General features: G+C 37.2%; 3 protein-coding genes across 3 annotated transcripts; 1 reads left to right on the top strand and 2 right to left on the bottom strand.

Moving 5' to 3' along the window:
- Positions 1–15,880: 15,880 nt before the first annotated feature.
- Positions 15,881–19,849, bottom strand: LOC127420718 (natterin-4-like). The gene is made up of 4 exons (XM_051663224.1): positions 19,755–19,849; positions 18,269–18,427; positions 17,944–17,995; positions 15,881–17,191 (listed from the first exon to the last, which is right to left on the bottom strand). Exons 1-4 carry the CDS (start codon positions 19,847–19,849, stop codon positions 16,685–16,687), a joined length of 813 nt encoding a protein of 270 aa, XP_051519184.1. The 3' UTR covers positions 15,881–16,684.
- A 10,137-nt stretch (positions 19,850–29,986) lies between these two features.
- On the top strand, positions 29,987–39,695 carry LOC127426750 (protein FAM163B-like). Its single transcript, XM_051673766.1, has 4 exons — positions 29,987–30,032; positions 30,099–30,187; positions 34,213–34,328; positions 38,852–39,695. Exons 3-4 carry the CDS (start codon positions 34,236–34,238, stop codon positions 39,299–39,301), a joined length of 543 nt encoding a protein of 180 aa, XP_051529726.1. The 5' UTR covers positions 29,987–30,032; positions 30,099–30,187; positions 34,213–34,235; the 3' UTR covers positions 39,302–39,695.
- Positions 39,696–41,789: 2,094 nt separating this feature from the next.
- Positions 41,790–68,860, bottom strand: LOC127425232 (ADAMTS-like protein 2). The gene is given in 21 exon segments (XM_051670976.1): positions 41,790–42,673; positions 44,068–44,212; positions 44,831–45,007; positions 45,088–45,258; positions 47,107–47,262; positions 47,857–48,070; positions 49,059–49,185; positions 49,312–49,412; positions 51,864–52,224; positions 59,344–59,662; positions 60,477–60,652; positions 61,243–61,323; positions 61,806–61,929; positions 63,490–63,635; positions 63,719–63,821; positions 63,993–64,068; positions 64,289–64,431; positions 64,638–64,740; positions 67,315–67,338; positions 68,638–68,791; positions 68,794–68,860. Coding segments are annotated over 21 exon segments (3,090 nt in total). The 3' UTR covers positions 41,790–42,551.
- Positions 68,861–72,089: the final 3,229 nt, after the last annotated feature.

Raw genomic sequence — 72,089 nt, 5'->3', positions numbered from 1 at the left:
TCTGCATCCACCGGCGATGAACTGCTTAATGCACAATGATTGGATATTTAACCTTTGAACTTAATAAGTATGCCACTGAACTATGACTGGGTGGAGGCCACGAGTTAGTCAGAAACAGTACAAACAAGACATTTTCCATGTTTCATAGGAAACAGGCCCTGGAGTTGAGAGATAGAGTGCGGAAAGGGTGGATTTCAAGTGAGAATGTAGGAAAATAGACAGATCACCACAGTCTAATATCTATTAGGTTTATCAACAAGCAGAATATTGAATACCTGACTAAAACATTTGTTCTCATTAACTGACCTTCACTCATTCCTGTGTGAAAGTAGTTGCAGTCTAGTAAGCATGTGGAACTCATCTAAATGAGTTGATCTACCTCATTGGAGGCAGCAGTCTGTCACTGAAATCCTAAGTAATCATCACATCTATAGCACAGATGCGCATACCTGTATAAGCTCTTTTCTAAAAACCTACCTTCTGAAAAAGGTATGCATGCACTTCCAGTGCAAAGGCTGTTTCAAAAGGTATGCAACAATATTATGCTGCTTACTAAGACACTGTAAAATATGTGTTCTCCCTAGAGGCCAGAAGGGGCGCTAGTCATGTTGGATTTAATTTTGATAGTTTAATAGTTTAGTTTTGGGTTCTTGTCTTGTCACTGTTTCCTGTTCCTGTTTCCTCCCTGTCTTTATTGTTCCCTGCCTGTGTCTTGTTAACATTTGTTAGTCCTTTGGTGCTTCTCATTTCCAAAATTTTGCATCCTCATATCCTTTCCTTGCTTCCTAGCTCCACCCTCTTTGGAAATGAGGATAGGATCCAAGGAAAGGAAACGAGGACAGAAAATCAAAGCAAGACAGATTTGTAAAGTGAAATGTCCTGCTCACTCGCGCTTCACTTCAGAGCTCATTTTTGCGCAGCTGCTGTACCTAGGTGTGCTTGCCGTTATGTTATTGAAACTTTATTTATTAATATATTCATAACAAATCCAAATAATTCAAGATACACTGTTGAAGTATGTGTCAATTATGATTTATTTAAACTGCAACGGTGATACATGAATTCAATCGTGTCAGATATGAAGGGGGAGGAGAATTAATATGTGCATCAGGTGCTTCGACCAAAAAGTCTTCCGCATAGGATGCTTCTGTCTCTGTGTCCGAAATCACGTACTGTTACTATATGTACTGTATTTGATGAAGGACACCCTTCTCGGCTGGTAAAAGAGTATGTCCTTTAGGTATGCATGCGAGTAGTATGAATAGATTTCAGACATACATCATCCAGAGATGTGGGCATTGTCTCATGACCCGAATATATGATGTAAAAACAACAACCATGAAAACTATCTGCTCTGCTTTTGTTAAACAAGCACCATTTAAGCACAAGGAACAATTATCTTGGTATATACTGTATATCACACGATTCACCGATTTTCCTTTAAATCCAGTGTTTTGAATGTGACGCCACCTCAGCTCCCGATGTATTTTAGGATGGGTAAGTGTCAATCGGCACTTCAAAATCTTGCCGGATATAATAGGTCATCTGGGTATTACTCACTTACTGCTTCAGGAATACGTTGGATTCGGACATACTACGCCATTGGCATACTACATAGTAGGTAAGTATGGAAGTATGGATATTCTGACACAGCGAGAGTTTCCTCGCTCAAGCATCCTCTGTAAACTTCCTCCGTCCTCTGTCCTTGCCTCCTGGCGGTGCATTTAGAAAATGTATATATCCTTCATGATTGCGGACTTTGATTGGTTTCCGTGTCACAGGCTCGAGGTGAGGGAGGGAGTTGAAGGAGTGAGGAAACGAGGATGCACAATTTAAGAAATGAGAGGCACCCCTTGTGCATAAGCCCTCATGTTTTCCTTTGTCCCTGGTTGAGTATTGTTATTGTAATGTTCTAGTCTAGTCTAGTCTCTTTGTTTAGTTCTTGCTTTTGTTTGTTTTTAATGTAAAAGTATATTATCCTTGCCATCTTTGCCGGTTCCTGCCTTGCTATACAGTACATTACAGACACTTGGTTTTGCTCAAATACTAAGGCGGCATTGCATGGATCTTTTGCGGAAAAGATACAATCCAAAGATGCATTTGTGACGAGCTTCAAGAAAAAAATCATTCAAGATTGTGGAGGTGACAAGAGAAATACTGGTTATAAATATATTTATATTTTAAATTGAATATTATACTATACTTAGATTTCATAAAGTGTATAGTTTAGTCTAATATACCGTAGCCTGTATACAGCAGTTCAGTCTAATGGGAAATTCACTATTTTACTGATATTTGTGTTATTTCTTCTGTTGATTAGCGTATTATGTCATTAGCTTAGCAACATGCTAACACTGGAAGAGAAGTACAGTCACTTGGCAGCAAAGTTTGGTTGGCTATTTATGGTTTCTGTAATGGAAACAAGCAGGATACTAGTACAGCTCCTATCTACTTGAATGGGTAAAGCCCAAAATCTCCAAAACAGTTTGTCAAGATTATGATCAAATAACATATTGTATTTCAACTTGGCAATAAGATCTGACAACAATGGTGTCATAAATTGTGCTTCTTCAGCTCAAATCATGCTAAAAATGCTATTTTTCAGGCAGCTCTAGCTAATATGTATACCCATTCTTGAGTAACCTGACAGCCGATGTCTCTATCAAAAGTTATGGGCTCTTTTAATTTAAGGCAGGACTTTCATTCCTACAGCCACCAAATTTAGCATTGTGATTTCTGTGAGCTGTCTCATTCGATTGTGATTGTGTGCTTCACATTAGGAGTTTTATTTGCTAATTATGTTGCATTCCAAATCATTACAGTTATGATGCTGCCTTAAAAGGCAGCTGTCTATTTAGGCAGTAGACAGCAAATTTTTCAAGATGATTCTGAAGTGCCTGATACACTGGGGTTGTTGTTGTATTCTGTTGTGAATTATTGGATAAAGTCATGAGCTTCTATTACTGTGTCACCTTTCAGCCCATTGTTCTGTCTTATTACATGAATGTGAGTCTTTTTCTCTTTTAACATACTAGTCACCAGACCTTGACTGAATAGCTCTAAAGTGATTTACAATGTATAGTTTCACAAAAAGAGCTAAAATGCTTATAATGAATGAGACCATTTTTCGCAAGATGCCTTTGAAATGAATATGGTTTTAGCGAGTGTTTAGCAGGGAAGAACTGAGGCCTACAGTCCTTTGGGAGGGAATTAGTTTCTTTTCACTTTAAGTCCCACTGGGTAAAAAAAAAAAAAAAAAAACTATGGCACCTCAGCAATAAGAGGAAGCTACTACAGGTTTTATTCTCCTTTTGACAAGGCATCAGTGTCTTTAGAGACTAAATTTGGGGCATATCGGTGCTGTAGATGGTTTATCAAAGAGTATGTTATACACTGCAATCTGACGCTATTGTCTTTCGGCACCTCAGACAAAGCAGGATCTTCGGGCATTGCACGGGGAGAAAAAGAGACTTTCATCAGGCCTCCATCCTGAGATAGAATTTCCCTGACTTCGCCCCACCCTGTTGATAGGAGAGTAGGTAACTGAGAGAGGCTTTTAGCTTCAATGAATGGTTCATCCAAAAATGAATATTCTGTCATTAATTTACTGATTTTTTTTTTTCAGTGAAACACAAATGGAGGAATTTTAAAGGATGTCCTCTTTGCTAATTTCAGTGCAACTGAAGTTAATAATGGCTCGCTTTAAAGCTTTAAAAAAGACCCCAAAGTGTTTAACCCAATCTCTTGACAAATTGTAATTATTTGTATGAGATTGTTAAATTATAACAAATCAAGTATTTCACTACCATAGAGAAAAACAATTGAACAAACGAGCAATGTTATTACTATTTTTTATAAGTTTAAATCAAACCCTAAACCTAACCATGATTTCAATAGGAAAATCATTGTTGTGTACCATGGAAGAAAGAGCAACATTAGGTGTTTGAACAAGACAAGGGAAGCGTATTATTGACATACATACATCAGTCAGTTGTATTGCATAAACAAATATGGAATGAGTAACCAAATTCCTTTCTAAAAATATTGGACAGGAGGCTAACTAAAATGTGGTGCCTGTATTGTATCGGTGTGAAATTCTGTTTGTTGATTGGTTGGTCTCTATGGGAATACAAGTTGTACTTTTTAAATATTTTACAATTTCACCATCTTCTATTAATGATTTTGAGATATCATTCGACTATGTTGAAAGTGTCTTAAAAATAGTCCATGTGACTTGTGCATCACATTCCAAGTCTTCTGAAGACATACAATTTGGTTTTGACATGGGAATCACCAAACAAAATTTAAGTTATTTTACAGTAAAAACCTTGACTTCCGCCATGGCTGTAGCGAAGACGTCGGGGCAGTAATGTTAAGATCCATATGCAGTTTAATAAAAGTATAAACAGTACAACAAAGTAGCAAATCAAAGAGTAAACAAAAAGCAGGCAAGGGTTCGGTACACAAGACGACAGTCTAAGAAAGGCAAACCAAGTCAATCCGAGAGACAGTGCGGTAATCCAGTAAACAGGCAATAGGTCCAAAAACACACAAGCAGGCTGGGAAATATGAAGAACTGGCAGGAGTCAGAACACAGGGAAAACAGTAATGGTAAATAATGCTCAGAACTGCAGACTAGGCAGAACAAAACTTCGCACAGAATGCGTGTAAACAGGGAACTTAAATAGACAGAGATAATGTGAAACAGGTGGGTGAGTAATCAGTCTGAGCGGAGGGTTATGGGAAATGTAGTTCGTGAAGGAAGGGTTAGTACTCTGGAGATGGCGACCTCTGGCGGCTTTCAGGAGAGATAGCAGGTGCTGTAACAATGGCTCTCTTTTGCACCACGATGAATGCACGAGAGAAGCTTGTTCAAATGTTCATGTGAGAACTTGCATTGGTTTTGCTTTCACGAGAATTAAGTGCAAGCCATTGTGAACAAACTTTGCTTATGCACTCATAAACACACATAGGTGACTCATGGCAGAAGTCAAGATTCTCACTGTATAATAATTTATGTAAATTTCATGGTTGTTTCTCACCAAAACCTACTGCATGCCTTCAGAAGACTTGGAATATAATGCAAAGGTAGCATGGAGTACTTTTTTGACACTTTTGGATCCTTTTGTAAGCTTTAAAGTGAGCCTGTCAACTGCCATTATATAATAATACATATAATACATAATACTTAACCTATTCATAGTCGTGCTTTAGAAAGTATAATGCTTTATAACACAATTGAGATACAATTTTATCCACAGAAGTGTTTTGACTATAGAAACTCTGCCAGTACAGTAAGACAAAATACACATGTTAAAAATACATTCTATGAAAAACCTAAATATCTTATGCAGTGTTGTTTCTAAAACAAGATAAATCAAACTGATCTTGTTTTAAGGATTTTTAGATATTTTATAGGACAAAATACAAAAATTATCATCAAAAATAAGATTTTTGCCCTAATATCAAAGGTCTTACTAGTGAAAAACAATTTATAATCTAAAATGGATGTTTCTTGATAAAAAAAGATGATCGTGCCTGGTAACAGGTGCATGTAAAATGGCTTGAAATAGCATTTTAGCTTAGCATAAAGCTAAATGTTCATATGACAATTTACACAAGGTTTATTTCTATTTCTGCTGCTTCAAACTCACTTCAAACTTACTTCTCTGTCTGCTCATATGAATGTAACACATCTTAAGAAAGTGTTTCACTACTGTTCAAACAGTCTTTGGATCGCATTATAATATGGATAAATTTTTTCCAACTGAATAGACTAAATATTAAATGAAACAAATGACAATAAACTGAAAGTGATCTCTTAAGTAATCAAAATATGTTTTGATAGTAACTGTATTCTAATTACTAACTATTAATATTATAAATGTAATGGAACACAGTTACTCCTCAACTCTGTATATAGTCTTGTAACTTTAAGTAAAGCTATGTTTGTAATAAACAGTCATAACATAAACTTAAACTAACATAAAAACATTACAAGTCAAGCTTATATAATGAAAGTTATATAAAAATGCACAAAATATGAAGGAACACACATTCACAGTGTACATTTTGAGAAATTAATACACTTCCCATGTAATATTCTAAATGTCTACAAATTTACTTTGAATGTGTGTGTTCCTTTGTAATATGTGCATTTGTATATAACTTCCATTTTACAAGTTTGACTTGTTTTATAACCACTAAAAAATATGTTATGAATGTTTATAAGACATTGCTTTTGTCAATTTACTTAAAGCCTTCCTAATATATACTATACAAATACAGTATTTAATACATAATAACCTCTGCAGTTAAAATGTTATGTTGCTAATAATGCATTATACTATAAAGTATAACTATGAATAGGTAAATATAATTGTAGTTACAATTATTTATCAGAAGATATATTATATTATAAGGCATATTATAAGATATTACAAATGCATTATAATGCATTTATAATGCAATTACAATGCATTAAAATATATTGGCTTAATTGAAAGTGTTACCAGAAACTCATATGGGTTTGGAATGATATGAAGATGAGTAAATGAGTAAATTATGACAGAATTTTTATTTATGGGTGAACAATTTTTTTCTCTGGTGTTCTCTGTTGCCAGGCTAATGTGGTCATTTATGCATTTTTATTTTTTTTAAATTTGTATATGATGTGTTGCAAAAGCTTGAATTTTAAGGCAGAGGACACTCAATGGCTGTATGAGTGGATGCTTGCTGCACTGCACCCTACTGGAGGACACAGCATTCACATAGGCAGGCATAGTTACTTGTCTCATTTGTGCCTGTTTTAATTTGTCTTAGGAAAAAATTTTGGTGAAAAAATCTGAGACAAAGTTAATGCTTAAATGAAGTTTCCTTAGCTATGAAAAGCAACCTTTGAGCAATTAAATATTCATTGGGCTCGAGTAGTATGCATATGATCAAAGATTAACTAGAAATTAGTGGTTGCACATTAGGTTGACGGCTGTAATGAAGTGTCTGGCCTCTCATGCAACAGACTGTGCAGTTAGGGGCACTCAGGATCAGCGCTGTAACTATGTTTAATCATACCAATGGTGACTGTTTACATGGTTAGAACAATGCAAACCCCCCCCCCCCCCCCCCCTTTGTGTAATAAAACATATGGATAATAATTATTATTTAAGGATGATGTATACATTTATTTCTAAATCTAAAATGAAAAATGAGGAACAAGGGAAATCAGCAGAAACAAACTCTTCCAGAGAGACAAGGAGAGAGCCTGAGAATAGGCCCACTCTGTAAGCTATTTTATTAAACAAGAAACTGGATGTTACCACAGGAGAATTGAAGGTCAAAGATAGTGCTGACAGAAACAAAACACTTGTAATGGATGATGTGTTCTCACCCAAAACCAACTGGATCGCTTCAGAAGACACTGAATAAAACACTGCATTCTACATTGTAAAAAGTGGTAACTTGCAATTGTTACCTTAAAGGAACAGTTCACTCAAAAAAGTCATCATGTAATCATTTATTCACATTCATGCCATCCCAGATGTGTTTGACTTTCTTTCTTCTGCAGAACACAAACAAAGATATTTAGAAGAATATCTCAGCTCTGTAGGTCCATACAATGCAAGTGAATGGTGACCAGAACTTTGAAGCTCCAAAAAGCATCTACGTTATAAAGGCAGCATAAAAGTAATCCATAACCTCCAGTGGTTTAATCTAATGCGTGTGTCAAGCGCTAGGAAGTGTAATCGAGCTTGAAATCATGATCGTGGCTAGAGACTGCAATGACAAGATGTACAGTGAAAAGGGAGTTACATTTTGGTCTGTTCTCACCCAAAACCGATTGGAACACTTCAGAAGACATGGATTAAACCACTGGAGTCTTATGGATTTCTTCTATGCTGTATTTATGTGCTTTTTGGACCTTCAAAGTTTTGGTCACCATTCACTTGCATTGTATGGATCTAAAGAGCTGAGATATTCTTCTAAAATTGTTGTTTGTGTTCTTCAGAAGAAGGAAAGTCAAACACATCTGGGATGAATGAATGTGAATAAATGATTACATGATGACATTTTTGAGTGAACTGTTCCTTTAAGGTAACAATTGCAAGTTACCACTTTTTACAATGTAGAAAAGCAGTTCAGCTCTTTACTCATCTTTACTTGTTTTTTTTTTAGTTATTTTTTATCTGAACATTCAAAAATAATACCAGTCAACTCCATCACAATCCATAAAGCAAATATAATTTAAACAGATAGTAGTATATTTTTAACATCCTGCTTCCTTCAGTTGGTGCTTACTAAGGTTTATACACCACACATCATTACAGGAGCACAGGATAGAGTGATCAGAGACTGAGGGCGTAACGTGCGCCTGGCGTCTGCTGCCAGTGCTATCATCTGTGGTTACACTACAGAGAGTTCACTTCCACTCACAGACGGTGATTGCAGTCTCCTCACTGTTACATACACAAATAGCCTGAAGGAGCCTGATCTGCACCTGCCTTTTTCTTTACTCAAGACAAACACTTGTACAGTGAGCACAGAAGGCTGGAGAGTTCAAGAGGGACGGATGAAAAGACTGTCAAGGAGAAGGGGGGTGCTTTCCCTTCATTCAATACACCTGGTTTAATGCACAATGCAATAAGTCTAAGTGGCTATAGTTTAAGATTGATTTTTATTCTGGTTACAGCTGTGGATGAATACAGAATTATGACTTGGCTTTTTAAAGGGATGGTCTGTCCAAAAATGAAAATTCTGTTATCATTTACTCACCCTCATGTTGTTTCAAACCCATATGACATTTTTTTCTTCTTCTGTGGAACACAAAATCAGATGTTAGGCAGAATGTTACCCTCAGTCACCATTTACTTTCTTTGCATCTATCCCACAACCATATTTTGTTTTTATTAATAATATTTTGCAATATACATTTTCTAGATTAATAATTAATCTAAAAGTTATAGATGTTATAATACACTGAAAAAAAGTTGAATCTGATAAGCTCAGTTTTTAAGATAATGTCCACATTCCTTCCACAATTATTAATTAAAACATTTTAATGTCCTTTTTTAAAGTGTGATGGCCGTGATTGTCACATAGTTTGCTTGTTGTTTAAGATCTGATTGTGCATGGCTGTGTATGGTGCTATTGGAGGGTTAACGATGCTTAAACAGATCTTACTCAACCACACTGATATAGCACAGATGCTATCTATAATCAATTCTCTTTTTTTCTGTTGAAGTTAATGTTTTCACATGCCCCAAAGGCAACTGTCATCATGGCTTTTACTGTTCACTAAGTATCAAACAAAATCCTTGGATATGTGCAGCACTGTAACCCAGAGGACTGAAGAGTTTAGGAGAATCTTATTCTAAAACTGCTCACAATTCTTATCCAAAAGGTCATACATTTTCAAATAGTTACAGTGAGGATTATGCAAGTTTAACCACCACACAGTTCTTACATCAGCTGTTAGTAATAACTGTCAATGGGATGTAGAGTACTTAAATGCAAAAGAACAGCCAGGATATTCTGCAAAATATAAGAAGAAAATCATTCAGGAAAAAGATGACAGAATTTCCTTTTTTTTTATAAACAGTTCATTTAAAGCTGAAATATGTAATTTCTGCGCCACTAGAGCCACTGAACGGAACTGAAAAAATATGTTTTCGAAACAGCTTTCCGAATACAGCACTTGTCTGCTGTTGTTCAAACAGTCAGATAGTTCCACCCCCAACTCACCTCATTGGTTGAGTAATGTTTTTGGGGCGGGTCTAACTCAAAACAAACATAGGAATTTTTATAGTGTCACAGAGATACAGTGTTTACAGTTTTTGAGAAAATTAACCTTTGAGTGGCTTATTTACATTTATTTCTGCACTTTAAACTGGGATAGAGGAAAGTATTTTAACACTGAAAAAGTTACATACTTCAGCTTCAACTAATTATCTACTCCATTAAGCAGCTGTATTTGAAACCTCATTGCAGCAGTGTTGACTAGTGTTTTTATTATTATTATTATCAATGCCAGGGTAATATAACACAAAGAATAATTTTATATATGTACTTTAAATAATTACAGAAAATATATAAAATCTGCTATATTTTACGCTGCTAAATAAGACAGAAATGCGTCATCACAGTCTGTGAAAAGGGTACATTCAGAATATTAATCCATAGCACTGCCTTATGACTTGTTAATAACAATAACTAATAATAACTTTATCTATTTATGTATATATATATATATATAATTTTTATTTTTTTAATTATTATCTATAATTACATTGTACAAGGGCTGGCTGAGAAACACAACAATTGAAATTGGATTTCTCCAAGGATGTGTGATTTTAGACTGCAGATTGCCTATAAGGCAATATAAGTCTGCTTTTGTTTTATATTTAACACATGCTTGAACACTCAGAGAGAGGGAGAGAAATTGAACAAGAGATACTTATTGACTAGTCTTAATTAAAAGCATGCCTGTTTATGTTGTGGTTTGGCCTGTGTAGGTCTCTAATGGAGCAGTTACTGACTCCTCCACTCCTTTTCTTTAATCAAGAGAAAAGCAGAAATCTGTGTCCTGCTTCTAAATTTGTTCAGCAACACTAAATTTCTAATTATCTTTGTCACGTATTGATCATTTCATTACAAGCATTCTGGAAAGCCTGCCATCAGTTTGTCTGCCTCGTCCAAACTGTAATTGCCACCACATTATATTTAATTGTGCATTAGTTTATAGTGGTTATGATGTCTGGTTTAATTCAGATTCTATTCTTGATTTTAAGACTAAGAGAAAAGCCTTTAAGGAACTTTAAGGAGATACTAAATGGAATTTTGGCTTTTTCTGCATCACTGAATTAGAAGCCAATGCAAATAGAGCCAAAGGCAATGAAATGTTGATTTCTGTCCAGTAAAATTTTCTTTTTTTAAATTTTCTGAAATTTACTGTAATTGATTCAAAATAAAATATTTTATTTATTAATATGGTAAGATATTTTTCTTTTTTTTTTTTTTTCTATTTATATTTCTTTCTTTAATCCTTTATGAGGAGTGTTTAGTTTTGTTTGTCTTCAATCAATAGCCTTTACAATTAAAGAGCAATCATTCATCAAACATTTTAGGGCAAGAGCGTTGATTAAAGCTTCTTCCTGATCATACAGTAATCTACTTCATTGGGATAGGAGAAGAACTAATATACTCTAATTGAGCACTTTGACTCTCAGAAGTGATATGATTGACCCTTTATTCAAGGATTTAACCATTCTCACCCTGAAACCAAACCCAAAACTCTTAACATTTGAGCCAGAGCATCTCCTCCCACATATCTCTCTTCAATAGATCCCTACTGGTTAAGAGTAATTAAACATATGTCTTATGTTCCATTTTAATCATCTTATAGCCTACACTACACAAAGGCACAAAATTTCCTTCTAAAACATATCTCATCTCAAAGGCCAATGAGCAGATGAAGTATAACTGACACTAAAGAAAGACAAAGAGCTCTGAGTCTGTGGAGAGATGTGCTTAAGAATCAGAACAATAGCTAGAGAATGAGAGAAGCTGGTGTCATGATGGAGGCAGGCATTGTGAATGGTGTTCCTGCTGTAATGAGGGATTAGGGCAGGGATTATGATTCTTTATTAAGATATTTCTAATCCTTGTTAGACGGCCTCTAATGTCAGTGGATCGATTTCACCTCTTACCACAGAGAGAGATAGAGAAGACTGTGCAATGAGAAAGTTTTAACAACTTGGTTCTATTCTGACAGCCTGTTTTGGATTTGCAAAGATACACCGCAAAAAAGGTTGTTAGAAAATGGAAATAATTTATCTGTACTGTAATTAATTTAGTGTTTAAAGGAATATTCCAGATATAATACAATTTAAACTCAATCGACAGCATTTGTGGCATAATGTTGATTACCAAAAAAATAAATAAATAAATAAATAAATAAAAAACTTTGACTTCGAAATTAAGGTTACAGAGAACTCTGAAATTAATTCTTTACTGTACATCTTATGCATGTATCTAGTTTTAAAGAAATATTTAACCAATTTTTTTTAATTTTATCTACCCTCATGTCACTCCAAAGCTGAATTACTGTCTTAAAGGGACAGTTTACCCCAAAAATTTAACTTCTGTCATAATTTACTCCATCATATTATGCCAAACTTGCATGACTTTCTATCTTCTGTTGAACACAAAAGGAGGTGTTAGACTCATCACACTGTGAATACTGCAATAATAGGTCGAAAGTTCTGCTGCTGAAATCAGTCTGTGCTTATCAAATTCGAAACACTGCCCCTCAGTGACCAAATTTGGAAGTGTAGTTAACCAATTTCCGAGTTAAACGTCCACGGGGTGGTGCCAAAAGCGAGTTTTATTGTTAGCTGTAAATTATTTAAAGTAACATTCCGGGTTCAATACAAGTTAAGCTCAGTTGACAGCATTTGTGGCACAGTGTTGATTATCACTAAAATTAATTACAACTCGTCCCTCATTTTCTTTAAAAAAAACAAAAATCTGGGTTACAGTAAACAGGGTTGGGGAGTAATGAAATACATGTAAACGGTTTTACGTATTTAAAACACAAAATATAAGTAACTGTATTCCACTACAGTTACAATTTAAATCATTTGGTAATTAGAATACAGTTACATTCAAAAAGTATTTTGATTACTGAAGAGATTACTTTGCATTTTAATGTCATTTGTTTCATTTAATATTTAGTCCTTTCAGATGGAAAACATTTATACATATAAATGATGCGATCCAAAGTGCATTTGAACAGCGGTGAAACACTTTCTTATGATGTGTTACATTATACGAGCAGACGGAGAAGTAAGTTTGAAGTAAGTTTGGAGCACAAGAAATAGAAATAAACCTTGTGTAACTTGTCAGCTTTATGCTAAGCTAAAATGCTATTTCTAGCCATTTTACATGCACATGTTACCAGGCATGATCATATTTTTTTATCAAGAAAATTCATGTTAGATCATAATTTCTTTTTTTCTAGTAAGACCTTTGATATTAGGGCAAAAATCGTATTCTTGATAATAATTTTTGTATTGTTTTCCTGTAAAAATATCTAAAAATCCTTAAAAGATCAATTTGATTGATCTTGTTTTAGAAACAACACTTCATAAGATATTTAGGTTTTTCAGAGAATGTATTTTTAACATGTGTATTTTGTCTTACTTTACTGATAGAGTTTTTATAGTCAAAACAAGTGAAAAAATCTACCAGTGCTGAAGAAGTAATCCAAAGTATTTAGAATGCGTTACTGACCTTGAGTAATCTAACAGAATACATTACAAATTACATTTTACAACATGTATTCTGTAATCTGTAGTGGAATACATTTCAAAAGTAACCCTCCCAACCCTGACAGTAAGGCACTTACAATAGAAGTTAATGGGGTCAATCCGTAAACATTAAAATACTCACTGTTTCAAAATTATAATCACAAAATGTATACAATATGCGTGTTAACATGATTTTAGTGTGATAAAATTGTTTACTAACCTAAACAACCTAAGTTCTATTCAATTTTGCAACGCCGTAAACACTAAACCCCTAAAATGACAGTAAAACAGCGATTTAAACAACTTTTGAGCTCAAATAATACATGAGTTTTAACAGAAGATTGAATAAAAGTTTTTTTTAAATAAAATTCTAAGATTCACATTTCTGTGTTTAAACTCTCCAAAAAGCTGGCCCCTTTCATTTCCATTGTAAGTGTCTCACTGTACCCATGACTTTTGCTGTTTTTAAGAAAAGGAGAAACAAGTCAAAATTAAATTTGTGGTTATAAACATTATGTCACAAATACCGTTGAAAGAGCTTAACTTGTATTTAACCCAGAATATTCCTTTAATACAGTCAACAGGAGTGCATATTTTATTAACTCTACTCCCTAACCCAAACCTCAACCCTAAACCTAACCATCAACGGAGTAAAAATTTAATTTTAGAGCGAAAATGCAACCTCTAAATCACGCTTACCATTGTTTACATGAATGCATTACTTTATGGATTTTTTTCTATTTTACTGGAAAAAATACAAAGATACTGATTAAGATTAGATGTTGTTGCAGTGCAGTCGCCATGTTCATGTCAGTTTATCTTCTATGCTTTGTATGTGTTTGTGAGCTGGGGGTTTTACAGACAGCTGTAAAACCACATGGTCTGCTAGAATATTTACTGCTCTGTGAATGCCCTTTTATCTCAGCCAAAATGAGACTAGCACACAGAAGACGAGTGGTGTCCAGGATTAGGCTGCACTATTCAATCTTAGAAGTCAATATTTACCTCACACAACACAAGCAAATACTAGAGGTGGTTACTTCACATCTAATCATTATCACTTCTACTTGTGTTTACATTAAATATGTCCATATTTCCATCAGTCACAATAACAACATTTGGGTTTATTGCTGTAGACAAACCTCTGTTCAAAAACGGTCACAAAATAGTATAGGTTTACTCTTCACAGACAGTTATGATTTACAGATGGAGTCTGGTAGTAGTTTGCATGTGTTTGTATAAGGAGACGGGTAGACATGATAGTGAGAGTGATCAACTGTTAAGATAACTGTGAGCTGCCTGCCAGAACTCATAGTAATAACAGATACGCTGTATGGTAAGAAATGAGGGAGGTGTCCCTTGAGCACCCTCTATTTCTCACCTCAGGCAGGCCTTGAGACCTGTTCTTACATGCTAGCTGAGTTAAGGCTTCAGGGGGCTTAGGGCAGGTTGGGACAGGTCCACGCCAACTCTCAAGCTGACAGAGTATGCGTCATCTTCTCTGAGGTATTGAGTTATTGTTTGACACTTTTGTTCCAATGTTTTAGTGAAACAAAGCCATATTTAGGCCCTAATGGGGACTAGCTTTAAGAATTATGTTCTTGATTTTTTTAAGGAAAAGAAATATAAGGACATTTTTGGTGACTTCTGACAATATACTGTATTTCACACCTGCAGTTGTTATGGAATGAATTAAAATATAAAAATGTCATTACATTGATTAACACAAAATGGACAATAAGTAGTCAATAAGGTCTGTCTATATGGTACAAAAATAGGCTTGTAGCTATATGACAATTTGAGAAAATGTTTGCATGAAATGGTCTCTCTTTTGTTAAAGAGGTTTATGTAATGTTAAAGAGACTAGACTCATCACTCTGAAAGAGATATTGAATTTGTTTATACTAATATGATATGTTTAGAGGGGTGGTTGGTGGTCACAATTTAATTGCACTTCTGAAACAGATTTTTTACAGCAATTTTAAATCCATGTATGTGTCATTATACCATTCAATATTGGAGGCTTGGGTAAGCATCAAAAGCTTTCTATATACATACATTTTGTCTGTTGTGATTGTTGTCATCGTGTAATGTGTTTGGAAGGATAGTTCACCCAAAAATGTAAATTCTCTCATCATTTACTCACCCTCATGCCATCCCAGATTTTTATGAGGGCCCATACGATGCAAGTGAATGGTGGTCAGAAATTTGAAGGTCCATAAAGGCAGCATAAAAGTAATCCATACAACTCCAGTGGTTTAATCCATGTCTTCAGAAGCGATATGATAGATGTGGGTGAGAAACAGATCAATATTTAAGTCCTATTTTACTATAAATTCTCCTCCCTGCCCATTAGGTGGCGATATGCACAAATAATGTGAACCGCAAAAAACAAAAGTAGAAGAATGTGAATGTGAAAGTGAAAGTGGAGATTTATTGTGAAAAATGACTCAAATATTGATCTGTTTCTCACCCACACTTATCAAATCACTTCTGAAGACATGGATTTAACCACTGGAGTCATATAGATTACTTTTATGCTGCCTTTATGTGCTTTTTGGACCTTCAAAATGTTGGTACCCATTCACCTACAGTACATTGTATGGACCTACAGAGCTGAAATATTATTCTTAAAATCTTCATTTGTGTTCTGTAAAAGAAAGAAAGTCATACACATCTGGGATGGCATGAGGGTGAGTAAATGATTTTCAGTTTAGGGTGAACTATCTCTTCAAGTGTGCAATAAATATGAACTCCCTGTTTTTCACATCAAACTGGTGTTGGGATAAGATTTATGAAATTATGGAGAGTGGCGCCCTCACCTGGTAATAAATCAGAGAACAGTCATTTCAGTAAAAAGTCTTACCAAGCTGAGTTGACTACCATGAAGATCTCAAAATTATCTTATTTGACATTAAATACACAGCAGCATTCTATCACAGACATCTGTCTGACTGAAATTTTCATAGATATTAAACTCTATCTGACATTTTAGAGTTTTATTAAATGTGTAGTTTCAGTTTGAATAAGTGAAACGTACAAAATAAAGAAAACTTATGAGATTTCAATTTTATGTTTCATAAGTGTCATAGTGATCTATAAAATATTACAGATTTCAATAGGTTATAAAAGAATTCATTTAAACCTACAGCAATGTCTAATTTTTTTTAGCTTTAATCAGGAACTAGAAATCTTATTTTTATTTTTTTTAATGTTTGTCCACCAATATTTCTTAGCTTTGTTTTCCATCACTCGAGAATATACACCTAAATTTATGTTATCAGCTGTTACTGCATTCATACATTAGTGGAAACAATAAATAAAAGTTTTTGTTTCCACTAATGGTAACTCAGATACCTTATTCTGTTACCACCATGCAGTTAATGGCTTGTAGCAAAAGAGACGTGATAAATTTGGGCATCCTTTTTGAGGGTCAGAACCTGGTAGTATTTGTACCAGTACTCATAACCCTCCCAGGGCAGGAAGAAGGCTGTAAACTGAGGAACAACCTTTCCAAGGCCATATCGATTCTTGCCAACATAGTTGCTGACCCCTTTACATGTCGAGACAGCATTCTCGGGCACACTGCCATAAGATCCATCTTTCCATTCAAAAATCTCATGATTATCTTCATTATCCAAGAATTCAAACAGTTCACTTTGGAGCTCTTTGTCAGCATATGGAAAGTAGCAGTATGGACCTTTGCTTGGGGTGTAGAAACCTGCCTCACAGTCAAAATGACAGACATAGTCGATTCGATTGGTGTAGTCATTTTTTATGCTAACTGCTCCACTTGGCAGGACACCTTCCCATCTCTGCCATTTTAGTTTTCCACTGAACACATCATCCGGAACTCGCCGAATACGTGACTGTGAACTCTGTGAGTCCTGAAGAAGTTCAGCAAATGTAAAACAGTCTTAATATTCACAATACAAAAGATTAACTTTAAACTCAAAAGTAAGAAGAAAAAAAAAGAAAAAGAATAATGGAAAATCTTATAAACCAGCTATTAAGATGAGACAGCCAAGGAAACTGTTATATTAGATCATAAATATCAAAGACTGTAGTAAAATTGGTAAACATGAAAAATCAAGGTAGGGGAGACTGGGGCTAGTTGTCACACAGGGAAGTTGTCACAAGGGTCATGAGTAAAGTACCTGAGTAAAAATAACATTTGGTCTCAAAAGTCCAATTGTGCAAATGTGTTATCTCTAGAAGAGTTTTTGTATATTGATTTGAAACATATAGTTCAAAACACTCCTATATTTGAATTATATAGTCTATTTTGTTTAGATAAATTTCAGCTTTTCAGTCACACTCTGAGTGAAACAAAAGATGTTCTAAATTAGTGGGAACTTTAAAATCTAGAAGGTTGAATTTTGAACTGTGAAGCAAAATCATTCTAAAATTAAACAAAATTAATTATAATTTAATATTAATATAACAGAAATAATTAATATATAATTATACAAATTAATTATATAAAATTGTAATGATGTAATAATTATAGAAAAGTAATTCAATACCATTTTTTATTATTAAATTTATGTTAGCATTGAGACCAAACAACCAGAGCAACTGCTACAGAAATAATAAATATCACAGTATGTTTTTTTTTTTTTATTACAAATGGTCCCACCTGTCTCCTTACAACTGCTGTAGTCAGATGGAGGGGCACAGAGGGCCCCCAACTGCAGTAGGGCAATGATAGCACACAGTGTCAACTTAATCTGAAGAGGATTACATATGTATATTCATATGTTCAGTGCCATTTTAGCCTTAGCTACTACATTTAGTGAAAGAGGGTTCAATATTACCATAAATTAGCAACACTTACTATAACAACTCGTTCTTTCTCATGGCATCTTGCGTTTTAATTTAGTCTCTTATTTAAACAATGTATGGATAGGAACATTTATGCACATGCAACACTTATGCAGCAATATATAAGTAAATGTACTCACCTTCTCGCTCTGACCTTTGTATGATTAATGTTTTGACTGCTTTTGTTTACTGTAGACCAGTAATGTCGTATTTGCCATAAATCTTGCACTTCAATCTTTCTCCCTCTCATTGCTCCAAAGCAAGTAATCACAGACCAGTGGGTCACAAAGTGGAGCCAACTGATAAATTGACAATTAGATTAATTATTAACAAACAGTCTACAAAGTGGATCATAAATAAGTGGGATTTTTATTTACTTACAGTAACATGTACTTTCACTTTTTACCCATGAGTCAATAAACACTCTTTTTAAAACCCACTCACATTTTATTTATTTTTCGGACCAAATGCCAAATCACTGAAAGTTTTATAGTGGCCCCACAAAGTATTAAGACACTTAAGCTAAGCTTTTGGACACTTGAATGTGCAACAAAATATCAATCCAAGTGGGCATTTATTTCAAATAAAGACAGCACATTTTAATTTAAAAAACGTTTTAATTTATATATTGTTCAGAATAAATACAAAAACCATTTGAACACCTTCTGGTTGTCAAACTTAATTGAACATATGCTTAGTGTGATGAACTACTATGCTGGCCTCATTTTGTTAAAAGTACCGATACCGATACTGGTATCGGAGGCTGTGCTCACCTACTCGTACGTGTAAAAATGGTCCAATACCAAAAACTGATACTATCTGACATACGAATGCCATTGTGTAATAATGCACAAATTAAATTTAGGAGGTGGATTTGCAATTTAATTAAATAAATATACATACTGCATGTGCAAATGCAGACAACATACAGTTATTTAGTTAATTAAATAGCAGCATTTTGCGGGTCAGGTAGCGACCTGCCCTTCCAGAGATGTTGTCGCAAACTGGCTTCACTCGGTATCCTGCCAAAATAAAAGCTCAATTTAAATGGACAAATATATGGCAGAAATATATCACTATTAAATAACTATACAGTATTCAATGTAATAATAATAATAATAATAATAACTGTATTATATTTAAGCAATACCTCACATATTATGATGCTCTGTTATGCAGCCCTTTATTTGACACAAGTAATGTCAGTGTTGTATTTTGAGAATTTGTATAAAAGCACTTCATATGATAAAAATAATTGTACTGGTAACTGTTAAATGTTCTATTTTTCCTTTGATTAAAGTTATTCAATTAATTAATGTAGACACCATTTGATGATAAAATTGAATTAAACAGTTGAATATGAAATATGTGGGAAACTATATATATATATATATATATATATATATATATATATATATATATATATATATATATATATACTGTGCATATATAGTGTAGCCTTGGTTACCAGCCCCCTCTGTTCCCCGCACAAGAACCCGACGTCCAGGTTCTATCCATTCACGTCTTTTTGCAGAGGTGCCGACACACCTGGAAAGCCACCAGAGAAGCCCTGGCGCTTGCGTTAAGAGGTCTGCGGACTGGCACTGGGTTAAGGCCCCAACTTACGTGTGTGGGCAGAAGGTTTGGTTGCCCTCTAAGGACATACCTCTCTGACTCTCCTCAAGTAAGCTGGGTCCCAGGTTTATCTGACCGTTTCCCATCGCCAAGGTTATTAGCCCGGTGGTGGTTCGTCTCAAACTGCCTCCTCACCTCAAGCGTATCCATCCGGTTTTTCATGTTTCTAAAATCAAACCCGTTTTATGTTCTGTGTTACATCCCATCCCTCCTCCTCTGTGTCTTATTGATGGCTCTCCGGCGTACACGGTCAGGAGACTGATCGATGTTAGGCGGAGGGGCAAATGGTTCCAGTACCTGGTCGACTGGGAGGGCTATGGACCTGAGGAGAGGTGTTGGGTCCCGGCTCGTGACATCCTAGACCACGCTCTCATAGATGAGTTTAACCTCCAGCAAGGTAAATTCTGGCATCCCAGGTTTGTTTTGTTTGTTTTGTCATTTTCTCTCCCTCGTGTTTCGAAGGCGCGCTCGACTGGCATGATTGCCGTTTCCATGGGAACGTTCATTGTTCTCAGGGTGGCACCGATCATGCCACTGATTGCTTGTCGAGCAACACCTGTTCCAGCCTGATTGCACTCCCTACATATGTTTCTCTGTTTCTTTGCCAGATCATTATGCTAAGTTGTGTACTAACCTCACTCTCCTTGTCTAGCTGGGCCTGTCTTGTCACTCTGTTGGTTTGCCCACGTTGTTCGGGTTGTGGTTTGCCTTCCAGTCAGAGTTCAGCCTGGCTATCCACAAAGGAATTCCACTCTATGCCCGTGTGCCGGGGATCTACACTTCTGCCGTTGCTTGCATTGTCCACTGGACATCTCTCTCATCGCCAAGCTTCTACGGAGGATTCTGCCAAGCTCCTCCTCACTTCCACGTCGGACACACTCCACTGATGAACACACTACTCTCTACTCTGCGCGGTGGTGCATTACTGACTTTATTAATAAATATTTTTGGAACTGTTACCTCTGCTCCTGGGTCATTCTGTCCAGCACCTACACGTTACAATATGTGCCAATCACTTTCCAGGCCTTTTTCTTTATTTGTGTTTCAGCACATTTATAATGTTTTTTGCTTCTCACAATCTTTGTGATTATACTGTATTATTGAGGAAAATTCACCATATATGAACAGCAGAGGGGAAGAGACTTATATCTCTGCAGAACAAAAATGGGCTTTTCCCAATCAGTGAGTGTTTTCAAACAACTGAGATTCCGTACTTTCATTGGTTAGTTTAGAAATGCCCATCCCAGTTTGAAAACACCCACAGATTTGAAAACACCCATTACTGTTCTGCAGAGAACAACACATCATGTAATAAGGAAAACACCACTATTATTCTTTGAGATTTCCAACCCAGCATACAGGTACACCCTCCTTAAACCATGGTCACACTCAAATTACATTAAACGATTAAAAGAGAAAAAAAAAAGCACATCGTGGGGTTCAAAAATCAGAGTCTATACAAAATATAAATTAAACCTGGAAATAAAGTTTTAGGATTTTGCAGGTGCGATTCACCGAAAAGGGCTAAAAAGTTGATCGGCTTGTGATGTGTGAATGGCTTGTAGCCTATGTGCAGTGTGAGTCTCGTCACACTATATGAGGAAGGATTACATCAAGATGTAGATTGGAATGCAGTTGCGAAAAACTCCTCTCTCACTGTTGCTTGCATGCTAGTGATTACATGATTACAATGACATAATATAATAAATATTTAAGATTCCACACAATTTCGTGATCAGTAATCAAATAAGCAAATTTGTGACATTAACTGTGTTAACTCATGTTGTACAAAAGGACAGGCTTTCTTTCATTAAAGCACTTAAGATGCTCTGTGAAAATTCACATGCAGGATCATAATTACATCATAATCATCAGGTTTTTCACAAAATTTTCACTCAAACTGTTATGCTGATAATATCATTTGTAATGAGGGGCACTCCATATCAAAAAGGTTGCCGATCCCTGCTCTGAAGCTTTAAAAATCAGCATAAAAGTAATCCATATGACTCCAGTGGTTAAATATATATCTTCTGAAGCGATGCAATCCCTTTAATGAGAAACCGATCAATATTTAAATCCTTTTTTACTATAAATCTCCACTTTCACTTTCAGGATGTGTTTCTCACCCACACCTATCATATTGCTTCTGAAGACATGGATTTAACCACTGGAGTCTTATGGATTACTTTTATGCTGCCTTTATGTGATTTTTGGAGTTTGAAAGGTTTTGGTCACCATTCACTTGCATTGTATGGACCTACTGAGCTGAACATTTTTTCAAAAAATCTTCGTTTGTGTTCTGCAGAAGAAAGAAAGTCATACACATCTGAGATGACATGGTCATGGCTTTATACCTTTCAGCCGCATCTCACATACATTGTAAAAAAATAAAATATTTTAACAGAAAAAGAATGTAAAATGCTACAGTGAAAATCTAATTGGTCAACTGTAAGTTATTTTAAATTCAACAGACCATACATGTAATTTTACAGTAATACTTTAAAAAAAAAAAAAAGAAAGAAAAAAAAATGAAAGTAAAAAGAAGGAATTGCCATATAACTGACATTGAAAATCTATTACTTAAGATAATACATGTACTTATAGTAAAATATAGCTAAAATGTGTTCTTTGTAATATGTCATACTTGGGCAACAGTCACCTACTCTAGAAATAATTTAGCATAGTTTTTGGTTTCTTTAGGACGGCACAGTTGCTCAAGAAGGTCAACAGTTCAAGTCCTGGCTCAACCTTAGTCTTTCTGTGTGGAGTTTGCATTCTCCCCATGCAGGTCAAGTGAATTGGAGACTCTAAATTGCCTGTAGGTGTGAATGTGTTTATCTGTGTTTAACACTATACACTGTCAGCACATGTGAACCAGAGTTCATGGAAAGGCTGATTTTGATTAACTTTACCATAATTCATCATGTGACCTTGTTTTTTTCCTGCATTTATTACTATGGTCATCAGTATATTTTAAACTATAATCACTGTATATCTCAAAATATTTTATTACAGGGTACAAAAGACAAAGTTCTGGTTATGATGTTATTGCTTCTGCTGTAGCAGTTCAGCATTTGTGAGAATCCAGATGCCATTCACAGAAAGTCCTCATGACCTACTGAGTGCTAACAGATCTTTGAAGTAAAACATGGTTGATGGATGATCTGGTCTCCCCTGAGATGGAAAGCTACAAGTAATTTTGCAGCAAATGATTCTATACCTGCTGCATTTCTGACACCATAAATAAAAGATATCTCTTACACTGCTTACAGAGATTAAATGGTTCAGTAAATTGTCCCTCATGTGGAATAATGGTAAAGGTGTGCTCAGTATCACTCTATTTCTTCTCTTCTCCCATGAACAACTGTGAATGCTCTCTTAGTGAACAACTCAGCACTGCTAAGTCCTCTTGGCCAATGCACCAGTCTCCTGTCTCCTTATAATCATGTCCTGCAAGTCATATTTATACATGTTGACTCATTTATTTAACAAAGAAACCTCAAATATACTCATGAGACAGTGATTAAATCCATGGAAGAGCATTATAGTTTTCCATATGAATAGATACTGTGTAGCTCAGCTTATGGCAACTAAAGAGTCATATCTCAAGCAAGAACTAGAATCTGACATTTACCAAAGAATAATTGAGTGGTGCTTGCCCGTGCAAACCTTGCTGCCATAACTCTAGGTTGTTGTGAATGGTTGTCAGGGCATTGTTATCAGATGAATCACATTGTGAATTTGGGGACAGTAGGTCTAAAGTTCTTCAGTTGAAATTAGTCTGTTCTTACTGAAATTCGAAACACTTCCCCAATGGCTGGAAGTGTTGTTGAACGGGAGATCCAGTTTCCAGGTTAAATGTCCACAGAGTGGCAGCAAAAACAAGTTGTATAAGTTGTGGGTAGTAATGTGCTACATTTACTCTGTTACATTTACTTGAGTAACTTTTTGGAAAAAAAATTACTTTGTTACATGGTGGGTACTTTTCATTCCTACTCAAATAAATGTCTGATGATTTTTTTTTTTTTTTATGTACTTTTTCTTCATTACAATGGGTAGCGTTCCTGTCGTTACATTACTGGTTTTAATTTCATAAATGTTAATAAATGCGTAATTTATTGATATTTTTGAATGGGACTTTAATGACAGTGGAACTTCACAGCTGCACGCTGTCTCTCGAGTCACGTTCACTGTTTTACAAGTATAGCCACAAGACATAATATGTGTGTTAACATGATTTTAGTGTGATAAAATCACTAACTAACCTTTTCTGTGTAAAGTTATTGACACTTTTCCATTTCCATTGCCATGACAACAAAATTCCATAAACCCTGTAATTCTGCAGAAACAACAATTTAAACAACTTTACAGCAGAAATGTGAAGCTTATAATTTTATAAAAGTACTTGCATTAATTCTTTTGTAAAGACTTGCATATTATTATGGGAATATCTAGGCTGGCTTTTGACTTGTTTGTTTCCTATTTGTCGAATAGGAAATTTGTAGTATCTGTTGGAGATAAGATTTCCTCCTCTTCAACAATAAATTTTGATGTTCCGCAAGGATCCTTGTTAGGGCCAATATTGTTTTTTCTATATATGTTACCACTTGGTTCTGTGATTCGAAAACATAACATTCATTTTCATTGCTATGCAGATGATCTGACTAATTTAAATGTTCTTCAAGCATGTGTAGCAGATATAAAAAATTGTATGACATGTATTTTTCTGCAGTTAAATACTGATAAGACACAGGTTGTTATAATCGGTCATGGTTTAAAAAAAAAAGTCAGATTGAGTTAGCACTTAATCAGGTGCTCCCAAATATTAAGCAGGTGGTGAAAAATGTTGCCATCTATTTTGACACAAATTTACAATTTTAAATATCACTTACTGTATATCAAGTTAGTTCAGTCTTGTTTTTATCAACATTTCCAAGGTGAGACAGGTTTTGAGTTTTAGAGATACAGAGAAGCTTATTCATGCTTTTATTTCATCTCGCCTTGATTATTGTAATACCCTGTTTTCAACTTTAAATCTACACACTTTAGCATGGTTGCAATCTATGCAAAATGCAGCAGCTAGACTTTTGACATGAACTAGGTTTTTAAATCATATTATTCCAGTTTTAGCTTCTTTGCATTTGGTTACCAATTAATTTTAGGGTTGATTTTATGATTTTATTAATTAAATGTAAGGCATTACATGGTTTGGCGCCAGATTATTTAGCGGAACTTTTAAGACCTTACGAAACAGTTAGACCTCTTAGATCTTTTTGTCGTGAACTGTTGGCTGTTCCAAGATCCAGATACAAAACAAAAGGTGATAGAGTGTTTTGTAGTGAAGGCCCCACGATAATGGAACAGCCTGCCCTGGGATATTAGATCTGCTGAATCCGTGTCTTTTTTAAAGTCTTGTTTAAAAACTCATTTGTATAGACTTGCTTTTACCACTTTGTAATTTTTTGTTTTTACCTAGTGTGTTTTGGTTTTATATTTTGTGAAGCACTTTGTGCTAAATTGCTAAAAGGTGCTATATAAATAAAGTTATTATTATTATTATTATTATTATTAGAGCCTTTAATTAAACCCTCCAAAATTTGGCCCCATTCACTTCCATTATAAATGCCTCACTGTAACTTCTTTTTTTTAAGAAAAGGAGTGCCAAGTCAAAATACATTTTTGTGGTATCAACATTATCCCAAAAATGCTGTTGATTGAGCTTAACTTGTATTGAACCCATAAGATTTCTTTAATTACAGAGTTACTGTCTCAATTGTGTTGCCCTAAGACTATGATTAGTGTGAAGACTATGAGCATGATTTGACTATTTTGAAATCCAAAATGGTCAAATTCAAAAGGTAGTTTAATCTCAACACTATAAATGTTATGTCTGCAGGCATGGCGTATTACTTTCAGTTTGGCTACAAGTCAGTTCTTCTTCAGTGCACTTCAAGCTCTGCCTCTCACACAGACAAAGTGACAAGGCTGGCTTGTTCCTCATCAAATATACATGTACTTTGTCTTCTAACACATTTGTATAGTGAAGCCACATGAATACCTTTCTCTATCCATTTGTGTCCTTGTGGTGCAGTCAAAATGAGTAGACTGCATAATCCCAGTCCCACAGAATTTGTTCAGCTGCCAGAGAAAATTATATCACTCAGTTTTTTCCAAGAAAGCACATCATGTTTCAAAATTCTCTCATCTGTCTCTTTTCCTAAAGGATGTCCTGAAGGTCAGTAAGTATGAAATGACTTTAAAAAGTTTCATTCATCAAACCCAGATCCTTAAAACAAAGTTTCTTCTAATTAATTAAAAAATCATGGATGATATCAGCCTTCTATTAATGGTAATAAATAAATGTCAGTAAGAATAACATTACTGTATTACACAGAAACACGTTCCACAAACTTTAGGTAATCACACAGGTTTTATACACATGATAGGCCTTAAAACGTCACAATCATTTTTAATTACAGAATACATTAGCTGTCCAAGGCCTTCTTTTCTTCTCACTGATGCCATTAAAAGTACCTTTGATTTTCTTAAATGAAGCCCTTTGGAAACTTACAGAGAGAAAATTAATTTTCTCTCCACATGTTCTCTGCTGAGTCACATTTCTAAGGCTTATATGTCTAAATTTAATTAAATAAGCTTGTCATGTACTGAAGAACACACAGACTATATTGAGACTGAGACCAGGGTGGGGGGGGGGGGGGGGGGTTTGTTTTTTAGCATAATCTGAGGTAAAGAAGCACAATATTCAGATTTTACTGCTGATTTGAAATATGTTCTTTGATCATAATCTTGGCCAACCATTTTGGAGATTTCGGTCTTTCCCCATTCAAGTAGATAGGAGCTGCACTGGCATGCCGCTTGTTTACATAGAAAAAATAGCTCCCCGGGAGTTTTCCAAAGATGGCCGCCGAGCCGTATTTTCAGCAACATTCAATTTTATGGTAAATTGGCAAATCTGTGCCACAGTTAAAGTGGAGATTTACATTGAAAAAGGGCTTAATTATTGATCTGTTTCTCACCCAAACCTATTATATCCCTTCAGGATTACTTTTATGCTGCCTTTATGTGACTTTTGGAGCTCGAAAGGTCTAGTCACTATTCACTTGCATTGTATGGACCTACAGAACTGAAATATTCTTCTTAAAATCTTTGTTTGTGTTCAGCAAAATAAAGGAAGTCATACACACCTGGGATGGCATGAGGGTGAATAAATGAAAGAATTTTCATCTTTGGGTGAACTATCCCTTTAAATATTCTCCATGAGCAAACCCAGAGAAGGAAGAATGAAGACCTTTAATAGGTGGATGTGTACTGAGGCATGAAGAACTTAGGCAAGTAGAGGGGCAAAGAGAGCAGACAAGGACAATACTTACATACATAAGCACAAGTTATGGGTGGACAGTTTAATATTAAAACTAAAGGCTCTTACAACAAAATCAACCTAACCTGATTCAGTGCTTGTTGTAAATTGCAAAAAAAAATAAATAATAAAAATAAAATAAAAGCATCTACCCTGAAGTCCCATAAAATTGTTTACTTGACTTTTGAGTGCAATTCTGCTAAATTACCAAACTTGTTAATTCTTATGAAAAAATAAATAAATAAAAATAATAATAATTTTTGTCTAGGTTGTCTAATCATCTTAAAGGGACATTTTTTGGACTTATAGTTAATTTGTATAACTCGTTTTGGGTACATCATTTTACCCTAGGACCTATTGTGTACCTTTAAATGTACATTTATATGTTTTGTTCATTTGAAAAAAATAAAAAATAAAACATTTACCTTTTTGTCTCCTTAAGGGTACAGATACCACCCCAGTGACAGCATTGTACCTTTAATGGTACTTTCCCCCCCTAAGAGTGTATAGGCTCGGGGTGACACAGTTTGATAGTTTTTATAATATAGTATGTAGGTTTATAGTATATAATAGTATATAGAACTGCAAAAGAAAATGATTTGCCACCATTCTAACATTACAGATTCTGATAAATACAGTATATGGACCTGTTAGATGTTAGAAGATGTTATTTTGTCTCAATTGCATTGAAATTCCTCTACAACACAAACTGCATTTAATTCTCTTTCCAAGCATGTCTATCCAAACTTCCTTGTGTATTCATGCAATCAGTTATGTTCAATATTTCACACCCAAATATTCCAGTGGATATGAAGGCATGGACGCTCCCATGTGGGAGTTCTGAAAATAGTTTTTGAGAGAGGAGAGGGAAGAGAAGGGAAAGAGAAAAATAACCTTCCCTTACGTTGCATCTTTACTCATGAACATTTTATGGACTATGTCCATACAATACACTGTAATCTTAGCCTCCTTAAATATTTGAAGGTTTAATAATTAATATAATAAAATAAGGTTTTCTCCACTCTCCTACTATCCCTCCTTAGCAGCTCTCAAAGTGGTACAACTGGAGGAACACTCAAGGCCGAGCGTGGGATTAAAAGTGAGAGTGAATGTATGCACGCGTGCGTGTGTGTGTGTGTTTGTGTGTGTGTTTGTGACAGAAAGAGGAAACACAGGAAGCCAAATGAATGTTATGAGGTCACTTGAAATATATTTATAAAACTGTAATTTGCATTAACTGGAATCAGTGTTGACATTTCTGATCTGCATGACATTTCTCTAGCCTGAGAAGCATTTTGCTAGAATAGAGATACACTGGCAGCCAAAAGTTTGGAATAATGTACAGATTTTGCTGTTTCGGAAGGAAATTGGTACTTTAATTCACCAAAGTGGCATTCAACTGATCACAAAGTATAGTCAGGACATTACTGATGTAAAAAACAGCACCATTACTATTTGAAAAAAGTCATTTTAGATCAAATCTAGACAGGCCCCATTTCCACCAGCCATCACTCCAACACCTTATCCTTGAGTAATCATGATAAATTGCTAATTTGGTACTAGAAAATCACTTGCCATTATATCAAACACAGTTGAAAGCTATTTGGTTCATTAAATGAAGCTTAACATTTTGAGTTGTCACAGTATGCAATAGACTGGCATGTTTTAAGGTCAATATTAGGTCAAAAATGGCTAAAAAAAGAAACAGCTTTCTCTAGAAACTCATCAGTCAATCATTGTTTTGAGGAATGAAGGCTATACAATGCTTGAAATTGCCAAAAAACTAAAGATTTCATACAAAGGTGTACACTACAGTCTTCAAAGACAAAGGACAACTGGCTCTAACAAGGACAGAAAGAGATGTGGAAGGCCAGATGTACAACTAAACAAGAGGATAAGTACATCAGAGTCTCTAGTTTGAGAAATAGACGCCTCACGTGTCCTCAGCTGACAGCTTCATTGAATTATACCCGCTCAACACCAGTTTCATGTACAACAGTAAAGAGAAGACTCAGGGGTGCTGGCCTTATGGGAAGAATTGCAAAGAAAAAGCCACTTTTGAAACAGAAAAACAAAAATAAAAGGTTAGAGTGGGCAAAGAAACACAGACATTGGACAACAGATAACTGGAAAAGAGTGTTATGGATCTTAACCCCATTGAGCTTTTGTGAGATTTTTTGATGAGAACTCTTTGAAGTAGTTTAAGAAGTTCTGAACATTTTCTTCAAATTGTAATAGTAATTTTTCAAGTTATTAATGTCCTGACTAAACATTGTGATCAGCTGAATGCCACTTTGGTGAATAAAAGTCCCGATTTATTTCCATAGGAGCAAAATCTGTACATTATTCCAAACCTTTGGCCGCCAGTGTAGCTGCAACTGTTTACAAAAAGTGGGTCATCTTCAGAGGGCATCAGCATACAATAACACAATATAAATGTCAAAAGGTGTAGAGATCTTGAGGGCATCTTGTGTACATCATTTGTGAACATCAAGCTTCTCTTACTCAACTTATATGTTAAAACTTTGTGAGTAGCAAATATGAATGGTGATATTTATCTATATCTTTATTTTATTGCCGGCTTCTCCTTCCAAGATGCAACATGATAAACCTTAAATATGCATACAGTTCGTTAGCAAACCAACAGGCTAAGTTAAGATGGAAGTATTAAGCTGCTCGCGCTGACATCTCTGAATGAGATTTTAAGCAGATACAAATATTTACTTTAAAGATGAAATTTAGTAATGTCGATGTACTGGAAGACATTACTTGAAGCGGACTGAATGAATGCTCGTCAGAGTGATCGGTAAGTGGTTGACTGTGAGTTATCACACTGATGTAGGGCGTGACTCCAGCGGATGCCCCTCACAGCTCTCCAGCGCTCGTGAAAGGTACCGTTCAACTCTTATAATCGCCTACATATGCAGCAATAAACTGATTATATCGTATCTGTTTAGGGATACGAGTTTAATTCCATCTGGAGATGTGACCTCGTAATTTGGCGAATGCGTTGGACACGAGACATATGCTCTGTTGATACCATAATGTGAGTATGGAAAACGTCTTTAGAGTTAATGCAGTAAACAATAGGTGTTATTGTTAATTCAATTCACAAATTATAAGACGTGATAAGTATTAGTCTATGAGCTATTGCAGTAATAATGTCAACCAATTTTTTTTTCTTCCTGCAAATATGATTTAATGTAGACTACAGAATTGATAGTAAGCATTTAAGTATTCTATGGTTATGAGAAGAGCAATACTTATTTGTATGGTATTATTTGAAATTTAATGCACGTTTGACATATTTAAAGTGATTATTAATGATGAATAACTTACATTAGCTGATTACATACTTGTTTGGGGTATTTTATATAAATGTTGTAACTAAAGAGAGTTAATCAAGAATTTAAATTCTTTAATCTTAAGACAAATGCTTATTTACTGCTCTTATTTACATGCAGTAATCATGTTGGGTTGTGAAGTTAAACCTGTATTGTACGGATGATGTGGTACTTTAGTTTCAGGGGTTAATGCATGCCCAGTTACACAGGTCCATACAGTTCAATTGGGAATGTGTTGCCATTGAATTGTTTTGGTGAAAATTTTGTGAAAGTATAAGTTGTCAATATGAATGATAGAATATTCCTACAATCACATACAGTATGCTCTTGACATATACAGCTTGTTGTATCTTGGCAGACTTTTAGGACAGATCTCCTTGTCTTTAAGTTAATGTTGTCTTGGATTGCATTTTTCAAAAATTTTACATTTTCAAAGTACCTCAGACATTGTGTGTTCTGCACTGTTGACTAATAATGACCTTTATATTTGGTTATATAAAGCTTTGCCAGTGATTTGTGCATATGGGTGACTAGTTTACGTGGGCTTGAATGACTCTCTGGCCTGAGGTGATTTGAAATACTGTCATCACAAAATCTGAAATTCTTATTGAGGGGCCCTTTCAGATTCACTAATGGATAGTTGCACATTACTTGTTTTTTTGCCCTTCATTAGCATATCACATAGACAGAAACTGTTTTAGTTGTCCAATTATGTTTCATATCAGAGTTGTTTGCTGTCTAATTATTATATGACTGAATAACTTAAAACCTATTCAAAGTCTTTGTTTATTTCTATGTTCCATGTTGTCATTCCTTAGATGTTTGTTGCAATCTATGTGTTATCTTTGAAAAATCATTAAATGCATCATTCATCACCTTATATTCCACTGTTGTGGCATGTTTTTGTTCAAAGAGCATGAAACAGAAATCAGATGCACATGTAATTTCAAGGATAGATACGACTTATTTGGACAGATAAAAAGCCTATACAAAGACCTATCAATCCAGATCCTTCTCTTGGTCATAGGGAAGACTGGGGCTAGTTGTCACACATTTTTACTCCAGTGATTTTTTTTAAAGTATGTTTATTTTTGATAGTCAATTTCTGTGAGCCTAACTTAAAGGCTTAATTCACCCAAAAATGAGAAATCTCTCATCATTTACTCACTCTCATGCCATCCCAGATGTGCATAACTTTCTTTCTTCTGCAGAACACAAACAAAGATTTTTAGGAAAATATCTCAGCTCTGTAGGTCCATTCAATGCAAGTGAATGGTGGCTACATTTTTGAAACTCCAATAAGCACATAAATACAGCATAAAAGCAATCCATAAGACTCCAGTGGTTTAATCCATGTCTTCTAAAGTGTTCCAATCGGTTTTGGGTGAGAACAGACCAAAATGTAACTCCCTTTTCACTGTACATCTTGCCATTGCAGTCTCTCGCCACGATCATGATTTCAAGCTCGATTACACTTCCTAGTGCTTGACACATGCATTAGATTAAACCACTGGAGTCTTATATTACTTTTATGCTGCCTTTACAACGTAGATGCTTTCTGGAGCTTCAAAGTTTTGGACCCCATTCACTTGCATTGTAGGACTAGGACTGAAACGATTAGTCGATGTTGTCGACAACATCGACAATAAAAAATTGTCGACAACAATTTTCGTTGTCGAATAGTCGTTTGACCTTAACGTAACATAAGATCGTATGAAACTCTAATGATTGCACACAAGAGCAGCACTGCAGCTCGCGCCTGACTGAGGAGAGGAAGAAAACACATCTCACAGTCCAGATGCACTCTAAACTTCTAAACTAAACAGCTTCAGGTGATGTAGATCGCAAAGTATGAGGGAATTATAATGCAAAAATACAAAATAAGTAAATACAGAAGCACTCTTGTTGTGGAATAAGCAGAGCCGGAGCTGACGCTCAGCTTAAGCAAAACTTGCGTGTCGAGCATCTTTATAGGAAACACCCCAGCGTTACATCTTTAATACATTTCTATTTAATGCGTTATAGCTTATTAAACTTAAAATAATAAGGAAACTGGCATTTCTCTGTGCGGTCAGCGCCTCTTCTATGAGTTGCGCGAAGGGGTAGAGATTGAAACCGCACCCGGCTGATGCACACCCTGTTGCGGGGACGCTCATCCCTCGAGTGCGCGTGCTTAATGCAGCTAGATTATAAGGTGATGGCAACTTATTGAATCATAATATATGCCACTGTGCATTTCTTATCGTGAAGAAAATTGGCAAAACGCAGCTTTATTAATAAGAGAGAGTTTGTTTTTTTGTGAGTTAAAGATGGATTGAAGTGAACATAAAGGTGAGAGAGGGTAGTCTTCGCCCCATTATACACTGCAACAAAATACATTTTTTATTTGTTTTTGTTTTGGCTTGTTTTCCAATATAAATATCTAAAACTCCTTTAAAACAACATACATTTACTTTAGCAGCTATACTGCAGAAGAAACATTTTTTTAATCTGAGAATGTTGAATATAATATTAAAATTACAAATATTTTAAAATATCTAAAAATCCTTTAAAAAAGATGCATTCACCTGAGAAGCAGCATATAAGATATTTAGACTTGCTTTTAGAAAATAGATCTTGAATATAAGTATATTTTGTCTTTACTGCACTCGCAGAAGTATAACCAAGTGAAAAAATACACTTATATACAAAATACACTTACTGTATATTTAAGATACTTTCTCTTAAAGCAAGTCTAAATATCTTATGTTGCTTCTCAAGTAAATGTATCTTGTTTTAAGGATTTTTAGGCAATTTTAAATGGAAAACAAGACAAAAACACTTGGTAACAATAGGATTTTTTTGTAGTGAAATTTTTACTGAATTAAACATAATAAAAAGTATTTTTTCCCTTTAATTCAGTGAATGTCATTTAGAGGTATTTTAAAAAGATGATTTTGTCCTCTTTATTGTTAGCAAGCACATTTAATACAAACTTTTATGTCAGGGCACAAGCAGAATAGTTGGTTTAGAGCTAATGATTAATCGTTGCAATAAGCACCCCAATAGTCGAATAATTGTTCTAATAATCGTTAGATTAGTTGATTATCAAATAATCATTAGTTGCAGCCCTAGTATGGACCTACAGAGCTGAGATATTCTTCTAAATATCTTTGTTTGTGTTCAGCAGAAGAAAGAAAGTCAAACACATCTGGGATGGCATCAGGGTGAGTAAATGATGAGAGAATTTTCATATTTGGGTGAACTATCCCTTTAAAGTCTTGGCTACAAAAAAGACAACTTGCCCCAAAAGGGTAAACGTTTTCTAAAGTAACATACACAAATATCAAACCATTGTTTTGGCCAAAATAAATGAGAGGTAATGAATTAAAATCAATTAAAATTACAACACTTAAATAATATGTGACAACCTGCCATATGCTGCCCTTGCCCTAAGAGCAGTTAAACATTTCAGTTAAATTATCCCTCATCATGTAATTGACCCTTGCCTGAATGTATTGTAAGTGTAGTTTTATTGTGTTCATCCAGAGATTTTACAAAAATATGATGATTCTGGAATTTTAGTTTGGAGACAAAAAAACTACTAAAACTTAAGTTAGCGAGTGACAACTCGTCCAGCTCTGGCCTAAGTCGATCTTTGCAGTCTGCTAAGCACTATGGTTGGCAACATTTGTTTGCCTAATTTAAATTAAATTTATCTGGTTCTTTGTTTTCCTTGCATGCAAAGTTTGTTGATGGAGAGGATTTCGAATGACAGCCGGCACAGTGGTCATCACAGGTGGAATTTTAGCTGCGGTCATCTTGCTAACTATTGTTACAGTTCTATGTTACTGTAGACTGCAGGTAAATATGCTCTACCTCTTATGTCATTAATGATTGAAGTTCAGACATGAAGCTTTACATGTCAAGGATTTATCAGCTCGTGCCATGTAATCTGTCAGCCAATCGTCTTGTGTACTCTGTGGTGCAAGGTGATAGGTCCTTGACATGGACTCTGTTAGCCAATCAATTTGCATGCAACATTTTTAAATTGTCATGCCTTAGTCATTTGCAGGTAAGTCTTACTGTAACGCATTATGAGAGTTTCTCATTTTCACCCTCCTTCTCCACAGCACCTACACACAGTCTATTGTTTTAGCGCAAGAATGCGTTCAGTCTGGATAGCCCCATACATGCAGTATTTCTGTTTATGTTCTTAGCAGTAGCAAGCAGTAGCAGTAACAGTGTAAATCAGGACCAAACCTACTAACCTATACTTTTAATACTTTAACATTTATTCAGAGAGTTGTCATGACTGAACTAAGTACGTTTTGTAATATGCTACTTTGTAAGACAAATATGGAGCGAAACAGTGACCGCCCACTTTTCAGTCACCTGGGTTCAGGAAGTATTATTCCCATTAATTTTTTCCATAGACTTTTCATAAAATCCTTCATAAGAGAGTTGTAAGCCATGAATCAAACCAACCAGTTCGGAGATGAATCACAACATTACAAACTTTGATTTGAAGCAAAAAATATTTAAAATTCGGGCAAAAAGACAAAAAGGTACAAGACTGAGTACTTAACGTCTTTAATAAGGGAATGAACAACAATCCCATGAAGCATTGCTAATTACTTAATCAAATTAAAAACAATGGAAATATATATAATGATTTTAGGTTGTTGATTATAAGTATAGAAAAATTATAGTTTACTTTTATTGTGAAATATTCCGATACAAAAATATAAGCAGTTTGAGGGTGAAGAGAGACCGACTCGTTTGCATCATTCACAGTGACAACGTTAACATGGACACCAGAAATTGGGTTATTGTGAGAAAGCAGCATTCTTGTTTACATGCACTGTATAAGCAGCGTACTCTTTACTCCCGTATACATGTGTCTCGGTCAGTAAGCAGCTTTTTCCTGAGTAACCTAATTAACCCACGACACTTGTGTAAATAACAAACATAGTATCAGAGGAAGACTTCACTATTTTATTCTCTGTTGCTTCGCTTTCATTTGTTGCTGTGTTTGTTTCCTTACCTTTCTATCGCGACCTGCAGCGGAATTGCGTTTCAATAGTGGGGTTTCCCTTAAGTAAAACTTTGGGATTCCCTCAATGTACGAGCACACATACGCGAACGTGAGGGACCTTCGATATGTTACAGTGGTGTTTATAAATAGGTATAGTGTATAAAGTACTTCCCACTGTACTCCCAGAAATGTTTTGTTGACTTGTTGTTGGGATCCATCCTATGACGTTTGTTATTTGGTCTGTTCCACGCACATGCACACTCTTCAAAAAGCTTTTAGAATGCCACGTGTGTGTTTACATGGCCACATAAGCAGCTTTCTCCAGGAGAAACCTAGGTGTGTAAAACCGCTTTCTCTTAATCCATTAAACAGTGTAAGGAAATTGCCGTTCTCATTTACATACCGTTTCAGAATGCTGCTTTCTGCAAAAATCCTGGAATAACCAGCTTTCTTAAGTGCATGTAAACGTGGTCACTGAGTCATGGCGATAACTTCCACGATTGTTTGCAGTTCTCTGATTGGTAGATCTTTCTCCACTGGACCATGGGTAATGTGGTTGTTCACCATGAACTCCGCTAAACATGATTTTTAAAGTTGACATGGCTTCAACAGAAGAATATACCATTGATTAACAACCTCGGAGATTACCGTAGGTCTGTATTAAAAGGTCTTTAAGTTATCTGTAAAAAATCAGTTTGATAATGGAAAAAATTAATGAGATTTTTACTTCCGGAACCAGATTGTTGTGCTCTGTTGATATGGTTCTCTTGTGTCCTTACCAGTGCTGGGTAGATTACTTTTGAAATTTAATCTGATACTAATACAAATTACATTACTTAAATTATTGTAGTAACAAAATTATTTTCATTACACTTTAAGGTTATATAATCTTATTACTGTTGGGTTACTTTTGGATTACTCAATAGCCTTGTTTCCACTATTGGGCCAAATGAGGTTGTATCAGTGTGTGCCAGGGCCAGTTGCGTTCCCACTGTCACTTCCGGGGCTTCATCGTGTATCCTCGGGGCTTCCTCGGGGCCAGTAGTCAGTGGCTTTTGGTCTGCCAATTACCTTTGGGTCAAACAAGGCCAACTGGGGATTGATGCGGGGTCACTGTCAATGTCAGAGTTTCACCGAGTCAGGTCAGAGGTTTCAGCACCATGATACTAATTTCCCAGTTTTTCATATCTAGCTACCAGCTTACCTCAACAGATCAATGGAGAATGGAGAATCGTCAGTTCTGGGCGCTGTTTCCCAAAAGCATCGCAAGCTTAAGCTGATCATAATGACCATTTGCGTCAGTGGTTTTTACTATCTACTTAGGCTTACCTTGCTTTTGGGTAACGTTGCCCTGGTCAGTAGACAAATCAGGGCTCTTCTGAATATTTGGGCTGATGAAAATGTGCAACGTAAGGTCAGTGGCATCTGCAGAAATGAAGACGTGATAACGTTATTGTCGCCGAACTTGCCAAGTTGTGTATCCAGTGCACAATGGCACATGTTCGAGAAAAAAAAAGAAAAACAAAATGCAGGCACAGTAGAAATCTGTGTTTATTTCGAGGGCTAGCTAGTCTCAGCTAGTCAGAGACTAATACCTCAGTTTGAATTTCCATCTTGCCAGTGAAATGGGCAGGGTGTGTGACATTGGCACCAGGGCAGCATATTTAGAGTGGGTTTTAGGGCAACGCTGCAGGGCTATTGGTCTGATGGTGGGAATTCAGATCGATTTTAGTCTCGTGGCTCGAGGTCCAAGGCTACTAGCCCCGGTTGACCAGTTGTTAGCCCTGGTTGCACCGACCTGATAGTGCAAAAGCAGCTAATGCATATGTGACATGCTTTGTCAAAATTATTCAGAAGTCAGAAATGGGCCGTTTGTGGAAAAATGTAAAATTAGGTCAAAAAATTAATTTCTATTGTATTTTATAAAACAAAGTATCAGCTTTCAAACTGTGTCAATGGTTTCATAAGATTCAAACTATAAATGTTGTTTTTGTGCTCTTAAATGTAGTTTGTCCAATCGCTGCAGCTGCTGTCAGTGTAAACAGGAGCGCTCCTGCTGCATATAGCATCTTTATCAACTTTATCAACATTGTACATTTACCTCAGGAAAGTTATCCAATGTCCATAGTTAGGCTGCTTAAAAAAATGAACTGCAGAGAAGCAGGGACTAAAAATTGTTCAAGGAACGAAAACAAAAACCGAAAACGAAATAAATATTTAGCAGAACATAATCGAAAACCATAACAAAGTGATTTTCATTTGTTCTGGAGTGAAAACATTATTTTTATATGCTGGTAGCTGGTTATAACTGGTTAATTTTGTTCAGATAATTTTTTCATGAAACTAAAGGCCAAAGGGTTTATCACTGTATATTTTTATAACTACACCACTTCATGTTGTCTGAAAAAATGAAACATGTGCTTTGATACTGAAGGAAACTGCTGCATCACACATTTCTTTGAATAATTGTCCGCTGTGAATGTCGTATTCTCTGAATGAAGACCTTTTTCACAGCTATGTAGAATTACTACATATACTGTTCATGAATGGCTAATTCAGATAGGAAAACTTTATTAGATGCAAAAAGTACATTTCTCAGTTGTTTCCAAGTCTTCACTGAATTATTGTTAGATATGCACAGATTTGATGCTGCTGGGTTTTGACTCAGAAACAGATCAGAATTTTACTTACCTGTTAATTAACTGTATGCTTGTTATGATTTCTATTGTGCTAAATTGCAATATTTTTGTTTATTTTAAGGAAAGTGGCTTATTTTAGCTTGTTTTTCCAGACCAGATTGCTTGCTTCTCTTGTGAGATCTGGCAATGCTGCAATTGGTATTTCACCCACCCCTTAGTGCAGAGTACTATAAATTTAAAAAGAAAGTTATTAACTGCTCTTTTATTTTGTTCTAACCAGTAACCATTTGGAAAGGAGGCTGTGGAACTTCTGAACCAGAATGAGGAAAAAATACAGTTTTTGCTCAGAACGAACCAAAATGAGGAACATTTCATTTGAATCCCTGCAGATAAGAGTAAATTGCTAAAATTTTAAATGCCAACACATTTAGAAATGCGACCAGAGATGCTCAGGCTCTGGTTTTAAACTGCTCTTTTAAAATTTAGGAGCAAAATCAGTAAACTACGCACTAGTTATTGCCGTTGGCTGATTGGTTATCTAAAGTTACTGTAATCTGACTATAAACATTACATATAAAATGTAATGTAATCCAATAACAAATGGAAAATATTGTAATCTGATTACACAATCCATATTATATGCAATCTGTTACTACCCAGCACTGGTATCAGTTTACACACTTATTTAAACTTCTTACTTTGCTCTTTAGTATTACTGCTGTAAAAGAGAGGAGTCGGAGGGGGGAGAGGAGGAGGCTGACTTCACCAAGGCATCACCAAGTCCACTACGCCAAACAAATCCACCTGAAAGTCCACTGAGTCTTCAGCATTTTCCTGAATACGCATCCTCCAACCAGCTGCTAATGACTGCAGAGCCTTTTGAGCCCAATGGACCAGTCACCTATCCTCACTACACCCCGCGAATGCCCTACAGGCCCAACCGCTCTTACACTTTCTGCCCCTCCTGTTCTGGGTATCTGCCACTGTATATGAGCCCTCAGGAGGGGCTGCCTAATGGAGGAGACAGGATCAACTACAGGACTGTGCAGCAGGAGTTAGACCTGCCGATGGAGATGCCCAGCTTCCACAAATTCAACCTCATCAGCTCTGTCACCATGCAGGAAGTGCTGACTCATCACAGCATTAGCACTGATGTGTAGAACTATTTTGCACTACAAAGCCAAAACGCAGTAACTACGCCAACTATGAAATGGAGAAAAATGTTTTCTAAGTTTTTTGATTTTCCAGTCAAATGTGAATTATAAAATAGTCTCTAAGGGCACTCAGATCCACACCAAAACAATCAGTCCGAGACCACCTAGATGATTTAATTTGTAATCCGTCTCGGACCAATTGCAAATGAACCCTGGAACGGTTTGCTTGTGGTGAGAATGCGATTCGATCCAATGAACCAAACAATATCCAGACAAAAACCATGAACATACCTGATGGATCTTTGGAGAAGACATCTGTAGGTCAGCACTTCACAGTAATTCATCATCAAAACGCGTATATAGCCTTTTGGTGAATATATAAGATTTAGTTGTATGTTAAAAATAGGAGCTGTTTTATAATTCCTGAGGTAATTTTAGTACTATTGCTTCTTTCAGATAGCAGCAGATCACAGTTAGGATGGCATCAGCAACTTTTTGACAGATAAAAAAAAAAAAAAAAAACATTCCGTGGCTTCTCTCTGCTGTGTGTGTGTGCGAGATCAAGCTCTGTGACCATGAGTACAGGCACTTTTCAATGCAGAAATAATGCAAAAGCAACTAATGACAGATAAAAATAGCCATGATGCAAATTTTACATCGCATATAATTTGTGTGTCATATAAAGTGTATTTGCCGCGCAATCTGACTGGAACACGCATTCTGTGCTATGCAGTGACGTTTTTGCATAAGCGTGACATAGAAAAGGTTGACAACATTTTTACAGGTATATCATTTTAACTGGTATATCAATGGATGTGCTAAATCCCGGAACAGCGCACAAACATTCTGACCAAAAAGGGGACAGTTTGCTTACATGTAACTTTTATTGATAAAGTTTTGGTCCGTTTTGAAGTGTTGCCTTGTGAAAGTGAACCAACCAAGAGGAAAATGCAACAATGTAAAAATTTTAGCCCCTGTTTCCGAACAAATTAAACAAGCTACAAGTCTGAAAATGCCATGAATCTGAACATATTTGAGCCAAACCCATCTGTCATAGGACAGATTATATTCTAAGAGGCCCAATTTTGGTTATTGCTCAGTAAACTCAATATTGCCCATTATAACAAAAAGTGTAGTTACTGCATTTTGCCTTTGCATGATAGTTTTGTTTACCTGAAATATTGTGCAAGCAATGTCACATAAAATCCCTAAGAATTTTGCTGCTTTTTATAACCAAGTCTTGATATTTTTCTTTTTTACTTTTCTTCAGACAACATTTGTGTGGCACTTTTAGATTAGCCAATACAACCAGGGGGGTAAGAAATCACTTGGTAAGATTTAAAAGTTTTTATTATTTTGCTTTGTTAGACCTATAACACAGAAATCTAAAATAAGGATATTAGGGCTGTCAAAAAGTTAAAGAACTATTTACATATAATCTCATGATTATTATTTTTTGAACGCCTTACATTTAATTCAGTATAATATGAGTTAACAGGAAATATTATCAAGTTTGGCTTACTGATCGAGCTGTTGGGCTACCCAAGACAAAAAAAGGGATCATCAGAAGGAGTGTTGAACATCAGCATCAGCTTTTTTATTCATACTTGGTCTCCTCATGTGTAACTAATAGGGCTTTTAAATGGCATAAGAACTGGAGAATACACTTGATTTGAATGGTTCACATGAATTTCTCTGGATCACTGGATATTTACTACAATTTTGGTGAGGATGTATATTAAAGTTGTGAAATTATAATGGTAACTCCAGTCATAGTTTAACCGTAATGTAGGATTGTGAATTTTTGTGTCGGTTACTGTAATCCATTTAATGGACTGATTTTATAATTCTCTGAATTCAGATTTGTGTGTGTAGTGGCACTCAATTGTCATTGTTTTTTTATCAAAATGATAAAAAAATTTTAAAAGATATAAACCCTTTGAAATCACCATGATATGCTTGGTTCTAAGTGTTATTAACTTTTACCTTTTCATTTGTTCATGAATTTAAGGTTTGTAAATATTAAAAAATATGCAATGTGGTAGTTTTTTGGGGCTTTTTTGATAAGTTAGTTTTGAGCTTTTGTGATGTGATAAATTAACATATCCTGATGTGATATTGAGGCCAGCAGGTGGCATCAGTTCTTGTGCAGAGAAATTGTCCATCCAGAACTTGGGTACAATTAAAAAAGTCAACAAGAGTGACTGTTGTTGTTGTTGTTGTTGTTGTTGTTGTTGTTGTTTCCTCCCAAAAACTGATTACATTTTCATCAAGTATTAACAGTGGGTTATATTCACTGATAAATATAACACTTATTAATCAACCACTTGCCCTTAAAAAATACAAACCAGTGTATTAGTTGGAATATAATATTTATAGTATTTTGAGATATTGTATAGGTAAAAAAAAAAAAAAAAAAATCCAGAAGAAAATTAAATGATTTTTTTTACTTGAGGTAACGTATTACAATATATTATGTTTATTATGTCTTAATGAAGCAATATATGAACTGGATACATTTTTAATTATAGCATGTTCAAGTGTTAGGACTCACTCAATGACAAGGAAGAAATGACTCGTCAAGATATGTCAAGCTCTCAGGTGTTCTTCTCACGTTTTACATTTTGCTGAATCAATCATCAATCAAAATTAATGACACAAAAATTATTGAATTGGATACAGACAGAATGGGAAGAAAACATGTGATAGCAGAACACCTGCTCTTACAAATAAATTAACATAAGCATAGGTTTAGAAATAGTTAAACAGGATAAAAGTAAACAGAAAAAGTTTAGGAGCCAGCAGTGGATGTACAGTACTAAATCAGCCTTCTCAGCCAGAGGTAACATTCAGTATTGACCTCTACCACTGCCAGATAATAAATGTCCAAATAAATCTGATGAATAATAAATACTTTTATGACATGCAATATAATCCTCTGAGCAATACCCAAATAATTTAATATTTTCTTCATGCATTCCAAAATCACAGGACATTGTCATAAAGTAGGTATCATTTTTGTAATACTGACTGTAGCTAGCTTAAGATATAAACAAATACTGATTGAAACATTCTTTGCACTCCTTTGCTCCAATCCTAGACCAGGAACAATATTAATGTCATGAACAGGTGGAAACTCTGCCTGAATTCTTTGATTCAACACATCCAGGCTCTAACTCCTGGATGTGTGCTTTTACTTTTATGGAGTGCTCTTATTTCAGGCTGTTTATGAAAAATTCTCAGCACTATCTTAGGACTAGGAAGCTCGGAGATTGCGGCAAGAATGGCAACAGGCCTTGCTGTAATACCAGTGACTGCACAGATTGACCCTCAGAGCTAGTGAGCAGTTGGTGGTCGGACGATCCTGGCAATTTTCATCTAGAGGAGCAACAAAACATGTAAAAGGCAGAGAGCATTCTCCAATTGGCTAGTGTTCCATTTGACTAAACAAGTGCAGTGCCTATTTCAGAATATCTGTCAGGTAAAATTGAATTACAAAGAGTTACTTTATGTGTGGTTTTTAGAAATCACTTACAACACCTTTAAGAATGACACTGTAATAGTACAATAAGAAGACAACGGGCCCTATTTTAAGAGCACTAGCACTAAGCGCTGCGCTATGCTTTAAGTTATATGTGCAAAGTCAATGGGCATGGCCATGAAGTTTTGGTATTTTCATGCAAGCATGCGCTAAGTCTAGGTGCAAGTGGGTTTGGCAAAATTGCTCAAGCAAAGCGCTAGTGGGTCAAGTGCAATTTAATTTTGAGGTTTTTCTCCGGTTATTGCACCATCTTCGTCATTTTATATAGTTCATTTCCTGTCAAGCACTATATAAACAACGAAACCAAATTTATAAGAAGTTGGTAGTGTAAATGGACTGTAAGCAATAAATTAGTAGAATACAAATATTGACTTACGTTCTTTTGTGCAATAACTGCGTCCTTACTGAATGTCAAGCATATTTCTATGACAGCATCAGGATTTAGATGTTGGCTCCGTTAAATTGTAGAGAATGTAAGCATTATTATAATTTCATTTTCATCTACTGCCACACAATTCATGACTAGTATTAACAGTGATGCACTTCAGTTCTACCGGTCGATTTTGATTTTGAACAAATTTATTCATTTATTGAAACACAAAAAATTTAAACCACAAATATTTCAAAATTCAAATTACACTTCAAACTAACCAAAAATATAATTAAAATACACAGGTGGGAAAAAAAACAATATAAATTAGATCATGAATGCAATTGTAAATATAAATATAATAATAACTGAAAAATAAACCATGACCTCTAGAAAGTTTAACACAAATCTCATACATTTTGGTTTCATAAAACGGCTGCAACAGTGATTTTCAGGGACATTATTTGATGTTCCACTATATTTTAAGAGTTTGGACATGAATTTTATTACCACCTGCTGGTGGAATCTCCAAACTGCAAATGCAGGAACTGATTTTAGACTTAGCGCTGAGAAAAGATGTGCTTCTCAAACGTCTCTCAAGAAAATACCAAATTGCACTTTGCGCCACTTCATTTACATACAATACACCCACAGTTTGTGCGCACGCACCCACAGATAGCGCAAAAACTTCCACCCAAGCCCACTTGTGATTTGTGCTGGCATGAAAATTGTGCTTAGAATTAAAGCTCTCAAGTAAATTGGATAAGACGTAGCGCACAGTCGTTGCGCGTAGCGCTGTGCTAAGCGTGATCATGAAAATAGAGCCCAATGTTTCAAAGTGTATTTCATGTTAAGGCCCACCTGGTGGTTCTGTGGGGCAGGGCTGGAGTGCACAGGTCTGCTTGTTAACAGGTTTGGTCAAAGAGTCACATCCACGAACAAGCTCTCTTCCCTGGTAACACTTCACGTCCCTCATTCGCACACCGACACCACAAGTCTTGGTGCACTGTTTCAAGATACATTTCAAAACAAGAATGAAAAAATGATTACCTCAAGCTGATGAGCACTCACTGGAAAAGAGAGACTCAAGACAGACATTTGTTTTTTCTCATAACCTAATGCACTGACTTGTTGTCTAATGCCTATATGCGGAGCCATCTACATAAATAGCATTCAATGTTTTAGCAATACTGATTTGAAATGCTCCTCATTTGCCATGCGAATAGCACTCCTCACATGAACTGCCCAAGATCCTTGAATAACACTGGATGAAATAATTTATTATCACTACTTTTTGGTGTTGAATAATATAATGTACATTTAAACATATTTCTCTTGGCTTTGTCTGATTTTTTTTGCCAAGCCAAGCGTACTGTGGGATTGCTTTATGCATGAAGGATACGTGCAATATTGCCTCCATTTCTGGTCACAATTATTTATTTTAGAAGGTAGTATAATTTTGCTAACTACAATATGAGATGCTGAAGGTGTGAAAAAAATTATCTAGGTATCTAGGCTCTTGTATATAACTGGTTAAATATCAGGACGCAGTTTAGTATTTTCTCAAAAGATTCTTGCATTGCAATGTAATAATTACATTGAGCTTTAAGACAAAATGTTTCACCTCAGACCAAGGTGTTGTGTACCACTTGAAACAAGGCCTCTCAAAGCAGGTGTCATCATCTGCTGGTTTCTTGCTGCTGTCACATCCTTCATCCTCATGAATTTGGACCTTCCCCCCCGTGATGCCCACACACAGCACAGTTCTTCTCTTCATACCACGCCCACATGTTGTGTTGCACTAGGATGATAGAAGAGAATGGTCACTGGAGAAATCTTTACAAATCAAATGCTTTCAGCATAAATAGCCATAACCCTTACCCTCTCCCAGTCTTGGGCCAGCCAGTGTGGAGGACATTCAGTGTCTCCGCAGGGGTGAATGGCAAGAGGTTTGTTCTCAGGTGAGCACTGAGACTCGGGTACCACACGGCCCTCTGGGGTTTTGCAGTACACGTGCCGCACTGTTTTTCCATGCCCACAGATGCCTGAGCACTGCAGGGAAATGACGGGAGAAAATGTTAACATTTCAACATTTTAAACATTAAATGCCTTTGTGTCTCTGATTTCTCAATGACATAGTCACTATGAATAAAATGCATTACACCTTGTATAACCAGGCATGACAAGACTTTCAGTGACAGTGAAGTAATTTTTAGTTCCACACTGAAAGCAAAACATGTGACGTGACACAATCACAGCCAATGAGAAGATATTGGAAGTTGAAAGGAATGGTTCACCCAAAAATGATAATTCTCTCATCATTTACTCACCCTAATGATGTATCAAACTCATACGTCTTTCTTTTTCTTCCAAAAGAAGATATTTTGATGAAGATATGAGGTGTTTTTGTCCATACATTGCAAGTGAATGGTGACTAAAACTCTGAAGCTCCAAAAGGCATTTAAACGCAGCATACAAGTAATCCATAAGACTCCAGTGGTTTAATCAATGTCTTATGAAGCGATGCAATCGGTTTTGGGTGAGAACAGACCTAAATGTAACTCCTTTTTCACTAGAAATCATAACATCTTCAGTCTCCTTGGCGATCATGATTTCAGGCTTGATTACACTTCTTAGCGCCATCTAGTGCTCTGCGTATTGGTCAAGCACTAGGAGGTGTAATCGAGCTTGATATCAGGATCGTGCCAAGAGACTACAATGGCAAGATGTACAGTGAAAAAAGAATTATATTTTGGTCTGTTCTCACTCAAAATCTATTGGAATGCTTCTGAAGACATGGATTAAACCACTGGAGTCACATGAATTACTGTTATGCTGCCTTTACATGCTTTTTGGAACTTGAAAATTTGGACACCATTCACTTGCATTGTTTGGACAAACAGACATATCACCAATAAAATATCTTCGTTTGTGTTCTGTGGAAGAAACGACATAAAGGTGAGTAAATGATGAGAGAATTATAATTTTTGGGTGAAATATTCTTTTAATAAAAAGTTATTTGGAGCGGGATTTCGGACCGATGAGATTTTACTGTGGACAGGGCTACCTTGTGCAACTCCACAGAAACAGAAACCAGGTGACCGACAAAATGTCCTCTCAATTGTCACAGAGGCAAGAGATCAAGGGGCATTGACAGCGATTTACACCACTGGAGGTCACCAAGTCTCTCAAATGTTAGTTGATAGGAGACTGTATTCCAGTCACTTTTGTTGATGCATACTGTATCTCTGTGAGTGCCCCGTACTGACAAGCAGCAAAATGTCCTTTCACTTGTCGCTTTTGGACATGCCTGGTTAAGACATGGTGTTAAAGTTTTTTCCAAACAGTTTTGAATATTAATTGTCTCGGACAACATAATGTATGTGTGCTTCAAATTTTGCCCACTATTTACTTAGAAGGCATATCAACCTGCAGCTCTTGCCTGGTTGCCCACTAAAGCTAAGCAGGTTTGAGCCTGGCCAGTACCTGGACGAAAGACCTCCTGGGGTAAACTAAGGTTGATGCTGGAAGAGGTGTTAGTGAGGCCAGTAGGGGGTGCTCACCCTGCGGTCTGTGTGGGTCCTAACACCCCAGTGTAGTGACGAGGACACTACTGTAAAAAGGCACCGTCCTTTGGACGAGATGTTAAACCAAGGTCCTGACTCTCTGTGGTCATTAAATCCCCATCCCTGAATTGGCTACATCACTCTACTCTCCTCTCGATCAACAACTGGTGTGTGGTGAGCGTAATGGTGCACTATGGCTACCATCGCATTATCCAGGTGGATGCTGCACACTGGTGGTGGTTGAGCAGGGTCCCTCTATCCTATGTAAAGCACTTTGAGTGCCTAGAAAATCGCTATATAAATGTAAAGAATTATTATTAAGGAATTGTCTCACCGGTCCCCACTCAGACATTGTCCATTGGCGCTCACATGGAGGGCCTGTGCAGTTTTTGGTAGACAGTGGGCGAGTTGCCTCATCACATGTGTGGGTCTCATCTGAGCACCTGACTTCCCGAGTAACCAAGCTTCTGCGGCCACATTTAGCTGGACACTGCACAACAAACAAAATCAGGTTTTTATCTGCACTTCAGTTATCCTAATTTGTCTTAAAATTTATATTGTCAAACATGACAGCCTGGGGGGCCTGGGTAGCTCAGTGGTAAAAGACACTGGCTACCACCCCTGGAGTTTGCTAGCTCGCTAGTTTGAATCCCAGGGTGCGATAAAAAATAAAAAAATAAACAAATATAATGGTTTAAGTACCAAAAATATATAGGGTCTCAAGAGACCCAAGGTATGTAGGAGTGTCTGGGTTTTTTTTTTTTTTTTTGTGCACTTCCATAAATTATTTTTTTTAATAATTATTTCATATCTATTTAAGTTTACTGTTATTCTTGATTTTTCCTGATTTGTTACATTATCTCTTTAATTTATGAAAAATAAAACATCAAAATATATCAAAATATATTTTATTTTATTGTTTTCTAATTGTCTTGAAAATATGTGTAAAACACCATCTCTGCATTTTGTACATCCATTTTTGATAGATATAAGTGCTGGGTCTCTAAAGATCCGAATATGTAAGAGTGTTTGGGAAAATTACCATGCATTTAAGGGTTAATAAACTTAATTTTTTTCAGCCTACCTCAGACCACTCAGCTACTTCCCATTGAGGGCCACAGGTGGGGCTTTTGCAGGCCCGACGCTCTGGGGGGCGCTCTAACTGAGCTTCTGTACAGAGGTCACTGTACACGGAGCTGTCCAGTCCAGGAGCTAGAATCTTCCAGCAGCGGACCAGACGGAACTGGAATCCTTCTCCACATGTCCGAGAGCACTCACTCCAGCTGCTTGCCTCCCATCTATGCATGAAATTATAGGAGCAAGCCTTAAAAACTAAAAGGAGTTTTTAGTCAAATAAAGTGGCAGTTTTCTGTGAATAATAATGGGTCATAATCTCAGCTCTGTAGGTCTATACAATGCAGGTCAACTGGGTTCAAAAAGCACATAAAATCAGCATAAAAGTAATCCATATGACTCCAGTGATTTAATCCATATCTTCAGAAATGATATGAAACATACATTTTTACGTCCTTTTCACTATAAATCTCTACTTTCAAAAAGCCATCCTAAGTGCTCTTCTCCCTTAAGAGTTCTTCTTCTTTTGCTGTTGATAATTTGCATTCTTTATGCATATTGCCACCTACTGAAAAGGGAGGAGAATTAATAGTAAAAAAGAACTTAAATATTGATCTCTTTCTTACCCACACCAATCATATCACTTCTGAAGATATGGATTTAACCACTGGAGTCGTATGGAGTACTTTTATGCTGCCTTATTGTGCTTTTTTGAGCTTCAAAGTTTTGGGCCCTGTTGACTTGCATCAGTAGCGGTTCTAGCTTGTATGGTGCCCTGGGCGAAACCCCCTTCAGCACCCCCACCTTGTGCTTTTTGGAGATTGACAACCCTTAGTCGTGAAATGCTTTTAATGTATGGAAATAGCAGCATAAACATTTCTCCTTTAGTGTTCCATTTAGATTTGGAAGAACATGAGGGTGAGTAAATGACCACAGAACTTTCATTTTTGGGTGAACTGTTTCTTTAATTTGATGTATTTACCACATGTGAAATAATGCTTTCCTTTGGCGAGATTCCCATTATCAAACATCAAAACCTTGTACATTTTTAAATGGTGGCACTCTGCACTAAATGTGGTTCTCTTTTTCATTTACTGTATGGAGAAAAAAATCACAAGGACAGGGTTGCAATCTTCATAAAGATATTGTGAATATCACTTTGGGTTTATTTGGTTTTCCTTTGCATTTCTGTGATCATGGTTGCACAATCACCTGGGCTGGCATTCTCTGCCAATGCAGAAATCATGAACAGGCTCTGGTCGAGTCAAAGCATCACAATATACATCATCCACCTCAATGCCATCATACCGCACACACATGGCAAATGATTTCGACACTCCTGTTCAGGAAAGAGTATTGTATAAAAACAACTCAACACACAAGCATAATTATCAAGAATGTTTACATGCATGTGTGGCATTTGGGAGTTTGCAGGTACCATGAGTTCTAATGTCTTGATTAATACCTATTGAGCATGTCATGCTGCATGGTTCTTGAGAAGATAGTTTCCACCGGTACATGTCAGCAGGGCTTAGTTTGTTCTTCTGAAGGAGTCTTTGGTTGTTTCTGTGGAAAAAGAACACAACTTTACAGCAGTTATTATAGTTTTGAATTTTTTATTTAATTTAAAATTTAATTAATTTTAATTTAATGTAATTTGTATACGTTATATTTATAATTTATTTTATATTGTATTTCAGATTATTTTCAATTTGTCCTTTCAATTAAGTGACAGTTTTAGACTAGTTTTCTAAGTTATGCTAAATCACTGTGAGGTTTAAAAAAAAAGTTTTTTTTAATTTTAGTCATGTCAAAGTATACTAGTTAAGCTTCAGGTTTTTTTTTTTTTTGTTGTTTTTTTTTTTTTTTCAATTATGTTTTTATTTTTATTTCAGTTAATAAAATTGTTTTCATGTGGTTTTAGTTTTTGTTAACAATAATAGCTCTGCTTTACAGAATATTTCTGAAAGTAGGCCATGGTACAGCCACCTGCACTGTGTATTAGGCAGAACATTTGTGTTTGTTGATGCCGAGACACCAGCTGACACTCTGGTCTTAAAGTCACAAAACCACTAACATTTTTACCATTCCTGGTCACACTCCATACCTAATGTCAAAACTGGAAAACAGTGCATTCTCTCAACTAGACAGAAGCAAATGCGATTTGTTCCTCGTGATAAATTCCTGGGATTTATCTGATGCGACAAGCGTTGTCTGTACCCGAGTGATCTATGGAACCTTTTTCCCACAAATAAAATCTTGAGTTATGTTTCTCAGGAAGGCCATTTTCCTTATATTCAGACTCTTTCTCTTTCCCACCTGGAATCTTTCTCTTCTTCTTTGGATTTGAATAAGGGCAGTTTGTGAGATGTTCTTTATGATCTCTGGCAGAGGAGCTGGTAAAGCAGTGTTTGGACGCAGTGGAGGGAACTCAGCATGAATTATAAATATGATGGAATGCAATCCCACCAGCCATCGCTTGGCTGTCTACCCTATGCACTCTTTGAATGACTCAGAGAGTGTTAACAAAAAACCTAAGCCAGAGCAGAGGGCAGTGGGACATACCTCAATTTAACTGCCAAAAGAGCCAACTGATAAAGATATTTGTCCAGTATATGAAAGACCTTTGTAGTGGCACTGCATCTTGTGACAATTTGATGGAGCAGGTTGAAAAAAATTTATTCTAGATGTATGTTCTTTGCAAATGCTTTTAAAAAAAGTTATTTACAAGAACAGCATGTACTGTATTGTGACAATTTTGAATACTGGTAACAAATAAAAATGTATTCCCAAGACAAAATCAAAAGTGTTTGAAACGAAGTGCCAATGAGAATCGAGTGCAATGTTCAGCACTTACAATGAATAGGTTAAGGTTAGGAGTTAGTCCATTTTATTGCTGAAAGGTTGCTCTTTCATAACTTAGGAGATAAATGGAGTTCTCAATTATGTAAATAAATTTCTTTAAAAATGGACACAAATGAGACAATATTTGACATTCAATGACAGTACAGAGCTATAAAATTAACAATTAAAATATCAAAATTACCTATTTTGTGATTTTATGACCTATATGAGATTTGTCAACAGTTTATTGTCGAGGTTTGTCAACAGTTTGCTGACTATTGACTAATTACTTTAAATTGTGAAAGGCAACTGCCAGGTTTGCACAGAAAAGTTTGAATAGACATAGCTTCACTTGACAAACCAGCATGGTGTCCTTGCTGGCCTTAAAGGGATAGTTCACCCTAAAATGAAAATTCTCTCATCATATACTCACTCTTATGCCATCCCAGATGTGTATGACTTTCTTTCTTCTGCTGAACACAAACAAAGATTTTCAGAAGAATATCTCAGCTCTGTATGTCCATACAATGTAAGTGAATGGTGGCCAGAACTTTGAAGGTCCAAAAAGCACATAAATGCATCATAAAAGTAATCCATACAGCTTCAGAAGTTAAATCCATATTTTCAGAAGCAATATGATAGGTGTGGGTGAGAAAGGTCAATATTTAAGTCCTTTTTTACTACAAACTCTCCTTCCTGCCTAGTAGGTGGTGATATCCACAAAGAATGCGAAATCGCCAAAAACAAAAGAAGTGTGAATGTGAAAGTGAAAGAGGAGATTTATAGTAAAAAGGACTTAAATATTGGTCTGTTTCTCACCCACACCTATCATATAGCTTCTGAAGATATGGATTTAACTATTGTCTTATGGATTACGTTTATGCTGCGTTTTTGTGCTCAATGTAGCTTCAAAGATTTGTTCACCATTCACTTGCATTGTATGGACCTACAGAGCTGAGATATTCTTCTAAAAATCTTTTTTTGTGTCTTGCAGAAGAAAAGAGTCATACACATCTTGGATGACATGAGGGTGAGTAAATGATGAGAGACTTTTCATTATTGGGTGAGCTATCCTTTTAAGGCACCACAAAGACATTATAATTGCGTCAGCAAAATAAATACTAAACATTGTTACTGAAATAGCTTCAGCAAACATGGTCATGCATGATTTACCTGGTGCGATTGTTGCGATTGCTGTTCCGTAAACTGGTAGTAAAAGTTCTGTTTGGGGAAAGGAAGTCCCCTGTGTCATTTCGGCGATGGCCCAAGGTGAACTCAAGCAGTGAGCCATTAAGACTCGCTTGTTCAGAACTGCTGTAGTCTAATTCCAATGGCCCTGCTTCAGAGGACAAGCCATCCCGATGAGTAAGAAGTTGATTCGTTGAGATGTTGACAAGAACACCATCTGAGCCAACTCGTTCTCCCAACAGTACCCTCCAGATGAGGTTTTCAGAGTTGACCAGGTCCTCAGCAGGTCTGTTTACTGGTGCAACATCAGGGGATCCCACTGCACTGGGCCAGCTGCAGTTTCCCTCTTTTAAAACAAAAAAGAAGGACTTAAATTATCTTTGTTCAAAAAAAAAAAAAAAAAAAAAGTGTTAAAATAGACTAAATGTATTTTGCTTGAGGGCTCTAGTATGCCTTTGGGTATATCTACAGTTGAGTGCAACAGTGCCCATCCACTTTTTTCAGCAGTCTTCATTCCTTAAGTGTTTGTCCCATGAATTTTTTCCATAAGGATTTCATAAAATCCTTCGTAAAAGCGTTCTAAGCCATGAACAAAACCAACCAGATCTGAGATGAATCACAAGATTACAAGGTTTGATTTCAAGCGAAAAAGTATTTGAATATCAGACAAAAAGACTGATTATTTACCATTTTTAATGAGGAAATGAACTAAAATTCCACAAAGCATCGCAAATTACGTAATCTAATTAAAAACGATGGAAATATATCAAACTATTGATTTTAAGTTGTTGATTATAAGTATTGAAACAAAATATGTTAATTGCATTGCAAAATAAAAAGATATACACAAATATTTAAGTAGTTTAAAAGTGTAGGAAGGCCAACTCGATTGCATCATTCACAGTGCGTCCTGCGAGGGAGCGTTCGCTGCAGAGCTCTTTTGGCGCACTTTGTTTGCAGCAAATTTCTGAATTCACAAGAAGTGTAGTTCTTCACCAGGAATTCAGCTATTGAACACCATTTTTTTATAAATGAAGTTGAAATAACAGGGACTGATGGCTTCATCAGAAGCATTTGCCATCAATTAACAACCTCAGCAGTTCTGTCTTTAGAAGTTAACGTTAAAGGTGCAGTATGTAAGATTCAGAAACCCTTGTTATTAATGACACCTGTGGCCATTAAGTGAACTGTAGTCAGCTATCTGTTGCTCGTGCTCACGCTCATGCACACACTCCATAGGGACGCGAGCAAGCGAGCATCCAAAACAATGACGTAACGTACAAAGAGACTGAACGTGATTCACTGATATCATGCTGACCGATGAGGTAGCAAAATTTAAATTACACAGTTATGATTATTTTACTACAAACTTTGAGACTAAACTAAAACTACTTATCAGCTAACATAGCATACTGAAACACACATACAGCTACATACTACCGAACTATACCAGACAGTTTACTGTTGCACTGCACTGTTATGTTGCACTATTGTATGTTATGTATGTCATATGTTTTACAACGATCAAAAAAATCAGCGTATTTGCTTAAATTTATCCTGTATACCTGACTTTTAGTATAAAGAGAAGATCGTTGAAATGATTTGAAAGTTACGAAGCAAGGTAGCTTGCAATTCGTCAGCGTTAGCAGGCAAGATCAAGTTAGCTAAAATTACACAGATCAAGCCTTATGGCACTATATTTCACATGCTTTGCATTTATGTAAGCTTACCTGTCCAATAAGATGAATGCTAATTCAGGGTCAGTTTTGATCCCCAAAACCAAATGAAGGTCCCTCCAGGAATCAAATGCCCTGCCGATGTTCACTCTAGTTTTCGCTCGACCACAATCACATCCTCTTCGCCAGACGGGATTTAGTGGATAAAAATTTGTTTTTGGCTTACTCTGAGTTTGTGTTGGAGTCGTGTTGTGCTGGGAGCCAGACTTTGCTGGATTCCATCTCTAAGATAACATTACCTAGTGTTGCAGTTTGTTGTCGCTGTTGAATAGCGGAAGAGAAGCACTGAGGCAAGGCTCTCGGGAGTGTGCATAAACGTCACATCCTTTGGATTTTCCCGGCAAAACCAACCCGCTCACTTCGCATGAAAATCAGTCTACAGGCTTTAATAGGCAACCTAGGAAGTCCGGGAAGGGCTAATTTTTAAAGTTGCGTTACAAGCCGTTCAAACATTGGCAAAAAAAAAAAAAGGTGAATATTACATGAAAATGATTTTAAAAATCAATTCGCTTATGGAGAAATTGAATAGAATTTTTTACTTCCATAACCAGGTAGTTGCACTCTATAGATCCCAAAAACTTTCTCAATGCAGTAAAAGCTGGCTTAGACCAATGGGAATTCCCATGCTAGTCTAGGCTAGTTTATAATGGTTAGTGGTGATTTGGTGCTGGTCTCACTGGTGGACAAGTGTAACCATGCTGTTCACCATCAAAATTAGCTGGTTCACAGCAGCAAGACCCACTTCCTTCATCAGAACACACAACTTCATTTATAATTATCAAGGTTAGAACGAGGGCAAACACAAGGCCATTACAACAAATGTCCACAATCCTCTGACTTCAGCAGATGGAAGATACTAGGCCTGTTTGAATTTTTTATCTCGTGTCGCTAATCTTTGTGTTGCAGCTTATGCATTATAAAGGACTCCATAGGGCCAGTAAAAAGAGGCATCTTTAAAAACTCTGGCATCTCACTGATTGCCAAGTGAACCATGTACTCTCTCTTGGCTGTCCCCCACTTTCTTTAGATATAGTGAAAGCAGCACTCCAGTGCATAAATATGATGTCAGAGGTGAGGCTGAGAGGCAATTTAAAGGGTGATATAGGATCCTTCATTTGGTATTGTATTAAATAGTTCACCTAAATATGTGAATTCAATCATTATTTACTCCTAATCTAGGCCTTCAAAAGAGATTTTTTTGAAGAACCTTCGACATACAATAGCTCCATAAAACAACAGTATAGTGGCCAAACTGTCAATCTCCAAAGGGGACAAAAAAATACCTGTGATGAGGCAGGCAAGGAATGAGGATCTAAATGCAGCTTTTAATGGAACAAAAAGATAAAAAGTACTCAGAATAAAACTAAAAAAAACATGGAACCAGGCACAGAATATGACAACACATGTGAAGACTGACAAACTAACCAGGAGAAACAAGGGCTTAAATACACAAGGGAAAACAAGGAACACCTGGGGAAACAATCAGGGAGAACCAATCATGAAATAAAACTACAAAAGGACTAAAAAAAAAAAACTAACACAGGAAACAGGAATGGGGAACTAAACAAGAATTTCAACATAAGTCTAGACAAAAACAGGGAATACATGACAGAGCTCCCCTTTAAGGAGCGGATTCCAGACGCTACACAAAAATAAAATAAAAATAATTGTCCATGGGGTGCGGGGCAAACAGGCAGTTCAAGGGGGTACAAGAGGCAAGGGGAGCAGAGGAACAAAGCAAATTCAGGGAGGCTTGAGACCAAGGCGGAGCCGGAGGGATGGAGAGTCAGGGCAATGCTGCAGGCTTGGAGGACCAAGCTGGTGCCAGAGGTTCAGAGGGCTGAGGTGGAGCTGGGGGCTCAGAAGACTAAGGCAGAGCCGGTGGGAGTGAGGACCAAGCAGATCAGGCGGACGGCCAGGAGACCGAGGAGACCAGAGCAGATCAGGCGGACGGCCAGCAGACCGAGGAGACCAGAGCAGATCAGGCGGACGGCCAGGAGACCAGAGCAGATCTGGCGGACGGCCAGCAGACCGAGGAGACCAGAGCAGAACAGGTGGACGGCCAAGAGACCGAGGAGACCAGAGCAGATCAGGCGGACGGCCAGGAGACCGAGGAGACCAGAGCAGATCAGGCGGACGGCCAGGAGACCGAGGAGACCAGAGCAGATCAGGCGGACGGCCAGGAGACCGAGGAGACCAGAGCAGATCAGGCGGATGGCCAGGAGACCGAGGAGACCAGAGCAGATCAGGCGGACGGCCAGGAGACCGAGGAGACCAGAGCAGATCAGGCGGACGGCCAGGAGACCGAGGAGACCAGAGCAGATCAGGCGGACGGCCAGGAGACCGAGGAGACCAGAGCAGATCAGGCGGACGGCCAGGAGACCGAGGAGACCAGAGCAGATCAGGCAGGCGGCCAGGAGACCGAGGAGACCAGAGCAGATCAGAGGAGACCAGAGCAGATCAGGCAGACGGCCAGGAGACCAAGGAGACCAGAGCAATAGTCTCTGGGGGAGCGGGCAGAGCCACTGGAGGAGAAGACTCTGGGGGCGGAGCCGTGGAAGACTCTGGGGGCGGAGCCGCGGAAGGCGAAGCCATGGTAGGCTCGAGGGGCGAAGTCATGGAAGGCTCGAGACAAAGAGTCCTGGATGACTGGGAAACAACCTACGTGGTTACAAACATGGGAAGAGACTTGGAGATGACCTCTGTGATCATGGGCGGAGACTCGGGAACAACCTCTGTGGTCGTAAACACTGGCTGAGACTCGGGAACGACCACTGTGGTCGTGGGTGTGGGCGAAGACTCGGGAAAAACCTCTGTGGGCGTTGGCGGAGACTCGGGAACGACCTCTGTGGGCGTGGGCGGAGACTCGGGAACGACCTCTGTGGGCGTGGGCGGAGACTCGGGAACGACCTCTGTGGGCGTGGGCGGAGACTCGGGAACGACCTCTGTGGGCGTGGGCGGAGACTCGGGAACGACCTCTGTGGGCGTGGGCGGAGACTCGGGAACGACCTCTGTGGGCGTGGGCGGAGACTCGGGAACGACCTCTGTGGGCGTGGGCGGAGACTCGGGAACGACCTCTGTGGGCGTGGGCGGAGACTCGGGAACGACCTCTGTGGGCGTGGGCGGAGACTCGGGAACGACCTCTGTGGGCGTGGGCGGAGACTCGGGAACGACCTCTGTGGGCGTGGGCGGAGACTCGGGAACGACCTCTGTGGGCGTGGGCGGAGACTCGGGAACGACCTCTGTGGGCGTGAACACCGGCAGAGACTCGGGAACAGAATCCTTTCTTCTCCTCTTCCTCCTCCAGATGGCTGAAGCTAGCAACGCTGGCTCTGGCTGTGACATGGCGTGGAGCAGACTCAGGCGTGGGCGCTGGCTTGGAGCAAGGGAGCCGTGGAAGGCTTGGAGCAAGGGGGCCGTGGAAGGCTTGGAGCAAGGGGGCCGTGGAAGGCTTGGAGCAAGGGGGCCGAAGATGCAGGTTTTGGCCCGAGGTTCCCGCCATAATCCACTGTGTAAAAGGAACCGCAAAGTCCCAGAGCCTTCTCCACATATTCATAGAGAGTCCAGTGAGGATCAGCCGGAGGCATTAGTTCCTTCAGTGCACTATTCAGACCGGTCCGGAAGGAAATCACCAGAGAGCGGTCTGGATAGTGCACTAAATTTGCTAGCACTAAAAACTCACAGACGTGATCCTCAACTGGACGGTCCCCTTGTTTAAGGAGCAGAATTCGGGTGGCCACTAGGTCCATTTTTGGTCAGTCTTTCTGTGACGAGGCAGGCGAGGAATGAGGATCTAAATGCAGCTTTTAATGGAACAAAAATATAAAGTACTCAGAATAAAACTAAACAAAACTCAGGAAACCAGGCACAGAACATGACAACACATGTGAAGACTGACAAACTAACCAGGGGAAACAAGGGCTTAAATACACAAAGGAAAACAAGGAACACCTGGGGAAACAATCAGGGAGAACCAATCATGAAATAAAACTACAAAGGACTACAAAACTAACACAGGAAACAGGAACGAGGAACTAAACAAGAATTTCAACATAAAAGTCTAGACAAAAACAGGGAATACATGACAATACCATAAAAGCTGTCCATACAAAGTTCTGAAATCTAATTCTTGTTTGTGGTCAAATTCAGAAATGGCATGTTGACACGTTACACCAGATTATAACAAAAATGTATCATATTATTTCAGAAGACTTGGAATATATTGTACTACTTTAGTGGTTTATTTTTCTCTCTCTCTTTTTATGAGCTTGACAGTGGCCACTATGAACAGTAGTTGTATGAAAAAGAGCTGTGTTAATATTCTTCAAAAATTATCTTTTTTTGTTCCACTGTAAAAATAACAGCATATGAGTTTAGATCGAAATGGGGGTGAGTAAATAATGACAGAATTTTTATTTTGGGGCTAACTACTTAAATGGGTCATGAAATGGAGAATCAAAATTTCCTCGATATTTAGATATACAAAATTTAGTCTTCAGTCTAAAAAGACCATTTATAGTTACCACCCTGCTGAAAAATCTAGTTTTGAAATCTGTCTGTTCGTGACATCATGAAACATTGCTCATTTGTATTTAGACATTCCACATCATATGTCATTGCACCTTTGGCCCCACCCACTGGCACTCAGTTCAAGAGAGCAGGACAGACAGGCCTAGTGTGACCAACTATTCCTGTACACCAAAGGGGACTCATCTGGACTATTTTGAATTATTTTTGTATATTAACATGCACTACACAGACGTCTTTGACACCTGCATGTATCTCGCCTCTTTTAAAAGACATGGTGTAAAGTTACAACTCTGAAGAGGAGATGCAATTCTCTTTCATTCATCTGCTCTGCCTCTTCTTGTTTTGAGCACAAACACGTCCTGTATGCATTCTTTCGAACATCTATGCTATTTTTAATTGTTGGTGTTTGTAAACATACACTAGATGGACGTCTTTGACTGTTTTGATGTGTTTCCGGCGCTGTGCACCTCAGTGCGCCTATGTGTGTGCAAAATTTCACTGTGCTTTGGACTATGTGTGTGCATTTTTTTCAGCTCATGTCAGTGTGGATTGCTTGTGAACCAGTCATAATACGACTCAAGCTTTGCAAAGGAACTGTTATTGAAGGATGGGGCAGTTAAAAACACTTGGACACAATCAAAAACGTAAATGAACCATTTAATTCATGAATATTTCAAATGTCATTACTGATTGATAGTTATGGTGCTAAGTGTTAACAGTTGTGCTTGATATGAACAGTTTATATTTTATTTATATTTGGATCCAATGTGTTGGATGTGTGTTATGTGTATACCCTGAAATTTAGATTTATAATGTTGTGAAGCTTGTTCATTCTCTTCCGATTGAGTTTCAAATATGGCTGAATTTGAGGGGCTGCATGATGTTAGCCAATCATAACAGTGGGCGTGATTTACATTGAAGTTTTAAGGAGGCGCTTAAAACTTTCAGAGAAAACCGAACGTTTCAGACAGAAGGCCAGAGACAGGGTGTAAAATGATCATATATTACTAAATTATGACTGTTTTGATGCAAAAACCTTTAACAACATTATCAGTGCACCTCAGGGAAGATAATACAATTCTAAAAAAAAAAAATAGCATTTCATGACCCCTTTAAGCTACATTTGCCTTTTTATATTAATTGGCCAGGATGTTATTTAATAAATTCAGACTACATTAATATATTTACTTTAAACCTACCTGTAAACTGGACTGGTGTTTCAGCATCCTGCTCACAGTCAATGGCAGCTGTCTCGTACACTTCATTGGTCTCCTGGCCAGGCTTTTGTCCCTCCACAGGTCTTGGCCCGGTTTGTACATGGTTTCCCTCCATCTTAGGGACTGCCTTATCATATACACTTTCATTGTGATGTAAAGCACTCCCAATCTCCATTGAAACCAGACTGGATCCTCCGTTGGGACCTGTGTAAATGGGGGGCTGGGAAACTGAAGGAAGTGAGTCCCGCATCACTGTGTACTCATAGGTGATGTAAGGATTATGGCCATTTTGGTTCCAGACCTTTAAGGACACAAAAGTTGAACACAGAGAAAAAAAAGACAAATGCATGTATGTAAGGGACAATGTTCAGTCAGACAATAAAAAAAATTAATAAAAAAATCAGGGGTATATTTTGCGATAAGGACCGGGTGACTGTACAGAATCTCCCTTTTTTACATGACTACTTACCAAATCAATACATAAATCAACATGAAATACTGATTTGAGTTTAAATAATTTTATTTTGTTAGAAGAAAGAGAATGCAGAGTGATAAGAGAGACACGAAACTAGCACAGCTATGTAGGAAGGCGGTTGCCTGGGACAACAGTCAATTCTACAGTTTAGCCGTCATTTTACAAAATATTTGACCACAGAATACCATGATTGACCAATCAGAATCAAGAATTCAACAGAGCCATTTAATAAGTTAAATAATGATCATTTCTAATTTTCTAATGTTGTTTTCTTATACAGGAAAACATTATATAAACTTTCTGGACTACTCTTTCCCAAAATGTCTATTTATGTTGTTCTGCGTGTTGCATTTATATTATGCTCCTGTTTGGTAATAACAGGGTATTGTGGTTAAATACTCCCATAACATTTCCCTTCCTCTTGAAATACTCCTTCATCCTATGGTCATTCCATAAATCCATAAGATTAAATGTGAAAGAATTAGAATCATTCCTCCAGGGGCATTGAATCACAATATTACCCTTTATGCAGAGTGAACCATTAGACCTTTGGCCTGCACTAAGTCAAAGCCATGGTTAGCCAGCCAGTGAGATTACCCATGAGCCCTTGGCGGCGAAGGGAGGACCACGGCTACAGTACCAGAACATTGATGGGCTGATCGATGGGCCCTTTTGCCACGATGTACTCGATCCCCGTCTCATACACATCTGTAGGCCGCCGGTACTTGAAGATGGTCCCTGCTGCATGGAAGTTCTGAGGGGTGTCCACTTTATAGGCACCATTGAAGAAAAAGTTCCCTGCTTGGTCAGTCACAGCTGGAAAATAACAAAGCATGTCTCAAAGATGTTTTTTTCAGGGTGTGGAAAGAGAGATGGAGTAACTTTAAGCTGCCTCTGCTTATATGGAAGCTTTGTGTGAGGAACAGACCACTGATCTCATTCACAATTCCATGGTTTCAATGACATATCATGATTTAAATATGTAGGAGTGAATAACAACTTAAATCTTGGTCTTCTTTATACAAAGCTATCATATGTCTTAGAAGACTTGGAATATAGCACAAAAGTCATATAGACTACTTTTCTAGTACTTTTTGTCCTTTTTGGAGCTTGACAGCCAGTAGTCACCATCTGCTTTTGTTTCATGTTGCATTGGTATCTCCTTTTTTGTGTTCCATGGAAAAAAGGAAACCATAAGGGTTTCTAAAGACATGAGGGTGAGTAAAGAATTTTTAATTTTGGGAACAACTCCTAAATATTCTTTGCATGTTCTTACCAAATGTACAATAATAAACTGCTGGCCATAGAGTGTTACACTTACCTGTATCCTGATTTCTTTTAAACTGTTCCAATTTAAATGTTTAGAGTTTGTAAATTGTACAGTGTAAATTATTACAGTTACTCACCCAGGATATCTGCAGACTTCTTTCTCTCAATAATCTGGATGTCCCATGATCCTTCTGGGATTTGCGTTATGAAAGAATAGCCTTCAAATACAGAGTTCACTTGATTAGTATTCTGGATCCTCTACATATTTACACAGAAACACTGAAGATGCGCATCACATTTTACTGCAAAAAATAATTTTCTTTGTGAGTATTTTGGTTTTCTTTTCTTTTAAATATATAAACATTCTTAAAACAGGATAAATTTACTTGAGAAGCAAAATGAAATATGACTTTTTGTCTTGTTTTCAGAGAAATATAACAAAACTTTAGTAAAGTTTATGCTTATATCAAGAAAAAACTATTTGCCAATGAGGTAAGAAAAAAAAAAACTTTATTCAAAGGTAAAGAGGTTTCTTTGTCTTGCCCCATTGGCAGTTTTTTTTCTTCTTGTTTTAAGCATAAACTTAATAAGCAAGACTTAATATCTTATGTCATTCAAGTATTTTTTCCTTGTTATAAGGATGTTTAGATATTTTTGCTGGAAAATAAGAAAATATTATTTGCAGTGTAGATGACATTACCCAGACTAGAAGCCCCACGACGAAAGTTCCCGGTAACACGGCTGCAGCTGCTCCCATCTCCCTGACAAACACCGCACTTATCCAGAGTGTTAGGGGAGAAGAGGACACCATCACATCCAATAGGCTGCAACATTACAGTTTACAGTGTCAAAGCTTTGAGCAAAATATCTGAGAGCAATATAATAGGGATGTCCCGATACCATTTTTTTTTAGACCGAATAAGAGTACAGATACTTCCTTTTTGGTACTCACTGATACCAAGTCCGATACCTGTTTTCTTTTTCTTTTTCTTTTTTTCTCTTTTTTTCTGAATTCCATTACAACAGTTTATTTCAAATTTATCATCGAAATTGTGTTTTTTAATAAATGAATTAATTAAAACTTTAATCAAATTAAAATATAACAATTAATTTTCAGTATAATATTGTATAATTTTTTTATCATATTAAGTACTTTTATACAGAACATCACAGCACAATGATATTGCTTAAATATAATACAATTACTATTGATTTATTATTATTATTATTAGTAGTAGTAGTAGTAGTAGTAGTAGCAGTTGTAGTATTACAGTGAATATTACATAACTTTACAGTAGTGGTATATTTCTGTCAAACTTTTTTACATTTAAATGGAGCTTTTATTTTGACAGAGCTTTTATTTTGAAGTGTTTCTGAGTTGATATGATGGTGAATCCAGAAAAGCCGGTCGCTACATGACTCAAAGTGATTATTAAACCACAAAAGGCTGCTATTGAATTAAAAAAAATGGAAACTGTATGTGCCTCGCGCTACAACGTGAGTGTTCTGTTCGCTGTCATCTACTGCAAACAGAGCGTGCGATGCTCATGATGGTGTTTTCCATCTATGAGTCAAGGAGGAGCTTTAAAAGGTACATGCAGCTGGTGTCGGCACAACACTGTCTCCTCCCACACATTCACAAGTGCTCACATTTGAAGCTCATAGCTCATGCAAATTATATATTTATTTTACTAAATCGCAACTTTTGCGGCTAAATAATCTCACTAGGACATAACGTGATTTTAATTTGTGTGCTGAATGTTTATGTAATGACAATCGTACGTCAAATGGTATCAGTTTTTGGTATCGGAGAATTATTAAGAGTATGAGTACAAGTACGTGAGTGGGGTATCGGACCCGATTCCGATACAGTATCGGTATGGGGACATCCCTACAAAATAATGACCAGAATTTCACATTTTATGAATAAAATGTTAGTGGTGCTTCCTTTTGTCACCACCACAATACTGGAGTTGGACTGACAATGTTTCCATTATTTTCCTTGTCTCTATATTCTGGTTCAAATATTTGGCTGGGGCCCCACATGGGGGCTGTCTACACTGCCCCAAGTCAAAAGAGCCCACCCACCTTCTCTATGTTATTCTGGTCCCTATACATGAATTAGGTCCCTCCTTCTGTGTAAATCTATGAGATTTGTTATAGTGCGCCAGACGGAAATGGCGCACTATTTTTATCCCTTTTAATAGATACCAAAATTAAGAGGGTTACAGAAAACAACTAGGGAGAAGAGGGGGGACGGGATCAGGAAAGGACCTTGAGCCAAGACTCTGACCACAAGGCTACAGCTCTGACTAGTACGGGATGAAAAAACCTCAGAGTATACATGCAGTGAATCACATGATACAGCTATCTAATCCACTTACTTCACACTTCCCATTCACACACACTCCCCTGAAGTTGCTGTACTTGCAGGATGTTCCATCACGTGCAGGTACCATCAGCTGTCTTTGGCCATCAGAGGTGGTGCAGTGCAGGTCGCATGGATTACTGGAGATATGAACGTAGTCATCTACAGGGGTACAAATAGGGATGAGTGTTTTTACATTATTGATATCTTTACAACACTGCATAGTTAAATAAAATGTTTAATACCAGGATATAGAGGTTTCCAGTGGTAGTATTTTCCATTGTAAACCTGAGAATTGAATGACCAGCACTGTTCTTCTCTAAAGCTTCTCCCTGTAGCAGGACATTCCTGTAATTCATTGAGCACAAACAGTTGAGTCATTCTGAATATTGCCTTACTGTCTATTTGGTTGACACTGTCTATTGTAAAGTAGGACATTAACAGTTAGCCCAAGGATTGCTGTCAATTCTGGGATGCGTTGTGTATTTGTGTGAGGAAAGATAGCTACTGTAAGCGAACCTTTGTATTGCAGAGATGATACTTTTTTGCATTGCCTGAGCACGTCATGTTGTCCTTACCAGTTGTTGTTTTCTTTCTTTGAAATAAAGAGATTTAGTTTACCAACAGCTCAACAAAATAAGACATCTGTTACCAACAAAATTTTACTCTCTTTTCCTCATGCTTAATAAAAAATACTTATGTTTGAAATCTACGTAAAGTTTGAAGTTAAATCTTACCATAAATCTGAAAATAATTCTTTATAATAGCCTAAAATGTAATATCTTAAGCTGATGTTTGGTGCCACAACTACTGACCTTTGCTTAAGACAGTGTCTCTCCTGTGACATGACTCCTCCTCCACAGGTTCGTGTGCAGGCTGTCCATTTTGTCCATTCTCCCCACCAGTATGTGATCACCTCCAGTCCGTCCTCTAGACTATTTGACGCAACACCCTCTTCCTTTGGCAAATAAAGCGTTCATTCAGAAAATGAAACTGAAGACCAATACCTGTGCTAAGTGCAGACTGTAAAATGTTTACAATTTAGAATATTTGAAATAGATTATTACAGTGTAGTATTCTGATGTATACTCAGTATTGATTTATCATCACATGGTAAAGAGGGAGAAGAACAAAATTTAGAATGAAATTGAAAATGTTACAAACCTGTCCTCTGCTTGAGAGATTTCCCAGAGAGAAAGCCAATGTTACGAGACCAAGCAGCACCAGACTGCTTTCCCCACACTGGGCCCTTGACCAGATCCTCATCCTGTAAGGATTGAAAATTTGGAGAAAAGTAACTTAGGGGCTAATTCACCAAAAAGTTGCGCCACTTTTGCGCATAGTATTTCAGCACAAAACCCTGTGTCTTATACACTTAATGTGTATGATTTTTTTTTCTGCAGAACACAAACAAAAAAAGATTTTCAGAAGAATATCGTTGTTATATAGGTCAGTTCAATGTAAGTGAATGGTGGCCAGACCTTTGAAGCTCCAAAAAGCACATAAATGCAGCATAAGAGTAATCCATACGACTCCAGTGGTTTCACCAATGTCTTCTGAATGGATCCAATTGGTTTTGGGTGAGAATAGACCAAAATATAACTCCTTTTTTGACTATAAATCTTGACATTAGCAGTCTCCTTGGCAATCAGGATTTCAAGCTCGATTACACTTCCTATAGTGCCATCTAGGGCTCTGTGCATGCGTCAAGCACTAGAAAGTGAAATCAAGCTTGAAATCATGATCGTACCTAGAGATTGCAATGGCAAGATATACAGTGAAAATAAGTTTTGTTTTGTTCTCAACCAAAACCAACTGAATCGCTTCAGAGGACATGGATTTAATCACTGTAGTAGTATGGATAACTTTATGCTCCCTTAATGTGCTTTTTGTAGCTTTAAATTTCTGGCCACCATTCACTTGCATTGAATTGACCTATAGAGCTGAAATATTCTTCTAAAAATCTTTGTATGTGTTCTGCAGATGAAAGAAAGTCATACACATCTGGGATGGCATGAGGGTGAGTAAATGATGAGCACCACCAATCAAATAAGTTGCCATGGGTTTAATGAACTATTCCATAATTTATACAATTTACTTGTACTTTTGATACTTAAGTAAATTTAATATCAGTTACTTTAATACTTTTACTTAAGTCGATTTCTCATGAGCTACTTTAACTTTTACTTGAGTCAATTTCCTTGAAGCTATCTTTACTTTTACTCAAGTATGACAAATGGATACTTTATACAACACTGGAAAGTAGCCATGCAATAAGCAGGATACTGTACAGTCAGCAAGCCATTACCGTAAAATAAACCCCTTCAGGATGACACAAGACATGATCACCATGTCAGTGTTAACAATACTGTGCATTATCTCTTACATACACAACACAGTAACAAGCACACATGGGACACTCAGTCGCCACGTTTCCACTATTGGGCCAGTGCAAGCCAGGGCTGTCAATTGGTCAGCCGGGGCAGATAGCCTCGGACTTCAAGCCCCAAGACCAAAATCAATCTGCAATCCCACCATCGGGCTAATAGCCCTGCAGCGTTGCCCTAAAACCCGCCCTTAATACAAGCCCTGGTGCCAACGTCACACACCCCGCCCATTTCACAAGCAAGAGGGAAGCTCAAGCTGAGGTATCAGACTCTGGAAACTAGCTAGCCCTCGAAATGAGCAAGATGAAGCCCCGGAAGTGACAGTGGGAATGCAACTGGCCCTGGCACGCACTAGCACACCCTTATTTGGGCTTATAGTGGAAACGCAGCTAGTGACAGGAAGTATGAGATTCTAAAACTTGTGGATTAAAAGTGTTCAGTAATGCAACATAAAACTAATATTCATAGCGCAGCATTCAGATATTTGTAAAGAAGACACTACCATAAAAATGAGCAGAAAAGCTATTAACCACACAAACACTCATTCATGCACTGGCCCAGCCCCCCTTCATCTAATGTCTCCTCATCAGACCTGTACATCCAATTAGGTAGGCTCCTTAAAGTAAGCAAACAGATTGTCTCACTCTGTTTGCAGTCTGGCTTTTTCTGGCACTAAATATTAGTGACAGGTGTCTTAAACTACCCACAGGAGCACATGGAGTTCATTATACAACCCAGACACAGCTGGAGCACTGCCAGCTCGCCAAACACTCATCTCCCACAGACCACGCGCTGAGGCTGCAACAGCAGAGACAGACCTTCCTCTTCTGAACTTCCCAGGCCACGAAAGAGAGTAAACATAGGCCCCAGGCCCCCCCTCCTTCCTTCACTGGAGGCCTCCACTCAAGGGAAGAGGGGTGTTTTTCTTTCCCTGGCAGCAGACAGACAGCAGGGCCATTCCCCAGTTGGGGGCAAGCCCTTTCTCTGAGCTGGAAGCAGATTCATCCTTCTCTGGAAGAGCTTCTGGTCTCAGGGACCAGACTGAAGGATTCCTTAGTTCTCAACAGACTTTTCACGTTCATAGCCTTGCCTTGAAAAATCAATGTTTCACTTGTTTCTTGCTTTCTATCAAATAGGAGAAGGGTACAGACCCATGACAGGAAAAAGTTAAGGACAGGTAAAACATGTAAGTGTCTTCCTGCAGATTAGCAATAAGTGTCTAGGTTCAATTGCCTGGCCCAAATCCAAGTTTGATTATATCACCTTCCACCTGCATCTGCAGATCTCTTTTCACATTGTACTTTTGGTTCCGAAATGCAGTACATTTGCATCATCAATGTTTTATCAATGTAGCGTTTTACCTCTGCAGCCATGTAACAATGGATGAGAAGATGCCAGCTGTACCATTTTATTCATGTTTTGTCCCTTATGGATTTATCACTAAAACTTCTCACATACAGAACTGCATTTGCGTTTGTCTGCCACAGATGCATTGCACGAGATCTGTAGGAAATTATCCGGAGATATGCATTATACAAATATGCAAAATATAAGTCATCAGTAGCCTCTTTTGTGATATAAGGATGAATTGTGCACCACACCATAGTTTACATGAACCATACCCCAGAACCACATGTTCTAGTGGATTCAGGTGTGGTTTACTGGTGCGCACCTGAGTTCGGAAACAAGCACACATATTTACACACTCCTGATGAAACTGAAACTTTGTGAACAGATAATCAATGCTGTTTGTTGAAGAAACTTTAAATGTACATTTATGCATTTACCAGACACTTTTATCCCAAGTTAATTACAGTGCATTAAAGCTATACATTTATCAGTTCATGCGTTCTCTAGGAATCAAACCCATGACCTTAGCATTGCTAGCATCATGCTCTACCAGCTAAACTACAGGCAAACATTTCAAATGTACATCAGGTTAGTGGTCAATCGTGACAAATGCTTTTGTAAATTGTGTCTCTTTCTTGAGTTTATGAAATAATTTATTCTTATGAACATAATTTAGATAGCTAACCTTTAGTAAATAGTTGAGATTGAAGATGTACTTTGGAATTGTTTTAGAATTGTTTAGCTACATATCATGAACCGCTTTCTCATTTGATTGCTTTTGGATGCTGTCCACCCTGAGCTGCTCCTTGATTTCTTGTGGTTCCCCTCTTCCATTCATCATCCAGTATGAAATATAAATGTCAGTAGCTGTTTTTAAGCCTAATATGAAATTGATTGCCCTCTTGATTTACAAATGACTAAAACCACACATTAATTTTCTAGGTTTATTTTTTATTTATTTTTTTAATGGGTCTTTCAAAACCTGACAGATTTATCAAAACTATTTATTTATTCCAGTAGATATCTTCACTTATTTACAGTATTTTTTCATTATACAAGCATCATTTTTATGAATTTATCATATGACATTGTACTAACAAAATGTTCTTCTTTGGACTAAAGTAAGCTTCAGCTGTTCTCTGCAGCTGGACTGAAAGTTTTCTAACAGTACTATAATTTTCTTTTACTGGATGACCATTACTTTAATTTTATGGCATTTCACTCCAGCTCTTTGCGTCAGCAAAGCGGTCAACGCTGTTTGTTTGGGTTTGTTTTGCTGTGGAACAAGTGTCTAGTCTAGTCTTGGCTTCCCAGTCAAAACATTCTGCACTATTAACTGCAATGGACACTTACACATGCACACGCAGTAAATATTTGCCCATGCCCTTACCTGCAGTCCTGGGGCAGTGTTGGAGCTGAGTGCTGGTTGGACAGTGTGGGTGGTGCTGGTAGTGGCAGTGGTGGTTTCTAATGGTGTGCTCTGAGGATGTGCCTTGTAAAGAGGGTAAGGTGTTCTCATGCATCCCTCCTCTCCCCCCCTACCTCTCCTCCTACCTCCCCCTTCCTTTTCCTTTAGTCCCTGCAGGAAGAAAGTGGTAGCGTTTGGAAACGCCTATGTAAAAACACTTTTCCAGCTAGTGCCAAGCTCATGGGCTGCCACTGCTGTATGGTGGAGCTGAGCCACAGTGCCACAACCTCAGCCAAGATGCTGTCTGCTGGTCTCCTCTCACAGACAGACAGGGAGGAAGTTGCAGTTTCCCACAGAGCAGCACCCCCCCCTCCCCACACCCCCCACCCCATACCCCTCCTCATCACATCGACCCATTCACCCTCGCCCTCCCAAACCCTCCAACACAGACAGACTTTCTATCGCAAATCATCCTCTCTTATGCTTCCTTCTTTACAGTTAGAGTAAATCTGTTTTACTGTATGTCCCACCACCACCATTCTACATTATGTTCCCCTCCAGAGACAGCCCTCAGTATCCTGGGCCATGAGAATAACAACACTTAATCAGAATCAGAATCAGAATGAGCTTTATTGCCAAGTATGCTTACACATACAAGGAATTTGTCTTGGTGACAGGAGCTTCCAGTACACAACAATGGGATTCCTGATAATAATCCTAATAAGAATAATGACCACAATAATGATTGAGATTAGTGCCTGTGAAAAGATGACACTGTAAAAAACAGAGCAAACCACATCTTAATCGGTATTTTTGTCTTGTTTTCCAGTAAAATAATCTAAACATCTTTAAAACAAGATACTGTACATTCACTTGAGTACATTCACTTTGAAAAAAAATAAGTCTTGCTTCTCATGTAAATGAATTTTGATCTATATGAATGTGAGACAAAAATGCTTTTTAAGAAAATATTTTTTTTTACAGTGTCTCACGAGCGAGAGAAAAAAGAAAGAAATGGATTGAGAAAAAATTTCAGGCAGCCCAGGCAGATAGTTGAGACCACCATGCCTGTGTGTGACGTGTGCATTTAAAGACCACATGTTCTCAGTTGCCTGTCTGTCTGCTCTGTACATTAGGGACGCTTTGCTACACTTAAAGCTCAATCAAACACTTCTCTCAACCACAGATTTGTATGGTGATAGACATACTTCAAGAGATTTGCACAGTCTAGAAGTCTGGAGGAATGGTCAATTTTTAAAAGCCTAAAATTACAAGGCAGCAAATGCAGGGAATGTGTGTGTGTGTGTGTAACAAACAGAGAAAGAGAGAGAGCCTTCAATACTTCCAAGGTGAATTGCTGTGTAGGAAAAATGCTCTTGATGCATATTGGTTGTCATAAACACTCAAGAAAATAGGAGACAGTTTTTCCTTCAGTCTAAACTGGGGACGGAAAACACAATGGGTCAGAGGAACCCAATAAAGTGTATATTGTGGAAAAAAAGAACTGGTTGGGAATGAATGGACACAAATAATTTATTGCGCCCTGACTAACTTCTTATCCTGTCTAATGTGCCACACATGAATGCATTCACTACATTCACATCAAAACAAGTGTTCTTCTCAAACGAGAAGCTTGTTATTAGAGCCTAATTCTACTTTTACTTGTTTTGGAACAAATGGGCTATGCTAACTGATTGAACACCAAGCAAATATATTGAAAAAAATCAAGATTGCATTTCAGCAGCTGATTGTCACCATTAAGGAAATAATTTTTGGTAACACTTTACAATAAAGTTCCATTTGTTAACATTAGTTAATGCATTAGGTATCATGAACAAACAATTAACAATATATTTTACAGCATTTATTAATCTTTGTTAATGTTAGTTAATAAAAATACTATTGTTCATGTCTAAACAGCACTCTAATACACGAGTAATGGTCTTATCATAAAAGACTAGTTCACCTAAACATTAAAACATTCTGTCATAATTTGTTTTGACTTTCTTTTTACTGCAGAACACAAAAGGAAATAATTTGATGACTGTCCCGTTCGCAGAATTCAATACAATGGCAGTACATAGAGACTGCTTAATAAAGCCTAATAAATCATCCAAAAGTGTCATAAAAGTTGTTTAGGCAACTCGTGCATCATATACCAAGTCTTCTGAATGCATACAATCACTTTGTTTGATGAGCAGAACATAAGTCATTCACTCTTAAATTAATTAATTAATAAAGCACATGAACAGCTCTGAAATCCAATATGGTGGCAACGTCAATAACTGTAACGATGCTGGCAAAGAAAATGATGAAGACGATGAAGTGACGAACCCAAATGCAGTGTATTTTCCAAACGTGGAATCCCAAAACCCGGACTACAAACGTGAACTAAACATAAACATGAACTTGATTTGACTAAAACAAGACTTGACAAAACTTGGCTTGGCTTAAACTAGGCTTGGCTTAAACTAGGCTTGGCTTAAACTAGGCTTGGCTTAAACTAGGCTTGGCTTAAACTAGGCTTGGCTTAAACTAGGCTTGAACAAAACAACAAAGTTACATTCACAATACCTGACACTAGACAATGGCAAACATGAGGGCTTAAATACAAGGACATGGGTATCAGGTAAACAAGACAACCAATCACAAGACTAAACTATAAACAAGATAACAAGACTAAATGAACTTAAACCAATTAAAAGACAAGACTAATAACAAAGTAATCAAACAATGAACCAATGAAAACAAGACACATGAACAGGGGAAACATATGACAAGATCACATGAGGGAACAGGAAATCACATGACATGACAGGAACAGGAACTAAACTTGAAAATAAAAGACATGAAAACAAGAACAAAACACATAAACATGACAATAACATTGAACCTCACTGGTTCTTGCGCATCTCAAACAAATGTCATTATGTCCTGTAACAACCTCATGGTTCTCGTGACATGCCCTAATGATGTTTGGTTTCTTAATGTACACTTAAGAGAGTCTTGAAGTACAGCCATTGTGCTGAATTCAGTGCACAGGGCATTCATTAAATTATTTCTTTTTGTGTTTCGCAGAAGAAAGAAAATCATATGGGTTTGGAACGACACGAGTGTTAGCAAATGATGACAGAATTTAGATTTTTTTATTAACTATTCTGTTATGCTGATTTAACTATTAACTATGCTGAATTAAACTTTAAGCTTTTAGTAGAAACTGTTGCTATATACACTCACTGAGCACTTTATTAGGAACACCTGTACACCTACTTAGTCATGTGATTATCTGATCAGCCAATTGTGTGGCAGCAGTGTAATGCATAAAATCACGCAGATACGGTCAGGAACTTCAGATAATGTTCACATCAACCATCAGAATGGGGAAAAATTTTTTAGCTCAGTGATTTCGACCGTGGCATGATTGTTGGTGCTAGATGGGCTGGTTTGAGTATTTTTGTAAGTGCTGATCTC

This window comes from Myxocyprinus asiaticus, chromosome 3, assembly GCF_019703515.2.
Source record: "Myxocyprinus asiaticus isolate MX2 ecotype Aquarium Trade chromosome 3, UBuf_Myxa_2, whole genome shotgun sequence".
Classification (NCBI taxonomy): Eukaryota; Metazoa; Chordata; class Actinopteri; order Cypriniformes; family Catostomidae; genus Myxocyprinus; species Myxocyprinus asiaticus.
The sequence above is the reverse complement of the archived record's forward strand: the minus strand, read 5'-3'. Positions and strand labels throughout refer to the sequence as shown.

What these genes read in the sequence shown, in the direction of transcription:
- LOC127420718 (XM_051663224.1), bottom strand. Translation starts at nt 19,849, where the DNA reads ATGGGAAACGGTCAGATAAACCTGGGACCCAGCTTACTTGAGGAGAGT. An exon ending in CAAACCTTCTGCCCACACAC is followed by an intron (nt 18,428 to 19,754) that starts GTAAGTTGGGGC and finishes TCAATTTATCAG; the next exon opens with TTGGCTCCACTTTGTGACCC. An exon ending in ACAAAGGTCAGAGCGAGAAG is followed by an intron (nt 17,996 to 18,268) that starts GTGAGTACATTT and finishes GCCCTACTGCAG; the next exon opens with TTGGGGGCCCTCTGTGCCCC.
- LOC127426750 (XM_051673766.1), top strand. Translation starts at nt 34,236, where the DNA reads ATGACAGCCGGCACAGTGGTCATCACAGGTGGAATTTTAGCTGCGGTC. An exon ending in TATGTTACTGTAGACTGCAG is followed by an intron (nt 34,329 to 38,851) that starts GTAAATATGCTC and finishes TTTGCTCTTTAG; the next exon opens with TATTACTGCTGTAAAAGAGA.